The sequence below is a fragment of the Drosophila innubila genome, chromosome X (genome assembly GCF_004354385.1).
Source record: "Drosophila innubila isolate TH190305 chromosome X, UK_Dinn_1.0, whole genome shotgun sequence".
NCBI lineage: Eukaryota > Metazoa > Arthropoda > Insecta > Diptera > Drosophilidae > Drosophila > Drosophila innubila.
Window position 1 is genome coordinate 28,053,623 of NC_047626.1, and position 72,089 is coordinate 28,125,711.

The window sequence follows — 72,089 nt, forward strand, 5'->3', positions numbered from 1 at the left end:
ACTTCTTGGTTTTTTTTTAGATATCTCGACCAATCTGACACAATATACATCTGGGCTGGTATTATAGTTCCTGACCAAATTTGGTTCAAATCGGTCCACTATATAGTATAGCTGCAATATAGACGCTCAATCAAAAATTAGTATGAAAAAGTTTTTTGTTTTTTGAGATATCTTATCCAAACTGTTAGAATATGCATATAAGTTGGTTTTTTACATTTTGACCAAATTTGGTTTAATTTGGTTCCATATATCATATAATTTCCATAGGAACAGATGGTCGAAATACAACTTTTATAAAAGAGTACGTGGGCTCAGGGTATCCTACTGTCGAGCGTGCTCGAAGAAGCGGCCCGGAAGAGGCGAGCGGAGCGAGCAGGGGGCGGAGCCCCCTTGTTTTAGTTCTGTTTTTAATTTGATATAAAATTTTAACTTGAAATATTATTGAAAGTATGTATTTGATAGTATTTTTTCCTTTTCAACTGCTTTTAGTAGATGTTGAATAAATAAATAAATACAAAAAAATATAAATAAGCAAAAAAAAATTTTAAGAATAAATAAATACAAGTAAATTAATAAATATAAATATTTATAAAAAAAATAAAAATAAATAAAAGTAAATAAATAAATATAAATACATACATATAAATAAATATAAATAAGTTTAAATAAGTATAATTAAATATAAATATATATAAATAAATATAAGTAAATAAATAAATATGAGTAAATATATCGAGTACTCGTAGTAGCACTCATAGCAGTAGCTTCTACTCACCCCCAGTGGTTGCCCTTGTGCGTCTTCTTCAACGAGTTATGTTGAAAGTCCTCCTGTCGCTTGGCAAAGTGCGTGGTGGCAAACATCTGCATGAGCAGCGATGCCTTGTCCAGCAATCCATGCGCCTTGCTGTGCAGACTCTCCTGTCGTGGTCCGTGCTCCGTCGAGTCAGTCGATGTGGCAGTCATCTGACTGTTTGTTGTTGTTGCTGTTGTGGCTGCTTTGAGTGGCAGCTGTGCGGGCGTCTGTCGAGCTGTCTGTTTGGCCGCATAGCTGTTGTAGGCGCCGCTGAGTAGCTTGAGCTTGTCGCTGGTGTTTGTGGTGCCAGGGCCACCAGCACCGCCAGCGGTGTCGCATTGCAGAAAGGCAATGAAGCGTTCCAGATCGGTAATTTGCGTCTTGAGTTGGGCAACGAGCTGCTCCTTCATCTTGAGTGGACCAACAAATTCGCCAATTGCATTGTCCACCTGATGACGCAGTTGCTCGGTGCTGAGACCGGGCAACTGATGCTGTTCCACCTGCAGATTGAGCTTGGTGCGCAACTCATCCAAGATGAACTTTTGCTTCTCGAGCAGCACATGCTGGGGCAGCACACCTGGCTCACCCGACTCATAGGCCAGATTTTCCAGTTCCGTCAGCTGCGACTTGAGCTGCTTGATCAGCTGACCATTGCGTGGTGCTGTCAACTCATCACCACCATTATCTTCAGCATCATCATTCTCCAGATCTTCGGTTAGGGGCTGCACCACCTCCGGTATGCCTTGAAAGGCGAAATCCTCCAGATCCCGCAGCAGCTGATCTCGCTCATCTGTGGGCGCCTCCACAATCTGACGCACGCGCAGCTGGACGTGGGCAAACTGCGAGGTCAATGCCAACAGGGAGCTGGTGAGCAGCTCCTGCTCATCTTCAATGCTGCGCAGCCGCGCCAATTCGTTGGCATTGTCTGCAACAGCTGTTGACGTTGCCTGCTGCAATTCCAGCTTCTCCAGGCCCAGCAATGTGGGCTCCAGCTCACCACAATCCCCTCCAGCCAATAGCTCCGAGCTGGCGCTATTGGCATCATCATAATTGGCGCCCAATGGCGACCAACGTTCGCTTAATGGTTGTGCTTCATCTTCCACATCCACATCCACATCTACATCTACATCCGGGTCTGCATCCGGATCCGTTGCTTTATATGCCTGCCTGTCAATGCTTTCCCTGTCCTCAACTTCAGCTAAAGTTGAAGTTGTTGTTGTTTGTTGCACATCGTCACAGCTGCTGCTGTTGCTGCTCTTGTTGCTGTTGTTGCTGCTGTTGCTGCTGTTGTCTGGCTGCTTAGCCTCGGCCAGCGTGGCATCCATCTCCATATGATTAACTGGCCAGTTTTTCACAATTTTCCACTTTCACTTCACACACACTTTTCTATAATTTTCCTTTTGTTTTTCTTACCAATCTATGGCACAGAATTTATATTGCGAAAAATCAATCAGTTGCTTGTTCCGCTTTTCAACAGCTGGCCCATCGTCGTGTGTGTGTGTGTGTGTGTGTGTCTGCCACGAAAACAGTCGAATTGACTAACTGACTGACTGACTGACTGACTTACTGGCTGGTCATATGAATAGCAAACACGACAAGCGCGCTGCGACAGCTTCTAACGCACTGAATTTTCCATCCACTTTGCCTTCACTTTATGAGCTTTTTTCTCACGGGGTTGCATTGAGCTTTAATGTGCAACTGCCTTTTTAAGGGTTGTTACTTCACTCCCACCTCTAGTATATGAAAGCCTTGGCTAAACTCACATCACTGGCAAATAAGCTTTGCATGGTGCATGACACTTGCTAAGCTTTTGGCGGTGCAAAGCTTTCAATTTGACAGATTATGATCTTAAGAAGCGAAGTAGTGACAAAGCTTGCATTTTGCAATGCAATGAAAATATTAAGTTTTTGATACTATATTTTCATATTTTCATTTCAAGAATTTTTAAAACTCCGTAATATCATAATTTTGGGAATCGCCGTAAATATACATCTGAAAAAGTTAACTTACTCCTACCAGCTTCATACTTTTCCATACTTTCCCCTTCCATTTTTTCCATACTTTGTCTTGACACATTTTAAAAAACTTCAAAGTGTCATAACTTTGTCAAATCCAAGCTGATTTTCTTATTTTTGACATTTAGTTTGACTCTGCATAAAAATTGGAAAATTTAATTTTTTCCATTACTGCACTGTCCATTTTTGTCCATATTTTGACACATTTTCAAAAACTTCAAACCTTCATAACTATGTAAAATCTTAACCGATTTCCTTATGAAATTTCAATTTTACAAATTTATAATCTTTTATAATTCTGAATTAAAATTAGAATTTTATTTTTTTTCCATCACTGTCCATTTTTTGCATCATTCATCATTAATCATTCTCCGTTGTTTCCATATTTTTACACATTTTCAAAAACTTCAAAGTGTTAAATCTTAACCGATTTACTTGCGTTATGTCAATTTTATCTTTCAGGGGTGCCACAAAAAGCGAAATCAATCGAAAATCACTCAAAACTCCATACATTTTCAAGAGATTTTTGGTTGGTTTAGTTTTCTGTGGCACCCCTGATAATTAGAAGAAAACTTCCAACTTTTTTAAGAAAGCATTGGAGGCGACTCTACTAAACTAAACACATTAATATAAGATTCATTTACGCTAGCTTTCAAAGCTATTATTATTACACAGTGAAAAGTTGGTTAAATAACTTTTTGAGCCTATAATCTTCCCAGTTGTTGGAAAGCTTAAAGAAAGCTTTAAGCTTTACATTAGCTTACAAAGCCAAAAAACAGGCGCCCTGCTTTTTTATACGATTACTAAAAGCAGATAAATATATATATGCTTTGAATCTAAAAAAAGTTTCATACTTTTAAGCTTAAAAGCTTAAAGAATCGAGTAAGTTTGCAAAGCTTTGGATGTAACAGGTGGCATTGCTTTAGCTTGGGCCAAAGTTGTCCCAATGTCAAAAGACCGGATATGATAAGCCCATTATTTAGAGGGGAACAATGACCTGCCCCACTAAATCTCAACACGATTTCCCCTGTGAGCAAGGAATATAACCCAGTATTTATTTTGAGTGCTTTATTTAGATAAGGCTAAGACATTGACTTTGATGTTAGGATGAACTGAATTAAATGTTGGTAACATTATTGGGGCTGGGGAATGTCTGAAGGGAATATACAAATATCGAACATATCAGACATGACCGAAAGTCTTTTTGCGTATGTGTGTGTGTGTGTGTGTGCGTGAGTGTGTAAGTGTGGCTCAGTTGACAGCAACATTTTGCGGCCAGTTGGTGATAAGCTGATAAGCTTGTCGACTGTTGTCTGGCACCCCATGGCGGTCATTTTGGGGTCGTCTGGCTGTGGACACGCACTCAAGTAATTCAAAACACTCGTTTTGCATTTCAAATACTCGTAGTATTCATTGCACATTTACTTTAGACAATTACAAAAAAAAAGACTTTTATATATAATACAAATGTAAGTAGATATAAAGGGAAGATATACAGATGGGCAACTAGAATGCAAGGTTACGACCTAACGTGGCGTTAGATTGTGTTTGCCACCATCGATGGGAAAGAGGGCGCCGGTGGTGAAGCTGGCCTTGGAACTGGCCAAGAATGCCACCGCTTCGGCAACTTCAAAGACATCGCCAACTCTGCCAAGAGGATGCGAATTGATGGCACGATCCAGCAGAGTTTTATAGGCTTCATCCTTGATGCCAATCCTACTGTGAATATTGGTCTGTACAAATCCAGGATTCACGGAATTCACGCGCACTCCCTGCGGTGCCAATTCCAGGGCAACAATTTTGGTGAACTGATCGAGGGCCGCCTTGGAGACACCATAGATGAGGGCATTAGCAAATGGACGTAATCCTGCACAGCTGCTGACATTGACCACAGCGCCCTTGGTCTTGACCAGATGCGGCAGCACGGCCTTGGTGAGTAGGACGACGGCACGCAGATTCGTATTGAGCACCGCATCGAACTCAACAATGTCCAGATCGGCCAATGGACCGCTTGCCAAGATGCCGGCATTGTTTACCAATACATCGATGCGTCCGAATTTCTTGAGCGTCTGCTGAACAATAAGATCCGCCTCCTTTGTCACATCGGCCACCACATTCAATGTCTTGATGCCCTTGTACTTTTGCTGCAGCGTCGCCTGTGTTGCCTCCAAATTGGACACATTGCGTCCCACCAGCGCCACTTGCGCCCCCTCGCGGGCTAAGACCTCCGCAATGGCAGCTCCAATGCCGCTGCTCGCGCCCGTCACAATCACCACCTTGTCGCTGAGGCTCATCTTGTCGACTGTGTTTGCCCTGCTGTGCACTCCATGCATTTATGCCGCTTCCCTCTCTCTCTCTCTCTCTCTCTCTCTCTCTCGCTTTCCTGATAAGATTAGAGCGCATGTAACTCAAGTGACGGAGACTCGTGACGCAAGTCACAGAACGTTGTGTGTGTGTGTGTGTGTGTGGGTGTGTGGGTGTGCAAGTAGAGTTGTGTTCGTTTCACTCTGCGTGACACGAGTTGGACACGAATTCACCCGACTTTACTCAACGTAGTGCAGTTATTACAAAAATCGTTATTTCTCTATTCATGTTATGTTCAACGTTTTATAGAAGGACTATCGCATATATGTATGTACATTAGGGTGTTTCGATATGTATGTACCCAAAACAATTGAAAAATAGTTACCCAAATTCGTAAACTACGGTCAATTCTAAGATGTTTTCGCCAAGAGACCATAGTTCTAAAATCAATTATAGTCCCCGATTTTTGAGTTGAAAAATGTTTTTTTGTTTAAAATTTGTGCATGTTATTATAAGCATAACTTAAGTGTTTTTAGTTCGATCCAGACGAGATTGGTATCAAAACTCTTGTTAGAGCTAGGACTCTCAAATTGTCATAGAATCAAAGGATCAATTGTCCTTAAAACATAAAATATTTCAACTCTCCGCTAGCCAGACCAGATCAATATATCAAAGCTGCCATAGAAACGATCGCTCGAAAGCCAGAATCCAAAATAATTTAAAAAACTACAGAGATTGGAATATTTTACTAGAAATTATTTCAGTTTTCGGTTGTTTTTATATCCCTTCAAAAACTTGTCCTTAATTTGTTTTGCTAACATTATAAAATACACAAGTCAATTTAAAGTAAAATATCCTAATACAATATTCCGATTGTTAAATTGAAAGAGAGTAAAACAAAAGGACTGAAATAGCGAAAATTTAAGAGAACGGTAAAAATTCTTTTCTGAAAATCGTCAAATTAATAGAGAACAACGCGAAGGTATTTCGCAAAAAAAAAATATAAAGAGAGCCATAAAAATGTAACGCTGTAAATTGTAAAATGGAAAAGAGTAAAGTATTTCAAAGGGCTTGTGAAAAAACCTCTTTTTAAATGCAAATGAAGCCCGATCGAAATTATTGAATATATGTTATTGGGTTGGTAATTTCAGAAGAAAAAAAATCAGTTTTTCATGCTGGGGTAATAAGCGGAATACTGGTTTTTCATGCAAATAATGAAAGTAAAATTTATTTTTCAGATTGTAAAAAGTCGTTCAAGTCCATTTCGCATGACACGTTTTCATCTCTGAGTGTGTGTTAGCTTAGCACCTGTTGCGGTTGTGCTTTGGATTTGAAATTGAGATTCAGTTACTGCTTGTCAGCTTCGATTGGTACGCCTGGGATAGGGTTAACTTTTTGCATGTGCTAGGGATTGGATTGCATAGCACCTCTCTCGACCCGCCACACACATTTTGAAAGTCAAGCGACAAGTTTTTAATTAAAAGTTTTTGCGGCTTGTCTGATTTTAAACATTTGTGAAATAATGTTCCAAGCTGACGCCGCGAATAGAAACACACCAAGAGCAGTCTGCCGTTCCATTTAATCTGAGCATTATGGGCGATAGAGACCGGGAAAATGGGATGCAGATAGAGGAAGAGAGAGAGGGAGAGAAAGCGAGAGAGACCGAGAGAGTTGTTTGGGGTTTCCCCATAGATCCTAGACCGGCCCCTTAAACGCCTGACGGCAGCTCACATTAACTTTAAGCGATTCCGTTGTCAGATAATTAACATTTCCATTTAGCCAACGGGCCAACACTGGCCTCGTATATCACCCCGAACCTGCCCCGTCCGTCGTACGGTTAGTGCCGAGAGGCAGCCTCAAGATATATGAGTGGAGCCAACGGAAAACTTGAACAATAACAAAAGAAATGAATCTGATTACGATAACAACAGTTACAAATTATCACAGCTTTTATTGAGATAGTTACTGATTATACTTCATAGAGAAACAACTAATTGCTACAAACATTCCAGGTCTCCCAAGTAAATCATTTAATCAAATAATGTTTTTCTAATATAGAATAACATATATGTAGCATTTATTTAGAAAATTACTTACCATATGTACTATATATAAAACATATTTTTGTTTTTTTATTGTTCCAGATGTAACCATTTTTTAAATAATAGTGCTCTATATCTATTATATCTAATATTAACAATCCCTTAAGTATTGAAATGTTTTACCTAGTCTTTCTTTTTTTAAATATATATTAGAAAAGTGGTCTAGAAACAATCCGTATTCGAAGCTTTTACGGTTACATATCAGATCACATTACTATATCCCTGCTAATCGTATTTTTGTTTAGTTTAAAGTTTTAGCTATGGTTTTCCATATATATTATTGTTTCGATGCCGCGGTTTCCATTTACCTTTTACTATCTCAGCTATCAGGTAGCACAGAACTGATTAACATTCCATGTTATTCGCAGTTATCAACTCAATTACACGGCTATCGTTGTTATTTTCCATTTCACTTCAATACTGGTAGGAAAACTTTTTGTTTTTATATTTTTGTTTCGCCTTCTGTTTTAGCTTCAGCTTTTGCTTTGGCATTTGCTTTTGTTATTTGCGTTTTGGTGTTAATATATTCGAGTGGAAGTAAAACTGCAATTAGGGAAAGTTCATGGAAATTGACAACCAGTTGGAATTGCATACAAATTAAATCACTCGACAAAGGACGCTTTTGTAATAAATTAAGTTTTAATAACACAAGAAAATAAGAAAAGAAAAAAAAAGATGACTAAAACTAGGGAAAACTAAAGGTGGAGAAATTGATCGGGTCTTATGTTGATGAATATGGAAATTGAGTTACTTCAATGCAGCCTTGTTCTTAACAGGCAAAAATGAGGCCAACAAGCAGGCAACTGAAAAGAGAAGAGAGTAAAACAAGGGAGTGAAAAGAGAGATGCGAGGGTAGGCTGATACGTTCTTGGCCTGAGTAGGAAAACACAACTTTTTTCAATGAAAATATTCTTAAAAATAACAATTATATAAAAAAAGAAATTTAAACAAAAAAGTTGTACTTTCGTATTAAGGACAATGACTTACACTAGCCAACAAATTTGAACTTTTTGGCTATTGCAAGTACCGAACCCACTTTTTTGCATAGATTTGGGGAACCATATGACAAAAAAACATTTTTTTTTTTTGGTGAGATTTTTTTTTTGAATTTTTTTAAATTTGTCTCTTTTTTTATTACTTTACTTTATCAGAGGTGCGGCCACATTTGTCATCAATTTTTTAGAATGCCAATACCGATTTTCAAAAGCTTTATTTTTTCTGAAAGCTAATATGTCTATAATTTATTAATACAAAGTTTAAGATTTAAACCAGTAGTTTAAGAGACTTTTATGTTAATAAAATATAAACTAAAATGTAATACACTTTTTTCGACTTTTCCTAGAATTTTAAATAAAAAAAAAGTATAAAAAAAAGCTAAACAAAAATTCATAATTTTCTTAATTCGAAAATTTATGTCTCTTAAACTACTGGCTTAAAACTTTAACTTTGTAGTAATGAATTATAGATATATTCATTAGTTATTCAGAAAAAGTAAAGTCTTTTGTCAGTTTTGTCATTCTCTGATGCCAAATGTGGGCGCACCACTAAAAAAAGGTACGAAAAAAAGGTAGATTTTTCAAAAATTGTAAAAAAAGAATATCACCATAAAAAAACATGTTTTTCGTCATATGGGGCCTTAAATCTATCCGAAAAAGTGGGTTTGGTTCTTGTAATTTTTTGGCTGTTGCCTAGTGTTATCGGCGCTCTCGTAAATGTACAGAAATATTTGACAAAACTTACAGAACATAAAAAAACTAATCATGAGAAAGGGCGGTATGCATCCCAAGCCCATCAGAGCTGGAAAAAATATATTACCCATGAGGGAGCCCATGCGACCCACCATCATACTCAACGAGACGATCATGGTGCTAAACGAGAAGGGGAAAATAAGTCGATTAAATAAGGAACAAAGTTATTTAAGATCTCAGGGCGTACCGTAGGGCGGTGGGAAACATGCTGAGCGAGGCACTGATCACCGAAGTGGATGAAATGCTGCCCATGGTCACGAAAATGGAGGCCAGAGCCACCGTGGAGGCAGAGGAACTGGACCAGTACATGCCAATGGCACAGGATCCAGCGGTGAACAGACCCAAGGCTGTAATTAAATGATAATAATCAAGTAGTTAGGATTTGTAAACATTAAAAAAATGTTAAAAATGTAATACAATTCTTAAATTCTTAAAAAATGTTTAAAATTTTAAAAAAATGTTAAATATTAAAAAGTTTTTTATGAAATGTTAATGATTTGTTTTTAATTTTATCATTTTTTTAAATTTTTTTTTTAAATTTTAAGATTTTTTAACGTTTGATAAATTTTTTTTAATTTTTTAACATTTTTAACAATTTTAACATTGTTTATAAATGTTTAACATTTTTTTGAGCTTTAACATTTTTTTAACATTATTGAAAAATGTTAAAATTTTAAAATTTTTTTAAATTACCAAATTTTCAAGATTAATTATTTTAACAATTTAATTATTATGCTAATTAAAATTCGATTTGCTTAAATATTCAATTCCAAAACAATTTAATAGATTCTTATTTTCCATGCTAGTTAAAAAAATGTTCACTATCACTCCTTTTTTCAATGCTAGTGAAATGAAAATTCACTACGTTTTAGGCACATCTCTGATACTAAAAATAATAAATATAAATAAATTATCTGAATAGAATTGGACTTACACATAATGCGCTTGAATCCCACCAGATTGACCAGAAAACCGGCTAGCATATATGAGACCAATCCGGCGGCGGCAACAATGAGATTGTTTGTATAGCTGGCTGGGCTGACATTAACCGTACACTGATTATCCGGATCATCGAGGACAGATGCCGCTAATTGACTTTGGGTGCGATTCACACTGTACTCAATGATGTTGCATATGCTCGTGTCACCAGACTCGACTTGGTTGCTCATCAGTTGCTCATATTCGTTGATGGACGCAAATAATTGGGGCAGCCAAAGGCGCATCGTATTCTGGCTGGGGAAGTTGAGTAATTGTTAGGGACGGGAGTAGAGAAATAAAGAAAGAGCAGAGAGAGCGAACAGCGGCATGATGGGTAACTCTTACCCCAAAAGTACGCAAAAGTTAAGCAAATAGACCCAAAGGGACAGACCCAGATAGGGTTTGACGAACAGTGGACGTAGCTGCAATAATCCCAAACGTAGCGAACTTTTTGGCTTGGAGGCCAATTCAACATCCACCTCGACAGCGGATTCCTTTACAGTGTCCTCCTTTGGCTTCGGTTTGACAGCCACTTCACTGGCCAACTCCTTGATCTACAGGCATTTGACATGTTGTTAGTTATTTTGGCAAAAGCATTTCGCCAATCACTTACGGGAAATGCTTTGCGTGACTGGCGGGTGTTAAGCGCATAGATGAATCTGAATGCCTCCAGGGCCTCCTCGTTGCGTCCGCGGGACATCAGAAACTTGGGACTCTCGGGAAAGAATGGAAACAGCGAACAGCTCACGATGCTTGGCAAAGCGGTCACTGCCACAAAAATCTGCCACGAATGCACTGCAAATTGGTGGTTAAAGAAAAAATTCATTACATTTGTAAATGCTCTTTTAGAACACATACACTGCTAGAAAAATGCACAGAAATTTTTATATTTTCGGTTTGATTTAATTATTTTACTCTATGATTAAACGTGGATCACTGCGGACGGCAGTTATTTTTTTATATTTTATTAAATTTTCTTCAATGAATTTAAAACTGCATGTATGATACATTGACGACGGGTGTATATTTAATTTAATTTTTGTATTCATGATTGTTCTCGTTTACTCGAACCCAAGCTTTCGAAATGAAAAAGTTTTATTTATGTTAGGTCGGCGACTCTAATCTTACAGCCACGGGTAAGTATTATTATTTTTATATTTATTGTCTAACAATAATGTACCAATTGGCTCCAATTATAATACGTGAAAGAAGTTAAATAAATATGAAACATATTTAGCTTAAATATTTTCACGAAATATTAAAATAAACTTTATTAACTTTTTGATTTTACCATTATATATTCATATTTACTTTGAAATAAAAGTAAATTTTTATTAAAATCTAACTTAAAAAATCAAATACAGTTGTATTTTTTTTTACTATTTGTTTTTTCTATCAGTGTACACACATTTTCTTACACTGGTAAAACCCGTTAACAAGGTAACCAGCTTTTGACGAAAGCTTGTATTTAGCTTCCAAAATTTCGGACATTTATTTTGTAACAAAACTTGTTGGACTGAAATTATTATAGTATACACACATATTTAACTCCAAAAATATCTCATATTAATTTTGACATGATAGTTAGATATTTTGATGTAAAACTATCTCTCTCTCTCTCTCTGCTTAAATAACTTTAATTGTTTATTTTTTATCAGATACAGTCCAAAACGAAACTAATAAATGGACTTTAAGTTTTTAAATATACTTGCAAACAAAAAAAAAAAAACAAACTACAAATCCAATCGGTTTGTAGGGGACTGGGGACTATCAGCTGTTCCACAGATAGTCTAATCGTTGTTATCTTAGGTATAATATTATCTTTATCTAATAGATGTAACTCGGGACACGCCAAGGTGAGGCGACCCTCATGAGGGTGTGTGCTTACCTGTTAGTCCCAAGATTTGATAATCCCAGACTTGGGGTAGTATGCCCATTGCCAGACCAGGTAAACTGAGAGTTGCCATGGAGAACATGATGCCAACCATCATCATGATACGCTGGCGATACTGACGACCATGAAGCTCCATTAAATAGGTCATCAGCACGGCAAATGGGCCACTCATACTGTAAATATAGGGTATTTCAAAATACTACAAATCAAATGAACATTTAAATTGATTCTTACGTGAAACCACCGAGAAACTTGAAGATCATCAGCTGGACAACATTTTGACTCAGGGCACCGCCCAGCACACAGATGCTATCGGCCAGATAGCCAAAGATTAATACCTTTCTTCTACCCATCGTATCGGCGATGTAACCCCAAAAGATGGCCGAGGAGATCATGCCAGCGTATGTGATGGCATTCAGTATACCCTTGTCCAATAGACTCAGATGCAGATCACACTCGGCACTGGGCAGTATATAGGACATCGTTGACGTCTCATAAACGGTGCCCATGGCAGAGGGAACTGCCACCAGGATCAACAATATATTAAATATGCCAAATCCCGCTGTGTCCATGGCCGTCTCAAAGTCCGCCGGTTGATAGGGATTTTCATTTGAATTGGATGTGTCTGCTGTCGTTGCCGATGAATCATTCTGTTGCTCTTCGCTCTTGACCAACTTATTTGACCTTGTTGCGCTGCCAACAATTGTGACCTCCAATTGCTTTGGCAAATTCTCCTCCAGTTGGCTCATTCTGTGTGCGCTGTCGTTGCCGTTGGCTAACTAAACGATCACGTCGCAGCTACCGCGTATCTTGTAGACGAATCGGTTGCTTGAAAGACCGTTTTTAAATCCGTTCAACTGGGAGACACAACTTTTGATTTTGCAAAAATACGTTGGCAATTATACGTCGTTTGTATAGCGCGCACTGTAAGAAATTCTTTGTTAACTTCTTTATTGCAAAAGCCTCCCAATACGAAAGATATATAGAAAGAAATTTATTCAAGATAATTGTTCATATTTAACAAATTTTTTTTTGATCTACATACTTCAAGTAAACTTAATAACTAATTTAAACTATATTTTAGAGCAAAATACTAATTAATTTGAAGAGAGATAATACTTAACAAATACAGTTAGAAAATAAAATGCAAGCATAAAAATAATAAGTTAAAAATAAAGATTATTATTTTGACTTGATTTTTTTTCGTTTTATTATTTTACTTGCACTTTGACCTAATGTGTAGCAATTTTGTAATAGCTTCTTACCAGTGACTGTAACCATTATAAGTTTTATTAGAAAACTCAAGAAATAATCATAATTTTTGATTTTTATTATTTTACTTATTATTATTCATTAATTATTAATCATTATTTTTTTGAACAAAAAAAAATTGTAGTTGTTATTTTGACTTTTTATAGGGATTATGGAAAAAATGTATATATATTCCTAGTCAAAATAACAACATCAGTTTTATTTTTGAGCAAAAAAAAGAAAACTCAAGTTATAATAAAAAAAAGATAATAAAGCTCAAGAAATAATCATTATTTTATGAACTATATTTTTTTTTGCATAGAAATAATGACTATTTCATGAGTTTTATTTTTTGCCCAAAAATAATCTTAATTTTTTATGAGTTAAATAATAAAAATCGTTAAAATCATGGTGAAATGGCACAGATTAACCCTAAAAAAAAATGTTGGTATAAATCATTATTTACCGTCCCTGCTTCTTAATGTTAAATCGCATATAATTTCAATATAAATATTGATGTTCTTGATTTTTTCTCAGTGTTGTTCTGTTTATCCAGTGTTTATGGCCCATCTGTGCCCGCGTCATATATGTACGATTAAACTAAGCAAATCTAAGATCACTCCTTCACCGACTGTTCACATGAATGGGAGCTGGTGCTCCATTGGAATGATTCCACAATTTCACCGATCACGACAGTGTCATAATTCCAATGACGACATGCTCGACGATAGCGCCATTTTAATTAAGGGGAGTGTCGCAATTGGATTTTACCTGGCAACGCATAAAGGCATAGCATCGTATTGTGTATGGAAGCCATTGAAATCTCTGTGCAAATAGACGCTTAGCAAGCTAATTGTAATGATTACGAGCATCTGTTGGTTCCCAGGCCCCCAGTAAAACCGTTACGGATTATTCATAGACTGGCTTAATACACTGAATGGAATAACACTTGTGTGGCGTGTGCTCTTGTTTGATCAGTTGCTGTTGCACTGTGGAGCAAATTTTGTTAGATGGGCTTAAAGTTTATGTTGTAAGTGGCAATGGTAATGAAGGAAGTAATGAATAAAAAGATGCTCCTTAAAGCTCGACAGCATTAATTAAGAGAAAATTGATACAAAAACTTTTTAAATATGAGCTATGAGAAAATTCATGATGATAGAAGTGGTAACAATATCAATGAAAAGAACGATCAGAAAAAATTTGAAAGAAATGATAAGAAGTAATGCAAGAAGACTCAGCATAAGATAAAGAAATCAATTAAACAAACGAAGATAATAGGAATAGGATGACGATGAAATAAGGCAAAGAAAAGAGAGAAGGGATAAAATAAACAATTTAAAAAAAGTGATGAGAAAAGCAATGGGAAAAGCGATTAGAGAAGTGATGTGAACTGGCATAAGGGATGTGATAGGAAATTAAAAATCAATTGTGATAAGATAAACAATAACAGTAGCAATGCGAAGTGCATTGAAATATATTTTAATTAATTGCCATGAAAGGTAAGAAAAATACGAGAGAGATTCATATAATATCAAAGTTAGCTGCATTTGGCTATTCATACCAATGGCTGTAGTTTTGTGAATATATATTCTATGCTATACTTTCTATTTATCTTTATTTTCTGTTCTATTCGCACACTTCCACTTCATGCGTAGTCTGTTGGTTTTGCAATGCAAATTGGGGGGTCGAAAGCACCTCGAAATTCCGGTGAGCGAGACACGAGCAAGTTTTAGTCATTTGGCAAACTAATTGCAATAATTTCAAGTGAATTTGTTTCTAGGCTCCTAAAAGTTGTTGGGATTACTGATGGATCAGCCAAAATCCGGTCTATGGCCATGCTGAATGGCGGCAACGATGGCTCAGTGTGCATGGTGCTGCACAGTGGGGCAGAGTATATGAAAATCTAAATTGTGAACTTTTCAACAGGTAAAGGAAAAAAGAATTAACTATTTATTAAAATTAGGCAAACTCAATTATACAATTGCTATATTAATAAATTCATATAATTTACAATTACAATTAAAAATCAAAACATATCTGTTATATTTCTGGGGATTAGATAACCAATAAACCATTATTTTTAAATTATTCTTCATAGAAATTATTTATCTATTTACTATTTATTAAAATTAGGCAAAGTCAATTAAACAATTTTTCTATTAATAAATTCATATAATTTACAATTACCAGTTTTTCGAAGAAATCAAAACATGTCTGAAATATTTCTGGGGATTAGATAATCAATAAACCATTATTTCAAAATTATTCTTCTTAGAAAATATTTTTAAGTAAGCGCTTATCTTTACTATAAATTTGAATTGTTTGTTTTTTTATTTTTTAGTTCACTTTGTTGTTGTCATTTGCCAGACAGTATTTTGGAATGCCACTGGTGACGGTTTGGCCCGTTAAATGTTGTTTATGCTATGGTTGGTGTTGGCTATAAGCCAGGCTATAAAAGATATGACGTAGCTAAACGTAAACTCAAATTTTTCCACGCTTCAAATTTGTTAAATTTCATCAGCATCAGCATCAGCAAATTCTCGCGTCCTCCGTTATCAAAGTCAAACAAAAACAAGCGACAGAGGCAACTGAGGCAGAGCAGTCAAATATTCAAATCCAAAGATACTCGTACATAAGTACTATATAGAGATGTGCAGACATACAGACAGACAGACAGACAGACAGACAGACAGACAGACAGACAGACAGACAGACAGACAGACAGACAGACAGACTGACAGATAGACTGACTGACAGTAGGAGGAGTCACCAAGCGACCAAGTTTGGTTTCAACAACCAAGTCAAAAGTGTCAAAATTGTTGGGAGTATGTTTGCTAAAGAGGGTATTGGCTGGAAAGAGAGACGGTTAGAGCGTGGGGACTGTGTGTGGTGCGAGGGAGTGGGAAGGGGGGGTAGTATCTCCTAAGGCGTTGGGCAGTTAACAGCTTTTGCATTTTGGACAGCATCGCAACTTGGCAACAAATTGGACTTTTGTTTGTGTTTGTTAAAAGGCTTAATTTGTTGTGCTTTGGGTCTGGCAGCGCAAACATTATGAGAGTCTCCCGTTGCACCTCTCTCTTTTCTACCTTTCTCTCCGTTGACTTCGTTGACTCCGTTGACTACGATGTTGGCAACCGTGCCTCAAGACGTAAACCAGGCTAAAGTGCTTCAAATAACTTGACACCGCCATAGCCAGCTGAAATGCTTGAGGTGGGTGTGAGTAGGAGTGTGTGTGTTTGTGTGTGCGTGTGTGCGTATGTGCGTATGTGTGGCAAGGTGTGTGGCGTTCGTCTAAATCAAGCTCAAACAATTTCAACTATTTGAATTGCCGAGCAAGCACTCTAATGTGCCGCTCACACATAAGCACACACACACATAAACACACAAATATATATTGACAGAGGAGGCAGGTGAGGGAGTAGGAAGGGGAAGAGTGGGTGGGTGGATGTTTTGGCAGGGGGTTGACTTGCACATGGCACTCAACTAACGACATGCCAAAGTAAATGTCAAACTAATGCCAACAACCGAAGTGCCACCACAATGCGGCAACCAGGTGCAGCACCACCACCAATACCACCATCAGCTAAAGTTCAAGCGGAAGTCACTAAAGGACCAAGAGCAGGACCAGTACCAGGAACAGGAACAGCATCAGCTGCAGCATCAGCATCCAGCTGACGTCCATGGGCAACATCAACTCAATAATGCAATGTCCCCTCATTGACGTTTTAAGTTGATGCATGCTGCATTGGTTCTGTGGATGGCTAGCTTCTGACTTCTGGCTGGGCAAGGTGGGAGGAAGGGAGGTAGGAGGGGCAAGTCTATTGATGACTGGAGCGTGCTGCCCGGAAACCGCAAAGTTTTACGCCATTTATTGCATTTAACGATGCTTGAAATGTTGTTGTTGCCCAAAAGAATGACAAAAACAGACGGCGGCAGTTGAGGTACAGGACAGTACCACTCTCTCACTCTCTCTCTCTCTGTCACACACACACACACTCTTTTTTCTCCCTCTTTCCTCGCTTTCTATTCTTCATCTCGTACACTATTAAGTAATTGGGGTTGGAATCTAATGTGCACCTTATTATAGTGCTTTAGTGGGAGGAAGTTAGAATGAAGAAGTGGAAAAGTGAAGAGGGGAGAGGAAGGAGCCAAAGGGAAAAAGGAGATATGAATTAGCAGCTTAGTGAAAGGAGCGTGACGATGCTGTAAATTGCATTGGCATTAAATTGTTGCAACCACACACACACACACACACACACCTACGAACGCACGCATACACATACATTTATGAAGTGCAGTGTCACCAGCAAGTCAGTTATTCAATCAATCAATCAATCACACAATCAATCAAGCCATTAATCATGTCGCTTAATGCACAGGTGTGTGGCATCAACCTGCTGATATACCTGATATTGCATCACGTGCGGAGAGTTATAAATTGCCGCGAAATCCAATTAATCGCACACACTTTATCGATAATCGATAAATGCAATCAACTGAATTGAGTGCGAGCATCATATTTGCATAGTTATCCAAAATGCTTTTAAATTCAACTGCGATTAATTATTATTACACGATTACACATAATTTAATATTTTAAATATGTTATCGACGGTCGATAAATGGTTTAATTGTTTAATTATTATCTAAAAGTCTAGTGACGAAAGTCTATATGCCCCAAAATTTATGATATCCAATTTTGTGACGTAACATATACAATTTAATATATAAATTATATAAATATTATAATTATATTTATAAATAAAATTAGTTTGGCATTCGGCACTGCGCAAAAAAAATATTTTTGTCTAAAAGGAATGTCGACTATTTTTGTTAATAAATATATTTAAAGTATTTATTTTATTTATATATTAAATTGTATATTGTTAGTAACAAAATTGGATTTATAAAATTACGTCACTAGACTTTTACCTGATGAAGAGGTTTTTTTTTGGAAGATTTCAGACATTTTTTTGTTTTGTATGTTCATGATCACTGCGAACGGCAGTTCGCGCTAGTGACAACAGCAGCACGAAGGGTGCAAAAGGCGACTAGCAATATATACAGCTAATATGGGAATTTGCTACGACTGTCCGACCAGATCGAGATATATATCGATCGAAAAGTTAAGTACTAACTAACAAAATGTCATACTAAAACTTTTTGTAAGTCACCTGGCTCATGTGATAAGGGAGTGCAAGTGGGAGGAAAAATATTTAAATGATTGCAGACAATGGGGCCCATTGGTAAAATTATTTTTTTTTTTAATTCTTATCAAAAATACGCGTCGATTGATACCTCGATCACCCGATAACTGGCTCAATAGATAATACAAACTTTCAGTGGACTTCTCAAAATGAGACGAAAAGTCAGTTTGTTTGTTTGTCTGTTTGTATCTAAGCGCTAAAAAAGCTAAGATTTTGTGATAGGGATTTATTTAAAAAATAGCATTTCATCCAAAAAATGTATATGTTTGTATACTGTTTGTATGTATGTACGAGATTGACATGTATCATATTAAGTACGATATGAGTTGAATTAAGAACTTTAATTCTAATATATTTTTGCGTTTAGTTGCTTAGAATTCTCAAGTGGTTCTGGCTTGACTGCTATGAGGAGCTGTTTGACAATCACTGAAAAATTAGGACTGCAGTTAAGGACTCTATATAACAGGATAAATTCTCTAGTCAGCCCTCACTTACTTTTGATGATGATTTATGATTTTGATCAATTTATTACTTTATTTTATTGCAAAATGCTCATAATACCTTTTCGTATTTTTATTTTAAGATGTTTTTGCAGTATAAAATAAACTTAAATCTAGAACATTTTGAAGTTAAAAGTCTAAAAAGCGCTTAAAGTAAGTACAAAATGTTCTCAAACTTATAATATTTTGGGATTATATCGAGACTATAATATTCTTAAATCAATCCTGAAACGTACTTGACTTATCCGAAAGCTCTTGATATCAAGAATTTTTAGAAATTCTTAAATTTAGAATTTCGTTCTTGTATCAAGAATATTCGGGCTTGGCTGACTTTTGACACCGGAAATTCTTGGTTTCAGTCCGAAAATTCTTGATTCTTCTCTCAGTGCAGGTATAATTTTACAGGTGAAATAAGGTTTTTTCGCTTTTATTTTGGCGATTTATGAAACGATTTGTATATATTTTTAATATGTTGTGGTACGTAAAACTATAAAGTTGTAAGTTATTTCTCTCGAGCAAGCCAACATGCTTTATTTTGCTCTTCGACCAACTTATGTTGAGATAGATTATTTAAGAATCATCGGAAAAGTCCATTAAAATCAATGTTTTTTACTTTTAAGAAGAAAAAATAGCAATCGAATTGAAACAGCCAGAACTAGCTATAAAATAGTTAAATTGACAACACTTATTAAAGTTTACCCATGTATTACCCTTCAAAACAATGGAACAAAAGCCACAAAATGTTTGTTTATACTTTATTGTTTACAATGTCGTCCATTAAATGAACGAAAATAATATTGATTTTTTTTTTGTTTTTTTTTTATGTATTCATTGAGGCATTAAGTTATCATAAGGTGGCGATCTCAAAGCTGCTGAACTGAGAGAGACAAATATTGAAATAAATTCTCAAATGAAATGCCGTTAATACTTAAAGCTTTTGTTAAGCGATTGCAATTATTTATGAAGCACTTTCCATGAGGAAGAGCTTAAATAAATTACAATAGATCAAAAGTATGATAAATTTTTGCGTTAATTCGAAACGATATCTCATCACTTGACCGCTTGCTGAGCTGCAATTTCATGGATTTCAGATTTGAGATACATACATACTTCCACACACCCTGAACATGCATTCTCTGGACATAGTAAACGATATATTTCTACACTGACAGAAATTATGGCTTAATGTGATGTTGTATTAGTTTTGTGATTAAAACCCGCAATCACATTTTAATTAATTTTTATTTATTTTATTCCACAAGACATTAACTACAGTGCAGTTTTTCAGTGAAACTATTACAAAATATGTGATGTATAAATAACCTTAGTTTCTTCACACCAAAATATGCTTTAAACCAATTACAAATCTTTGGGAGTTGAATTAAATTCAATATATACATATTCACCGAACAGCTGTCAGTCAAATGCTTTTTAAAATAAAGCTACAAGTGGAATACAGTCAGAATTTTTTATTTATTTTATTTGTTTTAGAAAAAGTTTTTTTTAAGCTTGATACTGAAACAGTGAAAAAATAAGCTCGATTCTTAAAAAAAGTATGTTATAATTTTGTAAAATATATTTGTAGGCTTACAAATTTAAGGAAAATTCAAAAACTAGTTACACTGTACCTTAGGCATTTTCCTGTTCGTATTCATTAAAGATTTATTAAAGCAGCAAGTGTGTGCGTGTATGCGTGTGTGGTTTTTCTTTAAGTGTATGCACTATATGTACGAAAATGTAATATCCGCACATACTATAGTTGAGCCTTCGTCCAGTCCATTGCCACCTTGGACTTTTGTTTAATTTTCACAGTGTGTACGTTGTCATCGTTGTTGCTTTTGTTATTGCTGTTGTTGTTGTTGTTTTGCTCGTAACTTTCCGCTTAAAAAAGCTTAGGAAATTTGCGCGCATGGTAAGCGAAAGCGTTTCGGACCCATATAGCCTCATGGCCAACAGTCAGCCTTACACAGACACAAACACACACACATGGACATACACACACGTATACGTAAACAGAGCCATCGTAACTCTTCCGGCTCGTGCTTGTTTTTGCTCAGCAACTAACGGGGTAATAGCGGGTAATACTTGCTTTAAGTTGAACGCTGAGAGATCCGCTCCGTTGCGTTGCACAGTTCCGGACCTGGAACGCAATTTGCACGCATAAACAACAACAGCGCAGAGAGGGACAAAATAAAACAGAGAGACATAGAAAGAGAGAGAGAGACAGAGAGAGAGAGAGAGAAGGGGTTGGTGGGTTGTGGGGCACAACCGCAGAGCTAAGCCATGGCACATGCTAAATCCTTTGTGCCTCTAATTTGTTATTGTATTGGCGTGCCAAAGCTGTCTCTCGGTATATGCAAGAGTGTGCGTATGTGAGTGTGTGTGTGTGGTTGTGTGTGTGTGTGGCATACTCAAATTTGCACGCTGTTGTTGTCGTGCGTCCAACCACACGCGACAGTCACCACACCGCACCGCCAACTGCTGCGCTGGTCACCCATCCAAAACAAGAAACTGTGAAATTTTTTAGGAGGCAGCAAAACACGAAAATGCAACAACACCGTTAACAATAACAATAACAACAGTGAAAGTACAAATACTTTGCGCAAGTCGACGATTTAAATACCCTAAGTTCTATTTTTTTCAGTGGCTTGTTAAGGTCCCATTTAACCAAAATTATACATAAAATGTACTGAAATTATTGTCAAATTGAAAATGTTGTTTAGTTTAAATTTAAGATGACTAAGCTAATATTGTCTTAATCAAAAATATCATTTATGTTGATAGCTTACATATTGAAATTAAAAAATAAATTATACATAAGTAAATACAGGGTAGGCCATTTAAAGCTGACCCATGTGAAAACGCTATAACTTTTGGACTGCGCTGACCGATCGACAAATACCGCGTTGAAAGGGACGTTCGAAGGCAATTTTTGATATGGAACATTAGACTTCAAAAGAAATATCATTGATATAGTAGTCAGACCTCTTAACTAGACATTGAAAAATCGGCTTTAAGTCTCAAAAATTAGACTTTAAAGGTTTTTTTACAGTGTAGAATTTACCAATAGTTTAGAACTTTGTTCAAAATTACCATGTTTAATGAAATCTCTGACCCACTCTTTGTTCGGTTGCTTTCTCGAGAGATTGTCATCAAAATCTATAGAGATTTGTGGAATCCGACTTCAAGCTGATATATTAAGTTTTATTTTTACAAACTACCAAATGTAAAAGAAAATCTGAGGAAATTTAAGTTACAAAATAGACTTCAAGTTCTTTAAAAGAAGAACAAAATTGACCAAAAATATTTTTTTATAACTTTAAAGTTTTATAAAAAGTGATATGCAAGTGGAATTTCGAATTTTTATCTATCAATAAATCAACTATTAGTCAATAAATTTTTTCATCTAGGTATAAAATTTATCGCATTTGTAGATACATATTTTATAATAAAAATGATATACAATTGAATAGTGTATGAAAACCATGCGAGCTGCCAGCAACAAAACAACAATTGCTAACATCAACATCAACACTCACCGCACACACACACCCACAATGCACACCACTGACAAGAATACATTTGCACATGTAAGCATACACATACATTTATATAAATGTATATTCATACATACATATGTACTATAGGTGCAGACGACAGGACAATTCAGTTGAGAACAGGACAAAACAGGGCCAAAAGGGACGGAACGGAACGGTAGGGTACCGGATAGGACAGGACAGGACAGTACTGGACAGGCGACAAGTGATGGCAGCTCCCTTCTGGCGCTTAAACGAAAGAGAAAACATGACATGACAAGGACGAAGCATAAAAAATCATGAATTATACTTTAAACTGTGACATACTTATGATACATTAAACGCACAAGTTACTCAAAATACGGATTCGTGTACGTATACCGGCAGCAATAAAACGGATTAATTCACAAAAGAGATTTGTGCTTTCTCCGAATATGTAACTGTCAGTGTTGAGTAGCTACAAAGAGTGAAACTCTGAATTTTAAACTTTAACTATAATATTTTAACTCAATATTTTTTTTTTCCGTGTAGTGCCGCGCTGTGGAACGGGACAGAAGGTAGAAAAATAAAACAACAATTTAATTACGATTTGTTAGCCCGATGAACTTATAAATCACGCCAATTATTTTTATAGTATTTAAAGAAGTTCTTATTATTATTGTATACAACATATCTGGAAATATGAGTACAAGTATGTTGTACCTCCTTAACATGACTCTCATATATTTTCTCACTTCATGAATATAACTTAACGAGCTTTTTATATCCGAATCCCTGTAAAATGTAGGTAATTCTTTTCTTTGAAAAGTGTGTGTAATATAAATTGTTGGTCGGACTACTGTCCGCAGTAATATCCAGTATTTTTAATCATTATCAAAACTTGAAGCTCTAATATTTTAATGATGCTTTTAAAATATACAAAATAATGATTAAATGTTTCATCATCATAATCTGATTAATTGCAAATGAACAGAACTGGAAATATTATAAATAACACAGGTGTGTTCTACAAAACTCTAACAGCACTAAAGTAACCCAAAAGCAATTGTTAATGTTCCTGGAAAAAAGAAATCATTGCTTTCAAATGTCTACAAAATTCTTGAGAGATTTTACAAAATTAAATATATATTAAATTAAATTTTAATATCTGTAAACTGAATAATAATTAAAAAAAAAATATGTTCGAAAATATTAAATATTTAACATTTTAAGAACACCCACATTGCGAACGGTTGTTTTCAAAAACATTTATCTTCAAAATCTCTAAAGATTTCAGAAACACACCTGATATAAAATGACTTAATTTATAAATGCTTTTTCAACACATTTGTCGCCTGTCCACGAATACTGCATACAATTCTTGCGCTGAACAGTCGGTTGCATGTTTATCAGATCATCTCTAATGAAACGTTATGTTTTGACGTTGGCGCCGACGTCAACGTCGACGTCGACAGCGACAGCAACGTCGCAATGCTTGACTAACTTTTTGTAGCGTCGACGCGAAGCGAAGCGACGCGACGTCAGCCACAGCCGCAGCCACAGCCATTAACCGCCCACGCACATTTGCAGCGCTCAGCTTCATTAGATGCGCAAATGAACAGCAGCTCACACACACACACACACATACACACTTGAACTTACACTCACAAAAATACATACGTGTGTTGTTGTTGAAGAGGGACAAAAAGGAAGGTGTGTGTGTGCAAGGGCGTAGGCAGGGGGGGCAGTTGCCCCTCCCTTTACTCATGGCTAACAAACTTTTAACTTCCTAAATCCACTTAGGGCCGGTTTTCAATATTCCCTTACATTTTATCAAAGAGATCATTTCAAATTTCACATTAATTTCTACACATTTTACGTCAAAATATCTCTGATATAGTTATCAAACCTCTTAAGTAGACATTGAAAAGCTTGAAAGGTGTTTAGCTTCACATCAGAAAACAAAAAAATTTCAAACTCAGTGCTTGAAAGGCTTTGAGTATATATTTCAGCTGTGGTACTATTCATAAAATATACATAAAATATTAACAACATTTTTAAATATAGAAGTATTTGGTAAAATAACCTAAAATTTGCTAAGCAGGTGAAATCTCGAGGGATTTTAAAGACAACCGTATGAAATGATGGTGTTCCTAAAATGTCGGAGGTTTAATATTTTCGAACATATTTTTTTTTGCACTCTTATTCAATTTAAAGATATATAGTTCAAATTAAAATAATATTTAATTTTGTCAAATCTCTCAAATTTTTTAGAAAATTGAAATCAATGGTTTTTTTTTTCAGGAACACGAAAAATTGCCTTTCGGTTGCTTTATCGCTCTTATAAATTTGTTGAACACACCTGATAGGCATTTTAATTTTATTTGAAAGTCAATTTTATTTTATTCAATAATTTTGGGGCATAGAATATTGCTTTTTCTATGCTTTTTTTTATAGAAAATTTGTAGAACATGCCTGAATGCTCTTTTAAGGCTACGTATGGTGAGGGCGCACATAAAACTACTCTTCGAAAAAGTCTTAACATATATAGTTTTGCCAAAAATTAACGACTACTAATATTATCACGTAGTTGTATTGGTAGTACGAATATTCACGTGTTTCATACAAATCTCTAAAAGCAATCCAAAAGTTTTTATATTCCTAAAACCAAGCAACCAATTCTAAGAAATTTCTTAATATTTTTTTTTTTGGAGATTTGGTAAAATTTTAAATTTTTTGCATTCAATAAAATTATTGTATTTTATTTAGTTTAAATTTGAATTAATTTTATGGCAGTCGACTTCAGTGACTTCGGAAATACATATTGTATATCAAAAATATGAAATCACTCACATTTTGTAAGCACCGAAATTTTCAAAGGGTTATTCTTAAAATCATTCCTTTAAAAAATCTCTAGAGATCCTTGGTGTGTGGATATACAATGAAAAATTTTTTTTTAGGCCCCCCCTACGCACAAAGCTGCCTACGCCCTTGTGTGTGTGTGTGTGTGTGTGTGGGTGTGTGTGTGGGTGTGTGTGTGTGAACTTTAGCAGCTGGCAGCAGTTGCGCTGACGGTTGCCCTGCTCCAATGTTGCCACCAAGGCCACTGACAATGTTGCTGCTACTCGGTCCTCCTACTGCACAGTCCTCCAGTTGTCGCTGTTCCAGCTCCTGCAGCGTCTCTGCTCCTGCTCCGACTCTGCTGCTCCTGCTCTTCTGTTGGCTGACAGAGCGAGCATTTGGTGTTTGGTGGTTTAACGTTTTGTTTTTGTTGCAACTGCAGCTTCAACCCGAGTACAACAGTTGCTGGTTCCGGGAATTTGGCTCAGCGACGCTTAACCCGCTGCCACAAAGAGCTGCCCGACTCGGATGCGAATCGGTTTGACGCCGTATGCTGTTCTGAATTGGGTAAAGTGAGAGAGAGAGAGAGAGAGAGAGAGAGAGAGAGAGAGAGAGAGAGAGAGAAAGAGAGGGAGTGGATTGTTATTGTTAGTGTTGTGCAACAACCACAGATCGTAGGCTCAAAAACAACTTTGCACTCTGGCCAATAGCCAATGGGGCAATAGAAGGAGCATTTTGTGGTATTTACCAAACGGCTTGTCTTTCCCCTCTCCGTTCTTGTCCCCCTTTTTGCAACCATTTTATATTTGCTTTGCTCCTTTTTACTCATTTTACATATTTTTTTTTTTTGTTTTTAGCTTTTAATCCTTAAAACAAGTGCATTAAAGTTTGTACTCTGCTGATTAGTTTGTCGATGCACAGTCGATAATTGGGTGGCTATTGGGTGGGGCAAAAACTTTAGTTTGCTTTTGAGCATTATTTTAATATCCATCGTTAACAATTAGAGATGTGAGCGTGACCAGCCGAACTCTTTTAAATTATTATATTTTTTGCATTCATCCGGATCGACTGGGGGATAGTTTTTTTTAGTGAATTTACTGAATTCTTAGTCGTGTTAGCTCGTGAAAAATCAATTTGGATCTATTTGCTTCACAAACACTCACACTAAATTTGAATGACTATTTACAATTTCAGCATGTCACGCATAAAAAAGCACGACCCGCGCCCATCTCTGACCGCCAACATTTCCTTTCCTTTAGCAAGAAAAGGTTATTAATTCCATAAGAGGTGCGTCGTTTGTGTTTTTAATGGCATACTTAAGAGTTTCTCGTTAGTTTCCAGCTGTTGTCTTCTTCTTAAATATACTTCAAATAATGCTGATAACGTATTTATGCAATTCAATTAGAGATATTGCAATATTTTGTCTCAATTGAAATGGAAGAGACAACATATTTTTGATATAGCAATATGCTTTCAATGTATCATAAAGATTACGTATACGTAATTTATTTTGTACTTATATGCACATGCACTTGCAAATTTATTAAGCGTGTTCTGGCAAATATCATCTGCGTATGCTCATGGATTTTAAATCCCTTTCTGGATGACATATTACTGAAATGAAAATGTAAGCCTGCTTAATAGGTGTTTAATTGAGTATACGCATTCGTTATTTATGATATATATATATATATATTATAAATGAAATATTCTTAATCTTGTTGCAAGATAATTTTCTATCAACTAATTGAGATAAGGGATTTCAATTTACGTTTACGTATTTTATCTTAGATACTTATGAGTTCATAGAAAATTCTCGTAGGTGTTTTCATTCGTAATTAAATATTTTAGATTGAGATTGAGTATTCTTCTTTCGACTTGCGTTATTACGAGTATATTGATAATTAAGAAAAATACTTGCATTGTATTAATCCAGCTCTATTATAAGTACAAAAGTAGGCTGTGATGATTTTAGGTGATAAATCTGCGATATCTAACATAACTTTTAAACGCTTTTAATTTTAGATTCAAATAAAATCATGTGGTATTATATCGATAATTGTCATGCTGAAATAAATGCATATGTTTTTTAAAGCGTAAGTATAACCAAGCAAGCGACATTTAAAACATATTTTACCAGTATGATTAAGTCGTTAATGATATATGTATATAATAATTTATTTAAACTTTTTTAGAATATATCAAACAAGTTCATCAAGATAAAAGTGTTCTATTTGCATTGTGTTAAAACATTTGCTATTGCAAGCGAGAGATTTGGTAAAATGCACGTTATATCACTGCGGACGGCAGTTCGCGCTAGTGACGAAAGCAGCACGAAGGTTGCGAAAGGCGACTAGCAATATATACAGCTAATATGGTAATTTGCCACGACTGTCCGATCAGATCGAGTTATATACCGATAGAAAGGTTAAGTCCTAACTAACAAAATGGCATCCTTTTGCTAACTCACCTGGCTTATGATATAAGGGAGTGTAAGTGGGAGAGGCAATATTTAAACTATTGCAGCTAATGGGACCGTTGGGGCCTTTTGGTAAATTTTTATTTTTTTTATTCCTATTAAAAATACGCGTCGATTGATACTTCGACCGTTTGTTTGTTTGTATCAAAGCGCAAAAAAGCTTAGATATTATGATGGGGATTTATTCCTCTTGGAAGATCTAGAAATGTTTGTTTTACGACTTTTGGAAAAAACCGATAGTTTAGCGGGAAAACGCTAAATCCCGCAGTTTCCAAACCATAGAAGCTACAAATATGTCCTATATATCGTTGGAATGGTAAGTTTGAGGGCTTTTGGGCGTGCCTTAAAACTTTTTTTTTAAAGATTGCAAATACTCTTAAGCAGGAACATTTTACTGAAAACAAACAAATATGAGGAAAAACTGAATTTTTTGCACTGTGTACTCGCCTTCACCATTATGGTTAATTACTTAATGTGTTTATTGTACAAACATTATATGTATCTATAAAAAATATACTTATTGATTAGTATTTTGTGTTTGATACAAGTTGACCTATATTTGGAAGCTCCGATGCTTTATATGCAATCCAAACATAAAAGTTTTATGTATCTATTTAAAAAACAATCCCGACTATCTATCTATATACTCTGAATGGACTTGACGATGCTTACTCAATTGTGTGGAAAGTGCATACATATTACGTATACGTAATAGAAGTTAAACATTTAGGAGTAAAATATATTCTATCATGGCACAACCTAGACCATATTTTAATATCGAATTAAGATTATACAAATATATTTATGTATTTTTGTATTTATTTAGGTATAATACAATATCTACTGCATCATGGGCCGAATATCGTGTCAGTATTGTCCATCGTGAGTGCTTACAAAATATGTAAGGATTGTGATGATAACGAGTGAAACTTCTGATGACTATTTCAATGTTTACACAATCAGACGAGATTGTTCTTGTATTTTTTGTACGCCCGCTCCCTTTCACCCCTCACTCCATCTACCGCTCAGTGGAATTGATGAATTGCCCTGTGGATTGATACAATATTTGCAATTGATTTCAATAAAAATTTAGGATCTTAAATCGTCATGTGAATACGCTGGGATTTGGTTATTCATGCATGTGCTATGTCGACGGCAATGGCAACGGCAAATGGCATTTGGCGTGCGGGCGAGCAGACATTTGAGTATTAGTATGAGTTGGACTATATATAAGTGTGTGTGTGTGTGTGTGTGTGTGTGGCACGGTGGCGTGTGCCAGTGGCAATGCCAGCTATTGACATTCAACATTTCAATGCGGAAACGTTTTGTTTGCATGCTTTAAAATTGAAATTTGAAGCTGCCTTTTGCTTTCAGATTTTTTGCGTTTTAGCCATTTGGCTAAAGCAATAAAATATTTGATTTGTTATGGAAATTGCATTTAGTACGGTGGCATTTTTGAAAATTGTTTTTTCGATCTCCAACTGTATCGGTCTCTCTCACTCTCTCTCTCTCCCTGTGTCTGTCTCTTAGTCTTTCCCTTGTGTTCACATATCTAAAATTTTGCGCGTATTGCACAATACAATCAATGTACACAAACCATCACTGCCGGCTACAAGGCGGGGTCAAATGGGTGCCAGATGGCAGGGGAGCCGGTCGGTTTAGCAACGGTTTTTAATAAAATTACAGTTTGTCTGTGCAACTCTGCTTAACCATTTATGCTTTGCATTGCAAAAATTGTTATTTGTTTTAATTACAAAAGCTTTCCATACCCTATCCTTCGGCTACTCAAAACTTGTCACAAAGCTGGCAACGAATATTGCATATCAAAGTGCAGATTTTGTTTGTTGAAAACAGTGTAATTTCTATTTTTATAAAAGTCATACATTCTGAGTCTAATATAAGCGAACTATATTGCTTTGTTGTATTTTTCATTAATTGCAATTAAAATATATCAATTAACTTCAGTGCTTACTTGTAAATTGGCTGGATATGTATATACAAAATGTATTTTAACTTTTATCAATTTGTCTAAATGGTATTTAGTTCAAGGGCTGATCTCATAAATATTTTTACATTGTTCGTACATAGAAAAAGAAAACAAATTAAAATTCAATTTTAAAACTATTAATAGAAACGGACCCAATTAACTACTTTTTTAATGAATTTATCATTCCATTATCATTAAAAAAATTAGTGTTAAAAAAATATCATCTAACTAGCATTGGAAAATGTAGTGCTAGTGAAAACGACATTTCACTAGAATTGTGGGCTCAGTCGAGCTACAGTGATACCCTGAGCCCATGTACTCTTTTATAAAGTTGATTTGCCCATTTTCAATGGGCTCAGGGTATCAAAATTACACACGCGAAACTATGAACAACTTTCGGTTTTCTGAAGTCACTGTGCTTATCACTGCAGACTACGTTATTAATGCCTCACTGAACTAATACATCACTGATTTTACAGATTTCATTTATCAATTTCTAATTAATTTTAAATAAGTTTAATATAATAAACTTTAATATAATAAACTTATTTAAAATTAATTAGAAATGGATAAATTGGTGAATCGCAAGTCGTATTTCGTTAGCAATCAACTTTGCTCAGCCTGCAATGGCAGCACCCATTTTCTCTCTCACTTACGCAACAGATTCTGCCAAAGGCTGCTGCAGTGCGCGAAATTTGAAATAAAAGGCAATGTCTAATTTTATGAGATTCTTAAAGCGGAAAATGCTAAGTTTTTTTTTACAACGATAATAAGCAGATACTTATTATATATGTGTAAGGAATCGAAAATATTCATAATTAAAATTATTATTTTGCAGCTTTCAGTGCTCGGCAAAGATGCAAGAGTAGTGCTGCAAAATGATCGCTATTTCTCTCATGCAATTTCATAAATAGCTATCAGCTTCTGCTGATTTTTGCCATGCAAAAATACATATTTATATATTAACACAATTATATTTTAATCAAATTGTATATTTGTATATACATAAATTATACATTAACATTTTCATTACATGATATCGATAATATTTTTGCTTATCGCTTAATTCTTATTTGGTACCAAAAAAAAATTGGTACTAATGCGCCTTGCATACAAACGTGAACATGCTGTCTTCGCACGTTTGATTTGCCATGCAAATGTAATTATTGAATTAAATGTCCGAAATAACTTCTTTATTTATGGTTCAATCGCTTTGAAATTTTCAGGGTCGTTTAATACGCATACTTCTCAACTGATTGTTCAGTTAGGGAGTGCTATGTCAAAAATTGCGCCTGTAAATCGTTTTGTGCAATTTGTGGGCGAAGGGGGCGTGGCACCTAAAATTGGTTACAAACTTGACCTGCGTATGGTATCCAGGAACCTACATAACAAATTTGAAGTCTCTAGGTCATATAGTACTTGAAATCGAAGCCCAAAAGAAAATTGGTACTATTTCTTACTGTGTTTGTGCGCGCCTTGCATACAAACGTGAACATGCTGTCTCGCTCGCACGTTTGATTTGCCAACCAAATGTAATTATTCAACTAAATCTAAATTCCGAAATAACTTCTTTATTTATGGGTCAATCGCGTTGAAATTTTCAGGGTCGTTTAATACGCATACTTCTCAACTGATTGTTCAGTTAGGAGTGCTATGTCAAAAATTGCAACTGTAAATCGCTTTTTTTACAATTTGTGGGCGAAGGGGGCGTGGCATCAAAAATTGGAAACAAACTTGACCTGCGTATGGTATTCACAAACCTGCACTCCAAATTTGAAGTCTCTAGCACTTATAGTATCTGAGATCGACGCGTTCAAACAGACGGACAGACAGACGGACAGACGGACAGACGGACAGAAGGACAGACGGACAGACGGACAGACGGACAGACAGACGGACAGGGCTAGATCGACTCGGCTGTTGATCCTGATCAAGAATATATATACTTTATGGGGTCTGCCACCCCTCCTTCTGCCTGTTACATACATTCTGCCAAACACATTATACCCTTTTTTGCCCATTTTCAATGGGCTCAGGGTATAAAAATAGTATCAGTGAAAACAACATTTCACTAGCATTGAAAATAGTAGTTCTAATGCTGTGGCATTCTGGTAGCATTGAAAAATAATAGTGCTACTGAAAATATTTTGAATTGTAATTGAAAAGTGAAACTAATTAAATTTTTGTTTTGGCATTCAATAATTGTAAATAAATTTCATTTTAATTAGCATTATAATTGTATTTCTGAAACAGTTGAATTTTTTCACCGGGCTAACTCGGTCGGCTTTCTGAGTTCGTGCAACAAATTTAAATATTATTTTAACTATTTCAAAAACTCATGTCGTTTTCATTAGCACTTCTTTTTTCAATTCTATTGAAATGTCGTTTTCACTAGCACAACTTGTTCAATGCTAGTGAGATGAGATTTTTATTAGCACTACCTTTTTGAATGCTAATGAAATGATAAATTCACTTTAAAAGAAGTTAATTGGGCCCGTCTCTGGATAAGCATGTATTTTGTAAGTATGTATTTAGGATATTATTGTTAAATTAAGACAATATTCAAATAAATTGGCAACGACTGAATTTTAATGAACTTGCCATTTAACTAGCATTTAAAATTGTTAGGCCCCCCGGTTAATAAAACACGTTTTCGTATTTTCTTGTATCAAAATATATTATTAGCCTTTAACAAGACTAATTTTTCAAAATGTCCGTCTGAAAAATTTTGACTTCTCTTTCCGTTGACCAGTCCTGCATAGCCGAAAAGGCGTTCAACAAGCGCAGATGAAAGTATAGGAGTGTTAAATTTAAAAAACGTTGATTTGATTGCCGGATACCGGTTCAAACACTCGATGGTTTCATCCCCATCATTGAGATAACGCGAGAGCTCAATGCATGCTGGCGTCGCTTCTATTGACTCTTCTGTTTAATAAAAAATGAATAAATTTCAAATATAATCCAAAATGACACATATATTTATTGGTTTAAGTACCTTCTGTTTCTCCATAATCGAAGTAGTTAAACACTTGCGGATCGTTTCGCGCTGACGAAGTGCTTGAAGTGGGATCTGAAAACTTTTCAGCATGCTTCAAAAACATTTCTTTGAACTTTTCGTCAGTCCAATCTGGAGCTGTCTCAGACAATGCACTTGAAAACTTTAGCTTAATAGCTGGACAGGATATGGCGGCCACAAATGCATCCTGGCATTTGGGAGAAACTTCAAAAAAGTCTTGAAATCTCCGCACCAGTGCATTTACCATATCCCGAACTCGTTCATTAAGAAACTGAAAGTTCCCCATTGCATCCATCCTTTGCCATTTAACTTTGATAGTTATCAATATTGGTATAAAGTATCCAAAGAACATGCTCTTATCGCTTTGGAGAAAGTGAAGTCCTGTTGCCAATGGCTCCATCAATTCACAATACTCCTCCAAATATTGAAGCTCACTCGACGACAGCTTTGCCACTTCCAATAGCATGCATAAGTCATCAAGTTGATTTTTGCATTTCAGCAAATGCATAAATGCGTCATAGTGTGAGTTCCATCGAGTTGGACACGGTGTTTTCAGCGTAACCCCCAGAAGGTTTTTGATGCTTTCGGCGGATTTCAGACGGTTGCATTTATTCCACACTGCTGAACATCTGTAAAAATGTATTAAATTTTAGTAAAAGTATCACGTATTTTTCAGGGTACTTTTTATACCCTGAGCCCATTGAAAATGGGCAAAAAAGGGTATAATGTGTTTGGCAGAATGTATGTAACAGGCAGAAGGAGGGGTGGCAGACCCCATAAAGTATATATATTCTTGATCAGGATCAACAGCCGAGTCGATCTAGCCCTGTCCGTCTGTCTGTCCGTCTGTCCGTCTGTCCGTCTGTCCTTCTGTCCGTCTGTCCGTCTGTCTGTCCGTCTGTTTGAACGCGTCGATCTCAGATACTATAAGTGCTAGAGACTTCAAATTTGGAGTGCAGGTTTGTGAATACCATACGCAGGTCAAGTTTGTTTCCAATTTTTGATGCCACGCCCCCTTCGCCCACAAATTGTAAAAAAGCGATTTACAGTTGCAATTTTTGACATAGCACTCCCTAACTGAACAATCAGTTGAGAAGTATGCGTATTAAACGACCCTGAAAATTTCAACGCGATTGACCCATAAATAAAGAAGTTATTTCGGAATTTAGATTTAGTTGAATAATTACATTTGGTTGGCAAATCAAACGTGCGAGCGAGACAGCATGTTCACGTTTGTATGCAAGGCGCGCACAAACACAGTAAGAAATAGTACCAATTTTCTTTTGGGCTTCGATTTCAAGTACTATATGACCTAGAGACTTCAAATTTGTTATGTAGGTTCCTGGATACCATACGCAGGTCAAGTTTGTAACCAATTTTAGGTGCCACGCCCCCTTCGCCCACAAATTGCACAAAACGATTTACAGGCGCAATTTTTGACATAGCACTCCCTAACTGAACAATCAGTTGAGAAGTATGCGTATTAAACGACCCTGAAAATTTCAAAGCGATTGAACCATAAATAAAGAAGTTATTTCGGAGTTTACATTTAATTCAATAATTACATTTGCATGGCAAATCAAACGTGCGAGCGAGACAGCATGTTCACGTTTGTATGCAAGGCGCGCACAAAGACAGAACGAATTAGTACCAATTTTTTTTTGGTACCAAATAAGAATTAAGCGATAAGCAAAAATATTATCGATATCATGTAATGAAAATGTTAATGTATAATTTATGTATATACAAATATACAATTTGATTAAAATATAATTGTGTTAATATATAAATATGTATTTTTGCATGGCAAAAATCAGCAGAAGCTGATAGCTATTTATGAAATTGCATGAGAGAAATAGCGATCATTTTGCAGCACTACTCTTGCATCTTTGCCGAGCACTGAAAGCTGCAAAATAATAATTTTAATTATGAATATTTTCGATTCCTTACACATATATATAATAAGTATCTGCTTATTATCGTTGTAAAAAAAAACTTAGCATTTTCCGCTTTAAGAATCTCATAAAATTAGACATTGCCTTTTATTTCAAATTTCGCGCGCACTGCAGCAGCCTTTGGCAGGCTCGAATCTGTTGCGTAAGAGGGAGAGAGTGAGAGAGGAAAATGGGTGCTGCCAGATTGCAGGCTGAGCAAAGTTGTTGTTTGTGGCTACTCTTGACACACGCAAGCGATACGATTACGACTTGATTCACTTATCCATTTCTAATTAATTTTAAATAAGTTTATTATATTAAAGTTTATTATATTAAACTTATTTAAAATTAATTAGAAATTGATAAATTGGTAAATCGCAAGTCGTAATCGTAATCGAGTGATGTATTAGTTCAGTGAGGCATTAATAACGTAGTCTGCAGTGATAAGCACAGTGACTTCAGAAAACCGAAAGTTGTTCATAGTTTCGCGTGTGTAATTTTGATACCCTGAGCCCATTGAAAATGGGCAACAATCAACTTTATAAAAGAGTACATGGGCTCAGGGTATCCTACTGTCGAGCGTGCTCGACTGTAGCCGCACCTCACCGCGAGCGAAGCGAGCCGGGGGTAGGCGAGCGAAGCGAGCAGGGGGCGGAGCCCCCTTGTTTTTAAATAATAATAATAATATCCAAATTTATTGATTACCTTCTCATTACACTCTGATGCTTTTCGTTTGCTATTGCGTCGGACTTAATTATGTTTAAGTAGTCCGTAGTAGCTAGCAAATTTAGGTTATGACTTGGACACCTGTATTTTTTTGTTAGGCTTATATCTGGAACCTCTACCGATTGGGGAATGTCTTCATTTGATTCGAGATCTTCACCATCTTTCTCGTCAGCATCGTAATTGACTATAAAATTTTGATATACAAACATGATAAACATAAAATATATATTTGCGAACTTACCTTCCACGCCAAAGTCCTTGAATGCTTTTACAAAGCTGCACCCATTATCTGTAATAGTGCAAACAATTTTGTCGCTTGACAACAGAAACGTCTCATGTATACGAAATGTCATTTCAGCAATTTTATCAGACGTGTGGTTCTTTTCCATTCGCATACATGCCAGTGCAGCTGAATGCCGTTGAAATTTACAGTCGATCCAGTGGCATGTGTATCCAAAAAAGGATCTTCTTCTGGTCGACCAAATGTCTGCGGTAGTGCACACGTATGTCGCAGACTTCAATTGTTCAATTAAGTGCACCTTATGAAAATCAAACTTGGCGTCAAGGACTTTTGTCAATTCCCTTCGGCCCGGAACTTTAACATTAATGATACCATTGAAAAGCGCAATAAACGATGGATGGTCAACAATAGACAAGGGCGAAGATGTGTCCACAACGAATTTTAGCACTTTTTCATCAAAGTCTGCTTGTCTTAAACCATATTTTCTTGCGCGCTTTGACTTCTGGTCCTTTTCTACTAAAAACTCTTCGTACTCGGGACGATGCATTTCCTTCAGATGGCTTAAGAAATTTGACGTCCGTTTGACAGATCCTCGAATATTTTTTTGTGTTGGGCATATTTGACAAGCAGCCTCGACACCATGACCAGCTTTTTGATAAATTGTATCAGAAACCTACATTATAATAAAACAAATACATGTAAAAAAAATACAAATTAATATCAAAAAGGACGATACAAGATTCATGATTTGTAAGTTTGATACAGATCACTTCAAAAATTATAAAGTTCTTCATACTAAAAGTTGCATATCGACAGTTCGTATCGATCGTTCCTATGGCACATATATGATATAGTGGACCGATTTGAATTAAAATTGGTGAAGATGTAAAGGTCAATAAAAAATACACAGCTTGTGAGTTTGGTTGAAATATCTTAAAAAATAAAAAAGTTTTTCATACTAAAGTTGGATTTACGACTGATCGTTCCTATGGCAGCTATATTGAAAAGTCAACCGATTTGAACCAAATTCGGTAGAGATATATAACATATTACCAGATACCCAACCTGCGAGATTGGATGATACATCTTAAGGAACAGCAGAAGTTTTCATACTATAGGCTGATTCCGAGCCGATCTCTCCTATGGCAGCTATATGATATAGTAGACCGATTTGAACCAAATATAGTCAAAATGTGTAAAATAACAACAAATTAATATTGTGTGAGATTGGTTAAGATATCTCAAAAAACACAGAAAATTTTCATACTAAAGGTCATGCTGCTCCATAAGGAAGTCATAAAAATCGAAAAAAAACATCGATACAGATAAAAAAAAATTTATTTTAATTTTTTTAATTAATTAATTAGTTTTTTCGAGTTTTCCTTGAATTTTAAAGTAAAAAAAGCTTTGTGGCCCCAAATCTATTCAAAAAAGTGGGTATCGTTCGTTTAATTTTTGGGCTGTTGCTTTGTGTTATCGTATATGTCATGTTATTAACCTCTTTTTAACTTACACTTTGTGTAACTTTACAATATTTTCCCGTAGTCAGGCATCCTGGTCTGGCATTGCTGTGTACATTTAATCAGTACAAATTGTTGTTGTTAGACTTAGTACTTTTACACAAATTCAACGATACTACGTTATGTGTTGACCTTTTTATTTCAAATTTATATGACCAAAACAAAAAAATAGTTTTCAAATCGTATAAAAATTAAATAGAAATGATTTGTTGACGATTTTTAATAATTTTCATCAGTGATAATAAATATTTTCGAGTAATTTTATAAAAAAATGTGACCGTAATTATTATACATATTTCAGTAAAAAAAAAATATAAATCATAAATTAAGATTACATGTGCTTTTAATTTGTTTCACTCAAATTTTGAAAATTACACACAAATATTTATCATCAGTAATTAAAATTTCAAAAAATAAATATTTTTCAAATCATGGCGTAAATGCAAAGATTTCTTTAATTACTTTAATTAAAAAAAAAATTATTATTTGTGATTTTTGCTTTTTATTACTTACTGCTTTCAGGATTTTAAAATATTTTCCATTTAAAATTAAAGGCAATTGAGCATCATCTGCACCATCATCGACAGAGCTAAACGTAGTGCTTGTTCTAAATTGGTACAGAAAATAAATATTTACTATGCCGATTCTCAACTTTCACAGGGTATAATAATTGTGTACTTACGAGAAATTTGAGAATGAAGTGATCATAGAGTGATTGCTACATTCATCAAATAATTCTGGCTGTTCACTTGAAATCATACTGCACTCTTCGGACGTCGATGCACTTGCACTCGTATTAATTTCGTCGATTACATTTGCACTTTCCATTTTGGATTACTTTGATGTTCACTTTTATATTTAACCAACTCAACTGCACTGTACAAAACTCTATGCGTCTGCGCTAGAACCATTTGGGAATTCTTAGCGCACGCGCATATAATTAACAGCCTAAAAGTATACACAAGTGATCCTTTAAGCTATCTAGCCATATTATTAACAGCCCAAAAGTAAGTTTTAAAGTTTGATATTATCCCTTAAGAACAAATTTTCCTAAATATTAGCATAAATAACGTAAGCGCCATTTTTTTTTTTTTTTCGAAATTATGACTTGTTGTTAAAGAGTGATTTATTAGGCCACCGAGGGACAGTATTTGTGTTTAATGGGCATAATCTAATTCGTTTATTTAGAAGGGTTGTTATATATAACATTAGATTTTAACAGTTATTGATATTGATTCTAACTGCCTAACTTTGTTGTTACTTGGATAATTCGGTGATCTTCAAATGAGGCTTATGCTATTCTTTGCGCTGCTTAATTAGTTACATGTTTGTACATAATTAGATTATGCTGCAATCAGGGATCAATGTTATTAATTATTTTGATTAATTACATAAAACTTAGACCGCAATCATTATAATTGACAAAAAGAATAAATAAATTTAAAACAAATTATTATCATCAATGATTTTTATTTTTCTAGCTCAAAATAAAACTCAACAGGAATTTACGGCTTCTGTGTTAGACATTGCACCAATGTTATTGCATATCCTTGTAAAGGGACCCCCAGTACTTTTGGCTGAACATTAAAGAAGTCACAGAAGCCTAAAATATTTGAGCCTGCAGAGCCCCGAAAATTAAAACTATTGCTGAGAAATACCGTGCTTAAATTAAATATTGATCCGGGATTACCGTACTTCTGACAACGCATTGAATTGAGTTTATCCCGGAATACTGAATATTTAAATTTTATATTTATTAAAGCGCATTTTTTTATTCTATGCGAGAAAGGTTTTTTTTTTAAATTTGTGATAATGTCAGTTTTAAACTCTAAAATTTAATAGCGATTGCATAATAAGCACCAAAGTTGTACAATAACCTATTTCATGCAGAAGACTAGGCTTGTAATTATAGTAGGACGTACGAGTATGTCAGAGTTAAGTTAAGAATATCTAAAGGGCACTCGTGCATATGGACTTAAATTTTGCCTAATATCTTTGCAGTTAAAAACTGTGAACTCTGAACTGCAGTAAAAGATTTTTTAAGCATTCAATTTTATTATTTTTTGCTCCGAGTTATTAAGTGTGTGTGTGTAGTGTTTGTGTTTGTGTTGGCAGAAATTGCATATGTTCGGGCTCTGGTCAAGTTCAACATTCAATTAGAATACATTACAGGCTCGGTGACATGTGAACCCGAAAACCCGAAACCCGTAACCGAAAACACACAAACTTAAACTATCTGTCTGCCCTTGGCACATGACCTCCCTGTAGCTGTAGCTCCTGCTCCTGCTCCTGCTCCTTTCACTGGTTGGATGTGCCTAAAGATAGCACTCGGTCTCGGCTCGTTCAACTTGCTGCAAGCAAAGGTTTGTCTGGTAAAGTCATGTGTAAAACTTTTTGGCCTCTGCAAAATGTCCGAATAGTTTGATATTCATATGCATATTTGGGCATAGCGAACGAGTGAGCAATCGCCGGATGTTGAAACCGTATAAGGGTCATGAAGCATGGGAACGTGCAGGCGGAGGGGAAGTCGGTTCAAGGGGTAGTTGTACTACAGAGCAGGACACACTTGTTTAAAGAGCTCACCATATACTGACTTGCCTTTTTCATTTGCTTTCGGATTGTTTGTTATTTGTGCTGCTTCTTTTGCTTTTTCTCTCGCTTGTCCCTCTCCCCTTCTTTTCTTCTCTCGAAAACCTTTCTCACTCCCTCGCTGACTTTCTCATTTCATGCCCCTTTTCCGGTCTTCGGTTGCTGCTCGTGTTGCCGTTTGTGAAGGCTTATGTACATTTTTATGGCCTACACAGGGTATGGCTGTGACTGTGACTGTGTGAGAGGGTGCAGTCAACGGGAGTGGGAGTGGGAGTGGGAGTGGGAGGGACAGTGTGGTCTGGTCTGAAGGCTTTTATGACTTTGTTATGAAGTTTGTTAGGTGTAAATTTGATGTGGCGAGCGGCTGTTTCTCCTCCATATCCGTATCAGTAGTTGGTTCCCTTTTCTTTTCTTTTCTTTCATTTCGTTTATTTTTTTTTTCGTCGGCACGCGCCCGAAATGTCGAACCGAACTGAGAGTGGAGCACGGAGACCGGAGAACGGAGAACAGTGAAGAGAACCCAAGCGGCATTCAAAGTAAAGTAATTGTGGCATGGACTCTAGCTGCGTTTAATTGCCAAGTTGTAGGCAACATAATTTATGGCCTGCCATGGCATGTTATGAGACTGGGAAACGTTCGCCTTCCTTCAGCCAAATTGAATACAAATTCGCTTACAACTAATTAAGCAGATGGCCTTAGACAGGATCCCTTTCCTTCTCCTTTTGCTCTCCTTCTCCGTCTTCGTCTTCTTCTCCTTCTCTCTTCCTTTCTCTGCGCCAGCTTCCTCTTTCTCTGTCCAATACACGAGCCGGGCTTTAGCAAATTTGAATTCACGCTGTGCAAATGGTTACAAACAGAGCTCAACATTCAGTTGCAGCTTTTGGCTACTACACAAATCATGCAGCTAACCTGCCTACCCCTTCCCTTCCTTTCCCTTCACCACCCTTTGCTTTCAGCCTGTGGCACGCATAACGAGCTGCCACAAAACGTTGCATACATTTTGTCTTTCTCTCTCTCTGTGCTTGTGTGTGTGTGTGTTTGTTTGTTTCGTGCAATTGATGACTTGTCCCTTGTACAACAACTACAAAATTTTAGACGACTAGTCAACGAGCTTGTAACGAAAGCTCGGCTTTCCATATTCATGTGTGGCATGTGGCATTTGGCATGTGGCATTTCGAATGCTCAATCCAGTTTGATTGAACACATACATTTGCATATGTACTATATATAGAGGGGCTGCGACTAAAGTCACATTAGCCAGGTGCCTTCAATTTTTAGCTGTTTGTAAACGTTTCGACTTTTGTGCCCCGTCAGCGCGTGCAGCGTGCGGCATGTGGCGTGTGTCGCATTTCTTTGCCACATGTCTGTGTGTGTTTGTGTGTGTGTGTGTAGGGCTTTTATGACCGTGTGCTTGCCGTGTGTCTCCAATAATAATGACAAATCGGTTCACAGCTTTACAGACATATCAGCACACTGAATGGGCACTACACAGATGCTAACTTTCATGTCACGTTCGGTCACGGAATGGACTCCATAAAGTCAAAAGGCCCAGCCACAAACGTGTGAATCTCGACCAGGCTATAAAAACAACAGATATATTGTCCACCCCTCTCTATCTCTCTCTCTCTCCCTCTCTCTCTCTCTCTCTCTCTGTCTCACTGCACATATATCTATTTATATAGATATATATACGAGTTATCTATTCAGTGTAGTGGCATGCAGTACGTGTAGAGTTTGATATTCTTGGTATAGAAATGAACATGTGGCAAACATTTGTTTAACTTAAATGCACAAACGTTTACGCCCTCCTCAACAAACAGTGCAACATCTTGTTGCAACACTTATATATACCCTGTAAAAAGATTGATCTAGCTTACATTTATTTATGTAACTGACATTTTTTCAAGTGTAGAGAAGGACAAAAGAGAACTTGATCCGTAAAAATATGAAAGTTTTGCAGATTTTTAATTTTATTTTTTTGTATTTTCTATTTGTTACAGAAGAGAGAGAGGGAGAGTCTGTTCGAATGTAGCTTCTTCTACTAAGCTCATTAGTCTTTCACAAAATTTGAGTTCTAGTTCTGTTTTTTTTTAATATAATGTGTTGCAGCCCTAAGCCCTAATTGATTCCTGTGGTCCTTGCCACACTGTAGAGCATTTGTAAGCAGATGAGAAAAGTTTTCAAATTCATTTTAAAATATTAGAAAATATACTTAGGGACGGTTTTTCAATGTCTCTTTTAATCTTATAAAATAGATAAATTCAAATTTGACATTGATTTCTATACAATTTACTTCAAAATATCTGCTGTATAGTTATCATACCCCTTAAAAAGGCATTTGGAAAACCGGCCCTAAGTTTTCTACGAATAACGTCCCTTAACTATCATTTGTTTTTACTAAAATATATTTCCTTTGACCCTAAAGCCGCTTACAGCTCACGAATTTTATATACACTCAAATCAAAATATAGTGAGCACCCAATGAAGTGAACTCTTACATTTAGATAAATATTTGCAGAGCAACCGAAAAAATTCAAATTTTGACAAATCAACCAAGGGCGTAGGCAGCTTCCTGCGTTAGGGGGTGCCAATAAAAATTATTTCTTTGTATATCCACACACCAAGAACCTCTAGAGATTTTTTAAAGAAATGATTTTAAGAATAGCCCTTTGAAAATTTCGGTGCTTACAAAATGTCAGTGATTTCATATTTTTTATGTACAATATGTATTTCTTAAGTCACTACAGTCGACTGCCATAAAACTATTTCAAATTTCAACAAATAAAATAAAATAATTTAATGAATGCAAACTTTTAAATTTTACCAAATCTCCACAAAAGATTTTATGAAATTTTTTAGAATTGGTTGCTTGGTTTTAGGAAAATAAGAACTTTTGGATTGCTTTTAGAGATTTCTATGAAACACTTGGATATTTGTACTAGCAATACAACCTCGAGATAATATTAGTAGTCGTGAATTTTTGGCAAAACTATATAAGCTAAGACTTTTTCGGAGAGTAGTTTTATGTGCGCACTCACCATACATAATCTTAAAAGAGCATTCAGGCATGTTCTACAAATTTTCTATAAAAAGCATGGAAAAAGAAATATTCTATGCCCCAAAATAAAATTGATTTTCAAATAAAATTAAAATGCCTATCAGGTGTGTTCTACAAATTTATAAGAGCGATAAAGCAACCGAAAAGCAATTGTTGGTGTTCCTGAAAAAAAGAAACCATTGCTTTCAATTGTCTAAAAAAATTTGAGAGACTTGACAAAATTAAATATTTATTAAATTGAACTAAAATATCTTTGAATTAAATAAGAAAGTAAAAAAAAAAATAAGTTCAAAAATATTAAATCTCCGACTTTTCAGAAACACAAACATTTCATACGGTTGTTTTCAAAAACATTTCTCTTCAAAATCCCCAGAGATTTCTGGAACACACCTGTAAAGACAATTAAAAATTTGCCAAATACTTCAATAATTATAAATGTTGTTAATATTTTCTGTATCTTTTATGAATAGTACCACAGCTGAAATATATACTCTAAACTTTTCAAGCACTAAGTTTGAAATTTTTTTGTTACCTGATGTGGTTTACCCGGTTTTTCAATATCTAGTTAAGAGGTTTAATAACTATATCAGAGATATAATTTCAGAGTCATTTCATACAACGAAAATGCCCCCTGACATTGCGTCCACCGTTCAAAATTTCTATGGACTGGAAAAAAGAACCGTTTCACCAGTGGACAGAATGTCTGGGGGCATTTTCGTTGTATAAAATGACTTCTCTATAGGTTATTTGCTTAGTGATATAGTGAACAGGTCTTGCAAAATTTGATAACTGTATTTACAGTCTTTTTTACACTGAGATCGGTATGACGCCGTAACGAAAAAAAGCCGGTATAGAGCCCTTATGTTAAGTAGGCCTTTACCGTATACAAATTTCAAAGTTAGGATCAAATTTACAGGCTTGAAGGCGATCCTGTATCATTAAAGGCGATTTTTTGACAAAAGGTGGCAGCCCTTGCTAAGAATTGATTAAAAATCGATTTCCCACCACAAATAAAGGACAGTTAATATTTGAAATATGCCTTGTAAACCGTCAATCCCTCATAAATTGAACTTTGCAACCAATTAGTCATCGGACAAACATGATGGATCCGTTACATACATTTACATTCAAATTTTATGTAAAAGTTATATATGTATATGTTGCATTAAACAATTTTCAATTTGACAATAAGACTTTAAAATACAGTCCTTTTTTTTTGCTTGATTTCATTATGTCTGATAATAATTATATCTGGAAACATTATTGAGATAAATCAAAGCGCATTTCAAAGCTGAGATTTCCGACTAGAGGTAAGTGTATTATTATTGACTGGGACTGTTGATGCTTATCAAAATAATTAGGGTCAAAGGCGGCATCCTTTTGTCGAATTGCCTGCTTATATATGTTTGTATGTACATTTAAACATTTGCACGACTTCAATTCGTTATTGTGCATTGTGTTATGCCCATTTGTTGGTTATAGGGTATACATAATACTCGGTAACAAGAGCATGAGACGCAACTATTCATGCATTTGTCGCAATGAGCAGATAACGTTTATGGCTGGCTGGACAAGCCGTGTGCGGTCTCAACAAAGCCGACACACACACACACACACACACCCACATGCAGCATGAGAGTGGCACACACAGAGACAGAGCGAGAGAGAGATAGTGGATAGAGAGAAGGAGGGAAAGACAGAGAGTCTGTTGGGCTGGCATTAGCATGTGTCTTGGGCCTGACAATGTCAAAAACTGTTTATGCTCCAACGCCTTCACACTGTTTGCCATGTGCGTACACAATGGCCACAGCTCCACCTACTCTTCCTTCCATTCCCTCCCCGTATTCTACCCCCGCACCTATGTCCCTTTCGACCCGCTTATGACCAAGCGATTGGGCCAAACGGTCGCTGTGTTATTTTCACTTCACTTTGTTTGGGTGTTGGCTTAAACACGATATTTATTGGCTTACCACATGGACACCAAGATAGAAGGGGGAGCAGATAGGAGACTGGTTGAGGGACTGGGCACTGGGAACCGGCAACCGGTCACACTGTTCACAGTTGACATCTCAATGACGGTTTTTTTTTACGCATGACATCAGCGTTGCAGCCCCTCGGTTCATGTCGCAACATGGGAATGCCAATTGACAAAAGCCACCGATTTTGTCACATACGTACTTCCATATATGTATATACATACATATGCATGTGCATGTGTGCACGATTTATGTATATGTGTATGTAGTATGTACATATTTGCAAATGGTTTCTGTGTCGCCATATTTGTATCTGACTCCGTTTTTCGGATGATGGATGCTATGCATGCAGATTGATAGCCAGCAACAGCACCACCTCCTCTATCTACATACATACAGACCTACAGACATACAAACATACATATATTCCCAAAGCAGCTGTCACATTGTGTAATGCAGTTTGTCAATTGTTTGACGCGGAACAATCTGTAATGGCAATCAGTTCAAATCAAGTTATCGATAAATGTGTCCATAAAATTGAAATCAATTCAGTTATTACGCTTATTGATCACTAAATACTTTCCTTCAATCTGTTGACACAATAGCAGATTATAACTTATTATCGTTTAGTCAATTATTTATGTCAAAAATCACGTTATCGATAAATGTACTCAAAGTGCTGAGATCAACCCAATTATTTAGCCGACTAATCGTATTAAATTGTTACATTATAGATTTATCGTATAGGTAAGTCAAGGTTTTGTGATTAAAGTCGTGTTATCTATAAATTTTTGTGAAATACAGAAATAAACTTGAAAGTTTCATGCTTAGAAAATAAGTGAGAGCCACTTTGAGGTTCTAGTCACTAGATTCTAATGTGTATTCATTAAGATATTGCAAATATAAAAGACAAAAGAGACAAGGTTCTTGATTTCACCTTGGGTTCTTTTCAAACTGGATTAGTGGTCAAGAAAACTTATTATTGCAGTAACTCTGGTAGTGAGACAGACTTGGCAGTAATCAACTTCAGAATGTGCTTTTATGTTTCTACGAGGACAGTACGTTCCTGAAGTGTGCAGATTCTTCCAGAAAAAACTCTGTTGCAAAAAGTACTGGCCAAAGGGACATCTAGGACTTTCAGAAAATCACGCAGATATTGCTGCAAGTGGTTTCTTCCTTCTCAAAATATCGAACTATCCTCGAACAGATATGTCGGGCGTTATCCTCGATCCTTATTAAGTCAGATGGGACATTAGATCCTTTGCACTCTTCGGGGTATACTCTTTTCGGTCATAGGACTGGTTTTACTCCGTGATATCTTTCGATTTTCGTTCATCTATTGGTGTCAAACGAAATCAGTCTTTAACTTGATGAATATTAAATCTTGGGAAAGTTTTTGAAAAGTTAAATGGCCTCGATTTATTACAAAATCTCTTTTTGTAAATTGTCCCCCTAAAATGAACTCTTGAATGAGTTCACATTGGAGCTTCAATAGTTATTTATTCTGACAGGCATTAAAATTCAGTTAAGTTTTGTTTATCTTCTGGCCAAAAAGGCGCTTCACTTGGCATCGAAGCAAGATTCGTATTACTCCTACCCAATAATAAAGCTTACCCTGTACGCATTTTGAGCCTATGGACGATGCTTATGCTTATTCTTGTTCCTGTTCCCAGTTGAATGCTCATTCCCGTTACAGTTACCGTTACCGTTACCGTTACCGTTTATCATTCCACTTGAACTTTTGTCGCCTGCTTTTCACAGTATTTATGCCTTTGCCTCTTTAGTCATGGCTCGGAAAATATGGCGATAAACATGTCACTCGTGTGTGTTGTTACTTCTGACTTGTTTTGGCTCTCGTCGTTGTTGTTGTTGTTGTTGTTGATGTTGTTGCTTAGTCACGGGACCAGAAACGGCATCAGCATCAGCATCAACATCAGTAGCAGGACCAGATCAGGCCAGACCAAAGTAGACTGGCCCAAACCCCAGACGACTCAGCTCCACAGCACGCTCTTCTGCGGTTCTGCGTGTTATAGCCAGCAAAGTGGAGGGGTATTTGGCATGGGGGAGATAGGTGGGCTTTCACAATATGGCGATGCTGATAATACATACTCGTAGTTACTAACATAATACATACTTGTCATACTTGCAGTCGCATATCATTTGATTTACGTATTGTGTCGCATTTGTGATATATGCGTTGGCACGCCCCCACCCCCACCCCCACCCCCGCAGCTGTCCCTATCTCCGTTTGCTCATCCCATTGCCATTTGGAAGTGTCCCCAGTGTCGACCCAGCATGCTCATCATTCCTTACCAGTTTCTATGCTGCCCTGTCGTGGACTAAATGGCAATGTATTCAAACATTTCAGTTTCGGGCTTGATGGCAGCCATAATTGAAAGCAAAACGCGCTCAGCAGGACCGGGAATCGCACACACGCACAGCACACATACACACACACACACACAAATACACATAACACACACACACACACAATGTGACATGTGTAGCGAGCCGTTTTGAGTTTAAGTGGCAATACGATTTGAATTCTTTATGTGGGCGCTTGGGCGTTGGGCATTGGGGCGTGTGGCATTTCAGGCGGGGGCAGGGATGGTGGCAGGAGCATGCTGCAAGGGCGCGTTGGGTGTTAGTTAGTGTCCTCGCTTGTGTCAAGAGCTGAGGCGCTTCGCCTTGTCCCTTGGGTTGTATTGGATTTGCTTGTTGATTGGTTTGCTTTCTTTTTTTATTTCCTTTTCTCTTTTGCGTATCCACGAGTTACGTTTTTATTTTATTTTTTTCTTACAATATTCTGATTATTCATTTTTCAGAAAAATCTTCTTCTTCTTTACGCCCGTCCCGCGTTCACAAATCACATACGTATACGCAATTTTCAATGATACTCCTCATCGTTTCGGGCAGCTGACGTTTTAGTTTGAGTTTCATTTTCAGTTTCATATTTATTGCATATTTTTCTGTAGAAGCCGGCACATGAATGTTACGGCCATGGCTCTAATTTGTGTGTCAAAAACAGCAGTAGCAGTTGAGTCGAGCAGCCGAGCAGCAAATTATGTAACTACATTTGAACACAATACCCAGAGATATTGTACAAGTATAAACGAGTATACGCATATTGGTATACGAGTATGTATGAATGTGAATATGAGTGCTCTGGCATATCCTAACCAACAATGAATGACACTAGTTTCTATATCGAAATACATGCGTATATATGTACGTGCGTATACGTAATGCATGCACATTATATTACGTATACGCGCCTTTGTTGCTTAAACAAAACAGAACAAAAAAATTAGAGACAGCGATGAGAAGCAAAGAGAAATGAAGAGAGTGAAAAAACAATGGTCTAAAAACAGCAAAAGAAAAACACAAACCCCAACTGAGAGATCTGTGAACCCCGCATATGTTTGAGTAACGCAGCACAGCTGGAGGTGCGTTCAGAAGGGAAGAAGGTGGTGAGGGGGGTATTCGAGCCAATGTGAGGGAGGGGTGCCTGTGACTGAGCCTGTTGGGAACTCGTTGCGAGAACAGCTTGCATAAATTTGTGTATTGACAGACTATGGAATGGAATAACTGCTAAGTTCCACTCACATTCACATTCACATTCGTATTTGTATTCGTATTCACATGCACATTCATATACGCATTCGTCATTCCACTCTGGCTGACGTCTTTGTCAAATGTGCGAGTAACCGTAGGCTTCAATCTCAATGGTTCTTCAGTCACATCGGTACCAATACCATCACAATACCAATCCCCATCCCAGTCTCAGACTCGCATCTCAGTCAACGTCTTTCTCGATTTCGGGGCAATGATTTGTCATCGTGTGGCATGTGAAATGTGCGTAAAAAGTGCGAGCTTAACAGTTAAATATGCCTCTGTTTGTATGTACATATTGCCACACACGTGAACTCATAAGTAGCTGTCAGCTATGTAGCTAGAAGGTGGCTGGCAAAGGTGTTGAAGCATCTACTTAGGCAACTTTCTCATTTGTCCAACACTTTCAGTTAAGTTGGCCAATTGACACAGCTAAAGCCAAATTGCTAGCACTTGAATGATTTTCGCTTTTCTCTTTCTCTTTAGTCTTCAAACTAATATTAAGTTCCTATAGACCACAGAATAACCATTATATTTATTTTTTTATATTTACTTATTCGCTACAACAATATATTTTCTTATGCATTATAAACATTTTAACTAATAATTATAAATTTTTTAATTAAGAAAATTATGATTTTTTGCTTAGCCTTTTTTCAGCTTTTTTTACTTTAAAATTCAAGGAAAACTCGAAAACAATTAATTAAATTTTCGTTTCTATACATAGCAGCATTAATTACGCGTCGTTTAAGATTTGATTTTTAAAATATGAAAACTTCTGCTGTTTCTTAAGATATATTATCCAATCTGGCAGGTAATATGTTATATATCTCTACCGAATTTGGTTCAATTGACTTTTTAATATAGCTGCCATAGGATCGATCGGTCGAATATCCATCGTTAGTATGAAAAACTTTCTTATTTTCTATTTCAACCAAACTAACAACTTGTGTATTTTATGTTGCCTTAAATTTCTTCACCAACACCGGTTGAAATCGGTCTACTATATCATATAGCTGTCGTACGACCGATCGGTATAAAATCAAGTCTTAGTATAAACAACTTTTTTGTTTTAAGAGGTATTTGAACTAATCTGATAGAATTTGTATTTAAGTTGGTCTTATGCATTATGACCGAAGTTGGTTCAAATCGGTCCACTTATCATATATCTGACATAGGACAGAGCGGTAGAATATCAACTTTTTGTATGAAAAACTTTTTTGTTTTTGAAGATATCTCAATCAAACTCATAAATTGGGTATCTTGAATTGCCCTTTACATCCCAACTAAATTTCGAAATCGGACCACAAACAAAAAAGATTTTTAAAAAATTCTAAAAAAAAAAAAAAAAAAAGCTGTTTTTCGTCGTTTGTGGCCCCAAATCTATCCAAAAAAAAGTGAGTTTTGTTCGTTTAATTTTTGGGCTGTTGCCTAGTGTAATCATACCAAATATATATAATCATTACCAACTTGTCTCTATTACGAGTACACTCGTACTCCATATGAACAAAACAAAAACCTTGTAAATATTAAAAAATCATTTTTCTGTGTCTATTGTTTTTCAAATCTCCCCTGAGTTTTTCATTTGTTATTTGCATAGCTTGGAAAAACTGTTGAGCATGTTGGCAAATATAGTACTCGTCGTGTGTGTCTATTACGGAATACGCATATTACGCATACGACACGTTTACTACCAGCGTTGACAACGGCCTCATCACGCTCATGCTGAGCCCCAATATAACCATAAGACAAGAGGGAAAAGCATGCCAAGATGCTTTGCAAATATTTTGATTTCATTTAGGGTCACATTGTCTATGAGGGGAGGCACAAAGTGGCGGATGAGCAATTTCCCATAGTTATTTTTATGAGAGCGACTCAAGAAATGAAAGTTTGGACAAAACGACAAAAAAAAAACAATAATTCAATGTGGAATACGATAATATAAAAAGTATACATACGATATACATAAGCTAGTATGTATTTAAACATCACTTAATATGCTTAAGTACACAAAGTAAAATAAGCGAAATTAAATCGATAACGAATTGAATACATTGAAATCATTTTCAATAGTTTTCAGGCCATGAAATCCAAACAAAATGAAGCCTTCAACAGCAGCGGCAACACACACAAATCATAAAAAAAATAAAAATAAAAATAAATAACAAAAATAAAACCCATGTGGTGTATAAATGTGATACAAGGGGAATGCCCGTCTAGCAGTTATCCAATTTGAAAGTTTCGCAAAAATATTTATTGTGAATACTGGCTGAATATCTTTATGTATTTCAAAATATAGTGCTTTCTTTTACATTTAAATAATATTTAAATTCTTCTCAACAATAATGCTTTTTTCAACTGTGAAAAGAAAAAACTGACTCGTTCTTGTCATAAATCTTTTAGAAGATAAAGATTAGATGGAAATGGAGAGACTGAGTTTTATACAACAGTTTGCCTCCATATCCTGTCTAAGGATGGAGTTTTTAAGAAAATGTGACTAATTAATCCATTAACATCAAACATTCTTAATGTTACTACACTCCGAAAAATATACTATCTCAAAATTAGGTACGACCGTACTTGAATTTATACCATATTGTTCTTACAATTTTAGAAATTCCGAGCTTATACAGCTTTTGAGATAGTTTTTACTTGAATATCCCCTGGAAAATTTTGATGTTTTTCTGGGTGTATATGCTTTTTTATTATATTGAAATGTTTTCTGTCAAGGGCCTGCTTGCATATTATAATTTAATAATAATTTATCTAACAGACATTTATTTATTAAAAGTTTATAAGACTCAGACTTTTAGCCTATTGTGCATTTCTTCCACATTTTTTTCTATTTGGTAAAAGGGTATATAAAAAATAAAATTAAATAAAAAATAGTGTCAATAATAACAATTTATATGCACGTATAACTATGTTTATTTTTCATAATTTATACGCAGCTGCACGTCCCGCGTCGCCTCTTCGACCCTCTCTCTCTCTCCCGCTGCTCGTGTGGCGCGTGTTGCACGTCGCAACGTTCTGTTGCCAGTTTGTCGTTTCTTGCCATGCATTGCACATTTTCGACATTCATTTCATAGTGTCGCTGTGTTAGTGTGTGTGTGTGTGTGTGAGTTAAATGTAAATGAAAATTCTCAATTGGCATGGCATGTTAAAACAATTACGCGCTTAAATGGCAGAAAATTTCTAAATAAATAAATTACTTGCATTGGCACGACCATTGCATAAATAAATAAGTACGCCACGTCAAATGGGGGGAATGATGGTGATGGTGTTGCAAGGTGGGTAGGAGAGCAGGGTGAGGGAGTGATCCACAAACGCATAAGCTGAATCGTAAGCCAGGCCAAAAACTGTTGGCTGCCAAATCGATTGGCGCCCATTCGATGACGGGTCGATGGGTCCTTTGACAAAGCTTTCCGTTCAACGTTCGAGAGGGTTTTTCAGTGCTGTAAAACTAATTTTGTGCATCATAAACTTTTATGACAAATATTACGGTACTTTTTTGACAGTGTGTCAAACGCACATTCACACACACGCACACACACACACTCAATACAAACATACATATATACAGTAACAGAAATTGCTGTTCAAGCGAATTTTTTGTTTCCCTCTTCCTTATTCCCTTTCCCTTTGCATTTGCCTTGATCTGACTGACTGTCTGACTGCATACTCACATTTTAGCCTTTTCCAAACGTGTCTGTTCGTGTGTGTGCGTGTATGCTCTTTCACAAAATGGTATTGAGCAACCCCAACAAAACGAAGCAAAATGGAATGCGTTGCGAGTAAAGCAAAGTAAAGCAAATCAAACAAACCCAAACCGAACCGCATCGAACCCAAAGTAACGGCCGGAAAATGAGAAAATTAATATTTTTACGCTTTCCCCTGGCAAGGCGCCAAGAAACGGTTCATTAAATTTAACAGGACAGTTCGTAACGCCAAATGCAAATCGAATGAAATTTGCAGTACAAGCATCTACTCATACTCGTGTTTGCATTAACTAATTAACATTAATATTTAATTTTTGTTTTCATAAAAGCAGAAAAGATTGCTTTCGTATAATACGTGTACTCTTAGCTTTCAGTAATCCTTAATTTTTCAAGTGCTTTCAAAGCTCCATTCACTTCTTACACTAATTCAACACATTGTCCGAGGAATCACATAAAAAATGGAGAACACAATGCGACTCCTACGCAAACATACATACAGTGGGGAGCAAAAATGAGTACATGTTCACAAACCTTGCACTTCATCGCCCATAAAATTTAAAATAGTGAAGCAAAACGAACAAATCTTTTTTCCACTCAATAAGTATTTAATTCTTAACAAAATTGTGAAGATATAAACAAAATGTAATAATATTCATTGATCATAAAAAAACAAAAACGTAACCAACTCGCATGTACTCATTTATGCACTTTTAGCTAAATTATAGAAAATAATTTTTTTTTAATATTTTATCCAAAGGCCATTATTTTTAATGACTTTTTTCATTCGGCCTGGCATACTCTCTACCAAGTTTTCGATTATTTCTTTGGGAATTTGCCTCCATTCGTCCTGCACACGTTCCCAAAGCTCTCCTTGGTTTGATGGCACTGTTCGGTACTTCCCTAGCCGTCTCTTCACGATTGCCCACAAATTCTCAATCGGATTGAGGTCGGGACTTTGCGCTGGCCACTCCATCAATTTAAAATTTTGCTCACCCAACCACTCCAGGACGATTTTCGCCGTGTGCTTTGGATCTCCATCTTGTTGGAATGTTATATCGGCCTCAGGATAGGCACACTTTTCAACAAAATCGGGGAGTTGGGCTTGCAAAATACTTAAATAGTCCTCCTTTTTCATAATACCATCAATTTTTTGTAGTGGCCCAACATTCCACCAAGTGAAGCATCCCCAAACCATTACATTGCCGCCTCCGTGCTTAACGGTTTCCTTCACGTGATGCCTTTGAATTCGGCCTCCGGGTCTGCGCCAGCAATATTGCTTTCCATCCGACTGAAAACGATTAAATTTGGACTCGTCAGACCAGATCACCCGCTTCCAATCGTCCTTTGTCCAATTTTTGTGGTACTTGGCGAATCTTAGGCGCGCTTTGGCATTTTTCTCTGACAGCGCGGGCTTACTTTTTTTAATAGCTGAGATGTAACCAATATTGCGAAGGGCTCTCCTTGCTGTCCATCGACTCACACCCTTACTGATGGCCACGGAGGTGTCTTTTGGTGTTAGCATCTTGTCTTTTCGCATTTCCGACATCATAATTCGGGCGTCTGCGTCTGTTAGCAGCCTAGGGCGACCTCTACTTTGTTGTTGAGGGACAACACCTCGCCGCTTTTGCACTCGGATCACCACAGACTGACTTATTTTCAGCTTTTCCGATATCAAACGAGTTGATAAGCCTTGTTCAGTCAGGCACAAAACATTATTTTCAACGCTGTTCGAAAGTTTTTTCATTTTTAAAGCACTGAGCAATGTCTTTTAATTTAAGGTATTAAATAAGCTTCTGCATCCAACAAGCACGTGTCAAATTTAAAAATATGTAGAAAGAATGCATACTGAATAGAAAACTAACTGTTGATCTTGATCCGTTATCTGATAAATCAAATTGAAAGATCGAAAGTAAAGGAAATGCGAAAAGTGCAAAAATGAGTACATGCAAGCTTTTAGCGTTTTTGTTGTTTTACTTTTTAAATGCTGACCGCTGACTCACGCTCTTTCACAATTTTGTTAAGAATTAAATACTTATTGAGTGGAAAAAAGATTTGTTCGTTTTGCTTCACTATTTTAGATTTTATGGGCGATGAAGTACAAGGTTTGTGAACATGTACTCATTTTTGCTCCCCACTGTATGTATGTACATAGATCACTTTCAGTTGAAGAGCAGCTTGTTGTGCAGTTTTTCATTTCTTTTTTTGCAGTTGAACAACACTCGTCCTTGTTTCATTTCCATGCAGATGTTGTGTTTGGCTTTTACAAACTGAATTCAATGTTTCCTTGTGTGCTTAAATAGGTTTTGGAACTATAAGGTGATAATTAGAAATTCCATTTGCATTAGCCTTTGTTCTTAGCCACAAACTGAAGTAGTATTAGCATTAGCATTAGCATTAGCATTAGCATTAGCATTAGCATTAGCCTTTGCCTTTGTTCTTAGCCACAAACTGAAGTAGTATTAGCATTAGCATTAGCATTAGCATTAGCATTAGCATTAGCATTAGCATTAGCATTAGCGCATTAGCGTTAGCATGGCATTAGCATTAGCGTTAGCGTTAGCATTAGCGTGGCATTAGCATTAGCGTTAGCGTTAGCGTTAGCGTTAGCGTTAGCATTAGCATTGGCGTTAGCGTTAGCGTTGGCATTAGCATTAGCATTAGCGTTAGCGTTGGCATTAGCATTGGCATTGTAGCATTAGCGTTAGCGTTAGCATTAGCGTTAGCGTTAGCATTAGCATTAGCGTTGGCGTTAGCGTTAGCATTAGCATTAGCGTTGGCGTTGGCATTAGCGTTAGCGGCATTAGCGTTAGCGTTAGCATTAGCGTTGGCATTGGCGTTAGCATTAGCATTAGCATTAGCATTAGCATTAGCATTAGCATTAGCATTAGCATTAGCATTAGCATTAGCATTAGCATTAGCATTAGCATTAGCATTAGCATTAGCATTAGCATTAGCATTAGCATTAGCATTAGCATTAGCATTAGCAATAGCAGTAGCATTAGCAGTAGCATTAGTATTAGTATTGTCATTAGCTTGAGTATTAAAACTGCTACAAATATTCAAATTTTCTTTCATTGATAGTATTTCGAGTTGTATCGTGTGGTTTGCACTTTTTCATACCATTTCCTCTCAGACTAGTTCATATTTGCACTGTAATTTACATAAAACAGTTGACAATCGATTTTTGCTGGCAAATCAAATTGAAAATTAACTGTTAATCGAAATACAAACAGAAATGTTGAGTGTTGCAATAATACTTTGCATTGGACACACAATAAAAAAAATACAATTTGACAATTAACTAAGTAAATAAAGGGAATTCATTTTTATCCGCCGCAAAATGTACGTGTTATTGTTTGATTTTCGAGAGTGCTGATGGTTTGCGACGGATCCAGGCAATTTGAATAAGTACATAAATATATATGAAATTATAAATATATTTATAGAAATAAAGTTTATCTTATCCATGGAGCCTTAAATGAAGCTGGTCCCAGGAGACATACCAGTTCTTGCAGTTTCCTGTTGCCTGTGACTACTTTGCATCAGAGTAAAAACTTTACATTTTATTCAACTTGCCTGTTTTCTTACACTTCATAATTTTGTAGTTTTTTTTTTATGCATTTCTTTACTTTTTGTATTTTATTTATTTATTTTTTTTGCCAGGCTAGAGAGAAAATTTGTTGGGATTTTGTTGGAGTTCCTTTGCAGAGCTATGAAGTTTCGTTGTGACTGAATGCTGCCCTCAAATAAATAGCGCAAATAATTGCGAATATATGAGAGTGTCATATTTCACTTGAACAGTATTATTTTTTTCACATTTTTTTTTTTTTTTTGTGTATACTTGTAGTTTTCCCTTATAATAATATGTATATATTTTTATATATTTTTTGCTGCTTGTTGCTGCTTTACATTATCTGCTTCGCATGTACAGCAGATGTGCGAGAAAGTGTGTATGTATGTGTGCGAATGTAATGAGCGGATGAGCAAAAAGTTTATGGGCGGCAGGAAGCGACAGCCGTGCCGACACTCGCTAGCAGCCAACAGTCGGAAGAGAGAGAGAGCGAGAGATAGATAAAAAGAGCGAAAGAGATAGAGTGAGGGAATTGGAATGGAAGCCGGACAGCCCAATAGTCTCGCAACTCGATGAGAATAATGTGCTTTGGGTCTGTGAAGGGACGTGAAGGGACGTAAGGGAATGAGAGGGTGGCAGCAGCTTCAATGCGGTCGGTCAGTTGGTCAGTTTGGAGGCTGCGACGCTGCAATTCATGTCCGCTAATTAAATTGTAATTATGTATGTTAATGTGTGAGTGTATGTGTATGTGTGTGATTATATGTGTCTGTGAGTGTGCACAAATTCATGTGAGCCATGTCGACGGCAGCGGCTCGCGGCCACAAACAATGTTCTTAATTTAATGAAAGATTTCGATTATAAATGGCATTACATTTCCAGTGTCCTTAACTGTCTGAGTGTGCCAATGTGTGTGCATCTGTGTGTGTGTGTGTGTGTGTACGCGTGTGTATGTGTGTATTGCGAGTAATTTTTATTTTATTTTATTTTTTTGTGGCAGCGAAATCCAATTTCAGCTAGAATTCATCCAGTTGGAATATTTTTCGGGACGTGCGAAAATTTATGAAAATTCTCACAACATGAACACGGTCTTCATTAAAACTTGTTGAAATAATTGAGCATACAATTTTATTTTTGGGGCCAAGCTAAAGTTATCGAAAGATGATGTCAAATATAGAGATAGCAAAATATAATTTGAAGAGAATTTAGTAAATAGGTTGAACTTTGGTGTAAATTAAATAAGAGCATGTGAATGAAAACACAAATCAACTGTGAATTAAATTTTCCAATCAATTGTGCAGCAATAACCAAAGCTTTGATCGAAAATGTAGATAAAATTACATAAAACAAAAGTTATTTTATTTTTATTGGTTTTGTTTGCTGATTGATGTCTATTATTATAGTTTTTCAATTTCTTTCTAATAAATTTCTGCATTAAATTACTATGATGGAATAAATGTTTCGAGTTTCAACCCTATTCACCAATCGAATTGAAAACATTTTGTGGTATGATGGGAAAATTAAAATGTCTGCAGCATGAAAAGATGAAGGAAAGAGATTGAAATTGAAAAGCACCTGGATAGATTAAGTGGGTAGATATTTTTTTTGTGTGTAATAAGATACCTTATACAATTAAGCTTAATTTAAGAAATGGAAATAAAAAGCCCATGGAATTCGGCTATAAAAGTGAAGCTCAACAAAAAAGTGAAAGATAAATGAAAATAAAAATGTAATAAAAGAAAAAAAAAATTTTTTTAAATAAAAAGAGAAAGATTTGTAGACCAGCAGCGCGTGACTGCATTTAAGGGCCATCAGGCCATTCAATGGGCAGTGAAGTGTCCTCTGTGTTCTATGCTCCATGGCACTTGTGAGTTCTCTGAGTACTTTGTCCTGATGTCCAGTTGTGGCCTTGGCAATGCATTGTTAATGAGCGCTTAGGCGGTTGGTGGTGTGAATTTTCTTCAAATTTAATTAAGCTGCCGTAGATGAGGGCTGCTTAGAGAGACAAATGAAATTTTTAGAGAGAGAAAGAGAGAGGGACAGAGAGAGCTATTAAAGGAGTTAACGAGAGAGCACTGTGCGTATACTTGCCAAGCAGTAGTCATAATTTTATGACGCTTAATAATTGATGCTGCTAGGCCGACTAAAGCGCCTTATTGAAAGCGCGCCCGAAAAAGTAGGCAATAAAACTTTTATGACACCAGAATGGACCACTTGACTGGTGGATACACGGACTATAGCCTTTTTGTAACAACGGGTTAAAGCAGTTAACTAACTTTAATGACTTGCCTGGCTTTGACCTAAATGGGGCATCCGACAGAGGCAGAGCGACAGAGACAGAGACAGAGGGAGACTGAGAGGGAGAGAGACAAACTGTGCCTCGCCTTAATTGTCAAGGGGGCCTAGTCTAAACAATTTATACTTTCAACTGGTAGTTCACACAAAAATCTTCGACATTTTGTGCCTTTTCGCATTAAAATAAATTTTTTTTTTTCTGAAATTTTAATAATTGTTAGTTTTGATAGAAAACATTTTTGGACCAGATTCGCACATATACATAGATTTTATTTTTGCTGAACTCAACAAAATTCGAATTCAATATGCCCTACGCTAAACGATTTTTAGCTAAGCTCGCACGCTTCTATCGCCGCATCAAGCCGCGCTCGACAACCACAAATCCAAATCCAATCATTGATGATAAGAAACACGTCAAGTTATGCCACAAAGGTTGCAACACCATGCGGGATGACTGGGAGCTGGTGGAACTGGGAGAGAAACACAATGAGAAGTCGAACATGAGCATGAAGAAACGTAACAAGAACAAGCACATGATCAAGTCAAAGGCGGAACAAGTACAACAGACAGAGTTGTCGCGGGCAACGATAACGATAACCATGGCGAATAATCGTATGGTAGCTGGCAAAGAAGCCGATAGCGAATTGGACGAGGGACCCATTCTGGAGACGGGCATATCAAGAATGGCATTCTGTCGCCAATTGGATAGCTTGCTGCAACGTAGCCTGGGGCATGATGTTCGTCGCGATACCAGTTTCTGTTGAACGCCTTCGAATGTTAACGAAATTGTATGCTAAATGCGAGTATTGTAAATTAACCTCCTTACGCACCCCTCCAGTACTATTACATTCCCATTCCATTGTTGCCCTTGTGGCTAATAAAAGGTATAGCATATGACCTTGTCAAGGCTTGCTTTCTCCCATTCAAAAGGGCAACAGTTAACGCTTGTTGGCAATCCTACGCCACGCAGTTTTCAACAGCAGATTGGTTGCCTTTTGTAAGATGATGAGGAAGCGGCAACGGGGCAACGGGAAGAACATCAGCATCAACGGCAGCTCATTAAAAAAACATAACCTCACTGTAATTATGACGGGGTCTCTACGTATGTACGGCACGACAAAAGCCCACAAAACGCCACAGACCGTAAACAGTAAGGCCGTACGGGCGTCGTCAGGTAGGAGACGGGATACAAAGGGGGTGCCAAAAGAGAGAGAGGGGGCGGGGGGGTGGAGTGCCGCGTCGGGGCGTCAATTTATGAACAAGCACTGCCTAAAAGCATGCAACACTTCTTTACATTTGCTTTCGTTGCGCGTCGTGCGCGAGTCTACGATGTGTGTGAGTGTATGTGTGTGTGTGTGGCTGTGTATGAATGTTTGTGTGTGTGTGTGTGTGTGTATGATTCAATTTGGCGCATTGCTTTTGTTTTCATTTCTTTTATAATTAATTGCATTGCTTACGCATGCCTGGGCACGAGCTGCGGGTCTGTGTTCCGTTTCGTGTTGTGATTATTGGATCAAATTCTGCGACCCACTCTCGTAACACACACACACACACATGCACACACACAAGTGTGACGGGTATGCAGACATGCAGATACATGCAGATGCAGGCATAAACAAGGTTATTTCGATCAAAGTAACATTTAATTAAATGCAGAGCGCATTAAGGTTGTTATTGCCACAGTGCAACAGTTGGCATTTATTGTCGCCCACTGTGCGTTTGCATGTGTTATAGAGATGGGCATGAATATCACTTTCACGACAAGTATTTTAGCAGGCCCTGAAAAATTTGACGACATTTTTTAACCTCTTCTCCATCAAATGATAAGGGCAATGAAACAAAAGGCTACAAATTTTTAATTCACATATGGATAAATATTTATTATATTTTTCAAGCAAATAGTTACTATTTTTTACAATCGACAAAAAAAAGAACAAATTTTAATTAACTAAATTTAAATTAATTTAACTGCAACCGTTGGAGCCCTCCGTGTCACGATGGGCCACGACTTAAAGCCCGGTCCTTGCCCATTTCTAATGTGTGTGGTTTTTGCAATGGGCGACAGCATTGATTAAATGTCGTTTAAATGTGCGAAGCAAATCAAGAGAAACAAACAAAACATGACGAAGAGACACACAACCCGAGAAGCTGCAACTGAAATGGAGATGGTGTAAGTCTCGCAGCTCCATCCGTTCTTCCCTGTGTGTGTGTGTGGGTGTGAGTGTGAATGTGTGATTTGGCCGGTGCCCGCATGTGGCCACAGCCCCCAACTGAGCGTTGCGGGTGCAATCGAACGTGACGTAATCTGTGCGAAGGCAGGAAGCGACATGCAACAACTATGCTGAGTTGTAATGCACAAGGGCGCAGCCAGCTTTGTGAAAGGGGGTACCAAAAACTATTTTTTTTTTTCTTTCAGGGTTCACAAACACTCTTATTTTTCGACTCAAAAAATGTTTCACATATTAGAGTTAATCAAATTATTAAAAATAATGTAACTCTTATTTTTCGACCCAAAAAAATGTTTAAATAATACTTAAATTTAAATTTTTATTTAAAAATATTAGATATAAGTCTTATTTTAAAGTTGTATTACAATACTTTTTATCCCTTTTTTTCGAAAAGTTCCTCTTGGCTCTTTTTTTAAACTTTAAACTGTTATAACTTTGTCAAATTTTAGCTGATTACCTTTCAGAATTGCAATTTTATCATTATTTGGCCCCTATGTTGATTTTGCATTAAATATGCAGAAATGAGAATGGAGAAATGGAATATGAAATTTATTTCCATCGCTGACCATTTTTTCGATACTGTCCCGATGACGCTTTTAAAAACTTCAAACTGTCATAACTATGTCAAGTCTAACCCGATTTCCTTGGGGAATGTACATTTTTTCATTGTTTGACCTCTAATTTATTTTAAAATTGGAAAATTAATTTTTCTTTTCATAACTGTCCATTTTTATCCATAATTTCCGCTTGACACTTGTTAAATAAATAGTGCTGTTATAATGAGACAGGGAAAACTCAATGTAATATTTTTCGATTGATCGACAACTGTTTTTCCATTTTTAGTTTTCGATTTTTAACTCAATTCACAGATTGGATTTACACCACTAGTTTCGTTAAGAGCGCACACCAAATCTGAATCTTTTTTGATCCTTCTATAAATTCAAGTTAATTCTCAGTTCCTTCTTATCAAACAAATGGTTGAATGGTTCGCTAATTTCGGCTTTTTCATCATCGAAACTTGCTGATAACTGAATTCGAAAGCTAAACAATTTTCCTGCCTACGCCCTTGGTAATGACAACGGCTGAGGAGCAATTTGAACGCATACAGTGTGATGTCATTGATAGAATTGCTATGCACACTACTCACACATACATGCATAATCGATAGACACACAGCTGGTGGCTGGTGGTAAAGCAACAGACTGAATGACGAGATAAACAAAAGAACTCACAACACAATCAAAGACAGTGGCAGGAGATGCCTAACAAAAACCGATATTCAAATGATTGTGTTAAGTAATTTTGAATTCTCGATAATTTTGGTATATCGATAAGCTATCGGCGACTATCGAAATACGAACAATAGTTAGAAAATGAGTTATCGTTGTACAGTCGACAGTGAACAACAGTCAAATAATCTATCGATGCACTTTTTTATTATTATTAATCGATAATAAAGTGTAGAATTAAATCGTTATCGCTAGTCAGATAATGAATTTAAACAATAATTCTCGATGAAGTTTTACTCAAATGCTCTTTATTGATATCCAAGCTTGTCCCAAGTAATTCTCATTATTTGCTCGGCAAGGTACAAGCAATCTAAACAAGATAACACAACTTATGTAATTAGCAAAGCGATAAGCAATTTCGATAATTGCATGTGATTACCCAAACGTTGCGTTCAATGAGTACACAACAACAGCAACAACAAGAATAATAAAATAGCAACAACATGGTAAGCTGAATATTTAAAGGGTGGTCCATTTAAAAATTGAAATTTAATTTTGCAATAAAAACAAAAACAGCTATTTGTTTTCAAAGGTTAAAAATTTATTGGAAAGGTTAGTTCATGTCATTTATTTATGAAAAACAATATTGGTCAAATGAGCACCACATATGACGATCCACCCAATTTTTGAGAACATTTTCAATCGCTTCGGCACGTATGTCGGCAATAGCAACTCGAATCTCGTTCTTCAACTCATCAATTGTTTCAGGATTGTTTGCATAACATTTGTCCTTGACCGCTCCCCAAAGATAATAGTCTAACGGTGTCAGATCACAGCTTCTTGGCGGCCAATTCACATCTCCATATTTGCAGATTATTCGATTTTCGAATATAGGGCGCAGAAGATCGATTGTGGCGTGCGCTGTGTGGCACGTAGCGCCATTTGTTGAAACCCAATATCGTCCAAGTCTTCCGCATCAGTTTGCTCGAAGAACGAATCACTTAATTTTCAAGTCAGCCGAGGTGGTCATTTGACCGAAATGGTTTTTCATAAGTAAATGACATGAACCAAGCTTTCCAATAAATGTTCAACCTTTGAAAAATATGGAGACGTTAAATTTAAATTTTTAAATGGACCACCCTGTGTGTGTATTCGCCCGTGGGCAACAAAGTGTGGCAGCAACAGCAGCTGCTTGCCCCACGTACAGAAATACATACATACAACATACATACCTTTCGACCGTGTCGATGTCAATTAACCGATAAACGCCTTAAGGCGATGGCGATGGCACTGCCCATGCCACAGTCAGTGGCGAAGTCGCAGCCACGGTTGCTGCCACATCATCGAGTATGTGTACCACTCAATTGTTGCTGTTGCTGTTGCTGCAACAAAGTTTCAGCGATTTGTTAACAATTTTGGACCAAGGTGCACCAGCGAGCACTAACGGATACGTACGCACAGCACACACACACACACACACACACACACACACACACACACACACACACACACACGCACTCACACACACGCACTCACACACACATACGCAAACATTACATAGAGCATATTGGCAAACGCTCAGAAGCGCAAATTTAATTAAAGTTGGGAAAACAGTATTGACTCGAAGGGTAAATTATGCAGCATGCCACACGCAGACAAAGCGAAAGAACAACAGCAGCTGACTGATAGAGGGAGAGAGAGAGAGCGAGAGAGACAGAGAGAGTGATAGGGCTATAGATAGGGAAATATGCAGATGAAAGTGCAAACAAAGACTTCGGTGGCACCGCATAGACAATCGCAATAGATGGAGATAGATTGCTGTCTGCCAGCGACTGCAATCAAAGTAAAAAAAAAAAAAAAACAAAACTGTTTCCCCTAAAAGCAAATCCCAATGCCCGGAAACAGGCACATGCCCCGTCTACAGCTGCCAGCTGCCACTTCCCAGACAGTTGCATTGGAAATGAGTTTTGTATGATGTGGCAGCATTTTTGGCAGGCATTGACTATTGGAATTGACGAAAGCGCCATTGAAATGCCAAATGAATCTGAGTAACAGCTATAACAGCACTAACAACAACAAAAAAAGTGGTAGCAGCAAAACAACAACAGCACCAGCAACAACATTAACAGAAGCAACAACATTGTGGCAGCACAACAAATGCCACTGCACAATATTGTATGTACGAGTAGCAAAGTTTTATGGCCACAACGTAGTATTTTTGGCAAAGAGGCAAAAGGAAAAACGGACAGACAGAGAGACAGAGAGACAGAGAGAGAGAGAGAGAAAGAAAGATCCTCTGTACAATATCTGGTGCCAGTCAGCCGTCGATTCCGTACTCGAACACTCGAATTCATTACTAACAACAATGTTGACGATTTAGCTATTTTCCAGTTGCATTTCTCGTTCCTGGAATTCGGAGAGTAAAGCTAAGAAAATAGATTTGCATTGCAAACGAGTGCGAGTAATTGGAGTTTCTCTTTTAAATAGTTATCCCTAACGTAGTTTTGTTTATTTGTATTTTTGGCAGTTTACAAATGAACAGAATATTTAAAAAATTCACTTTTTATACCCGTTACTTATAAATCGTTGAAATGTATGTAACATGGAGAAGAAGGCATTTCCGACCCTATAAAGTATATATATTCTTGATCAGCATCAACAGCGGAGCCGTTTGTCCGTCCGTGTGAGCGCCTAGATCTCAGAAACTATAAGAGATAGAGATACCAAATTTGGTACGCGGATCCCAATGGTGTTGGAGCAGGTCCCCGAAATGGCGAAAAACCACCGCACACACAGTTTTTAAGATAATTAGTTTTTTATGGTAACTAACGTTATCTATTAATATTATCTATTATCCCACTTAATCGCAACAAGATTGGACAAGTAAAACGGCAGTAAAAGCTAACCAACGTTATTAATAATGAAGGCAATACAACCCAAAATTATGCAGTATTTTTTATTTGATAGTAATTTCTATATAGGACTTTTACATTTATTTAAATAAGAAACGGGTATTCTATGGTCAGGATCTCGACGATAGCCTTTCCGACTTGTTATGATTAGCATTTAAATTTGATATTACGCATTTTACTTCAGTTAGAATATATTTACATACAATAGATATCGATGAATTTCACCTATTTCATCCGTAACAAAAATTGTAACAGACTCTTCCACAACAAAATGTAACCCAGAGCGATTTTCCCTTTTAAGTACAAAAAATGTACCATAATACTAATATTCAACTGGTACAAGTAGTCTGGTAACTCGGCTTCGACATCAAAAATTCGTAAATTTGCATACTTGTGAAAAGAATATTAATGCCCACAATATTGAGAAATTCCACATCGCGCATTCTATCATTTGAAATCATTTGTATCGTACAAATACCAGATACCTGATACTGATTGCATTTTTCGAACGACGAATATACAATTTTCATTTGCGTTTAAATGGCGTAGTAGAGTGATTCAATAAAAATGTATCACGTAGAATGCTGATTGGAATAGGGCCCCTTTTGCTCTTACGTGTATACTACTTTTTTCTACAAAATTTTCTCAAACAGTAGCAAGTGCCATTATCTAATCAATTACCCAGTAATTAGGCGTAGTTTTGAACTCAAATAGAAATTTAATTCATTAGCTTTGAGCATACTTTTTTAACTTAATTAGCGCAAATTTAAAAGAGTTAATTTGAAGCAAACCAAAAAATGCTTTTCAATTCTTTATTACGCCTAAAAGCAATTTGATTGTGTGGAATTAATGCGATATTATGGATTTTATGACAACCCCGTTAATTTGATATTATTAATCAAATATTGTACAGTGCTGTTTACGTTAATTCATGAATTTAATTAAAATTAAATATTAAAATATAATCAGAGCAACAATTGATTTGATTTTCTATCTTTATTTTTGTCGCTATTTTACTCTGCTTTTAAAGTGGTAATCGAATAACGTCAGCACTACTGCTGTGTCACTTTAACTCTCTCTTTCACATAGACTTTCCAGCTTTCTTTTTCCGCTTCTTACGCTCTCTTTCTCGCTGTCTCATTGAAGTGCAAAATTGCATTGCAAGTTGATTTCAGGTTTTATTGCATTTACGTTTTGTTCGCTGATAAAAATGATTGACTGCATCATCAATGGCAGCTACACGTCACGATGTCAACCTGGTGGCAGGCAGCAAATGCAACTGCAATTGCAAGTTGAAACCAATGCGCGTGTGGCAGTGTGACAGAGTGACAGTGTGGCACTGTTGCAGTGTGGCACTGATGCAACGTGGGCGATAGAAGGTGGCTAAATGCGACACTTGCTCATTTGCAACGTTTAGTGCTAAAGTGGCAGGAAGCGTTGCAGCTGATATCCCTGCTGCAACTGCACTCCTGCCCCTGCACCTATTTTGGCCCTCCTCCTGCAACTACCACTGTACTATGGTACATTATTCCATGGTTTTCACATTCATTTATGTCCTTTAAGCAAAGTTAACTTTAACTTTGTAGTAGGCTGAGTACAAGCTAGTGATGGTCATTTTAACAGTGGGATCCTCTTGTTCAAGTGATAACTTTTTTCGATAACTGTTAGTTCGTAAGAACTAATTTACCGATTCATCGAATTTAATTAATAAATGGCTTGGCGTCACTTTTAGACGTGCACTTGGTAGAGCTGGGAATTTCCGACTATTTTTCATAACTATATATAATCACTTCAAATCGATTTAAGAAAAATTGCATTAATTAAATTCTTTTAATTCTTCTCATAAAAATCATATGAATACATTTTATATTTTATATATTAAATTATTTATATACTATTTATAACTTCAATTTTGTTACTTACAAAATATTATAATATCATCAAAACAATAAATGGCAACTCAAAATATAACTTAAAAAAAAAAAAAACGGAATAAAACTCATATCAAAAAAAACAAAATAAAAAACAACAAATGAGATCCAGTCCAGACTTTGATGAAATGAAAAAAACTTCTATTCTGCGTATTTAAGCAGGATCAAACCAAATCGATTATTTTCAACCAAATAGATTTGCACAAAAAATATTTTGAATCGATTTAATCGATTAAGAATCGAATTCTTACAGCTCTAGCACTTGGATCGAAAGGTTGTGTCCAGTAATAATTTCATAAACTGGTGGTCTTTTGAAATTTGCTCGTTTTTTTTTTTTAAGTATATCCTTAAATATTTTCTTGGAGTATGACCAATTGCAAAAATCACTTGAAAACTATTCAAGTGAACAGTGGAATTTAACAGCTGCAATACTAACATAATTACATTTATTCTGTTATACTAACATAACAACATTTATTCTGTTATACTAACATGACATTGCTCGTTAAATTGCAATTATTAAATAATGGATTAATGTCAGAAAATTGTGCAAATTGCCCATAGTGCTGTGCCACTGCTGCTGCTGCTGCTTTGAAAGTCAACAAGTTGACCGCCCTCTGGCTATATCCTGACTGCCTGCTTGACTGCCAGCCAGCCATATACTGGTACCATCCCGACAGTCTGCCTGCAAATCAGATGCTTTGAGAATCACATTATGCTAATGTCGTGTAATTTTGTGCGTGTGTGTGTGTGCTTAGGGAGCCATGCTGCCTCAGCATGCATCCTAAGTGCAGCCTCGTAAAGCAGTTTGTAATTACACACATAAAGCAAGGCAAAGTCCTTGAGCTCTAAAATTATTTGATCAGAGTGCAGCGCAGAGACACTTGCTCCTTCGTTCTTCTCTCTCCTTCTCTCCTTCCCTCCTTTCCACCCCATTCCCCCCCTTCGGTCTGCCTGTGTGGGGAATGACGCTTTTGGGCACCATTACCTTCTTCAAATTGGCAAAATTGTTTGCTGATGCCAAGTGTAAATTTATCTATAAATTGACAAAGTTTATTCATCATGATTACAAAATCACTCGATTTTGGCATTTGCGTTTAATTCATTCCTTAAATACTTCATCGACAACAAATTCTAGTATTTGAAATAACTTAATCCTGGCAATGAACACTTAACGATTAAATAAAACACCTTTAAGCAATTTCAATCTGTAGACACACACACACACACAAAATTCTTCGGCATGTCTTTCAGGTCAGAATCGCTTTGACACTTTACTCTGACATTGTCAATGAAGGAATTCATCTACATAATCTGCATAACTAAGACCAGAAACTTTATACTTTGTACATTTAACCAAATGACAAAAGTGATACTACAAATAAAACCAACCAATTGCCTTTAACTACGAAAAATATAAACAAAACTATCTGTGCGAACAGATAGAATGACAGACTGACGGACGGACGAGCTGAATAGACTGACTGAATGACTGACTGACTGACTGAATGATTGGCAATCAACGCACAGTGCAAGCTGTAAAAGCTGCAAACTTATTGTTTTCGCCTGCAGGTGAAAATTTGTCGATTCCACCCCATTGGGAGGGAAATTGGTTGAAAACTCTTATGTTGAACTTTTTGTGCAATATCTAAATTGCTTGAAACTTGTTTTTATAGCTCTATGCCATAATTGAATAGTTATACAAAATGTAGTTCGATTTCTACAGTGGAAAATTGGTGGAAAAATGTTGCATGAAACTTTATTGTTTAGCTTTAACATAATTATCTGATTCGCTTTTAACTCAGTTTTATAGATCTGTGTCAAAATGGAATCAACATCAATTTGTTATTCCAATTTCAGCAAATTCGCCATTTAGAAAGTTTGTATTTAAACTTTAAAGCTTCAATTGTTATACTGTTATAATTGTGTCAGGCAATTTATATATTTCAAATGTATCAATAAATGGAAGATTAATTGCTTAATGAGAGGGAGGGAAAAGAGAGAGAGTGATATAAAAATAAATTAAGATATAGAGTGAGTCAAGTTCAAAGTATTTGAGATGTGACAGGTAAGTGCAGAACAAGAGACAATGACAACATGTGACAACAAGATTCAAAAATGAAGAGAAAATTAAATTGAAGTCAGACATGAAGTTCATCATGTAATGTTCATTTATTATATATATAGTATACTATTATTATTATTTTTTATTAATAGCCAAATAGAGCAATGCAACTGAAGCTGTTGGAATCTGTCATAAGAGTTGGATAAGCAATCGTTCAGTCATCGATTGTTGCTATCAACAGGACATCGACATCGATTTATGTCGGCTCATTTAGTTGGCAATTCTGGCAACGACTTTGGCCATCAATTCGCGGTCTGAGCCGCATTTGGCAGTCCGCCATTTGGCAATATACCCTTGTTGAACTTTCAAGTAAGTCCCAAGCGATAGTCTCTTCTTAGGACTGCCTCCCCCCCCCTTCGTTTACACCCCCTCGCTCTATAGACCACACGTGGCGCACATTCAATGATAACGCGTCATGAAAATCTCATGGCATATAATCAGTGCCGCATTCAAGCAAATCTCCAGGTGGCCCCTCCAATGTCCCGCTCTCCCTCTCACCCGGCGTATGAGTCGCACAGCAACCGTCTAGTAGAAGCTGCCCCCCTCCCCCTTTCGCTCTCTTTATCTCTCACTCTCTCAGTTACTCTCTCTCGCGGAGCAACGCCCAGGCAAACGCATTACATATGCCAATTTATTCATTTTATTCATATTGTGCCATCGTTTGCCCTTTCTCTCAAACAGAATCCCCCTACAAAAACCCCTCCCCTTCCACCCCAACCCCCAAGCGTTCCATATGCCCTTTGCTACCGTATTGTGCCCCTCCTTGGGCCGCGACTTTGCCAACATCTTTCGCTTTCATGTGCGAACTTTGGCCACTCTTATACCCTGTACCGAGGGTATTATAAGTTGGTGCAAATGTATGTTACAGGCAGAAGGAGGCTTGGCAGAACCTATAAAGTACAATATATACCGTATTCTTGATCAGCAACAACAGTCGAGTTGATATCTGTCTGTCTATTAGATCTTAAAAATGAGAACAGCTAGAAGCACCAAACTTTGTTTATGGCAGGTCTTAAAAATAAAAACTGCAACTTAAAAATTATTTTCCAACTTTTATGTAAAAGTTACGAAATAACACTTATTTTTGATTTATATTAACAAAGTGCAAAAATAATAATTAAATAAAAAATTTTATATAAAAGTTTAAAAATAACACTTATTTTTATCTAATAATTTATTTTTTGAATAGATCAATTGGATCAAAAGATATTTAACATAACTTTATGTTTTTGATTTTTATTTAAAATTTATAGAATAACACTTATTTGTGACTTTTAAAATAGAAATCAAAAATAACACTTATTTTAAATTTTTATTGAAAAAATCAAGAATAAGTGTTATTTTTAAATTTTTATTGAAAAAATCAAGAATAAGTGTTATTTTTAAACTTTTAAATAAAAATTGTTATTTAATAATTATTTTGCACTTTTTTAATTGCACTTTTTAATAATAATAAAAAAAAAATAATAATAAAAATAAAAAATAATTTTTTATAAAAGTAATAGAATAGCATTTATTTATAATTTCAACTAAAAGTTTCTAAATAAGAGATACTTTTTTTTATTTCACATAAAAGGTATTACTCTAAAAAAAAATACCAACTTTTAAAATCAATAACATTCATCATAAATATTTTGTTCTTAAAATAAGACAATTTTAAGATTTTATTACTAATACTACGAATATTAATCTAAACAAGGGGGCTCCGCCCCCTGCTCGCTTCGCTCGCGGTGAGGTGCGGCTACAGTCGAGCACACTTGACAGTAGGATACCCTGAACCCAGGTACTCTTTTATAAAAGTTGATTTCCGACCGAACAATTGGTCGGCAGCTATATGATATAGATTACTCCATGTTTGCTCGTGTGTTTATTTGTTTGCATGTAGGTACAAAGTATGCATGTTAGGACCTGAGCGCAGGGTATTTAGTAGTTGAGCACTCTCGATTGAAGCTTTCTATTAGCTTTGTTTGCAAGTTTGTGTGTCATTTGTTTGCTTGTCGTTACGTCTATTTCCCTCAAACGCTCCCGCTCCCGCTCTCACTCTCTATCTGTCTGTCTTTCTGTCTCTTTGTCTCTTTGTATGTCGCTGTGCCTTTCTTGTTGTTTGTCTTGCGCTTGACGGCGGGCGCTAACGAAAATGAAACAAAAGCATCTCTCGCCTCAACTTTAAGTAGCTGTCAATTTTGATGTACGCTCAACGCCCACTTTGGCCACGCCCACACCCAAGGCAAGGTGTGAACATTTCGTGTATGTGTTGTTGCTGTTGTTGTCTTTGTCTGCACTGTCGATCAGGTGCTTAACTGGCAGCAGCATCGACTGCCACTTTCTGTCCACACGGCGCGGACATTTCTGTCAACATTTTTCAATTAAGGATGTTTTATGTGCAGCTAAAGAGGAAATTAGCATTTATTGTTGTGCCCGCACACACACACACAAACACACACACACACAACATGAAAACTCGATTATTTTTTGCAGGCATTGCTCGACTGCCTTCCGACATCGTTGTTGAAATCTTAAAAACTGGCAGCAGGCGACGCGTCGACATTTGGCGGAAATGAAACTGCCGCATGACCACACCCCACTTAACCTACTCCCACGTCCAACCCCCCGTCCATTCCCGCCGTCGACGGCCTTTGACGTCACTTGAGTCAAAAAGTGCATATAAACTTGCAACAAAAAGACGCAGCAGCTGAAATCAACGCAAGTCGCACTTTGAATTACAAATGTTGCTCGTAATCCACTGTTAACTGGCAAGCTGGCAATCTGGCAGAATTGTCGTCTGGCACACTCAATTCGCAGGGAGGAACCGAGGGATTTGGGGGGCTGGCCACGCCCTTAAATGTGCTAATTTGGAATGCGAATGCGCTTCGAAAATGTTTGCCCAATTTGGTTGGCCAACATTTAAAACATGACTTGACAATCACGCACCGCTTTTCCGCTTTTCCTGGCCCGTGGGTTAAAGCACCGAACGTGAACGTGAACATGGGTTAAGGCAGGGGTGTGGCCAATGTTATTTTTGTTGTTGTTGTCGTTGTTGTTTCTGTTGCTGTGACGTGACTACTGAGCAAAAGTTTAAGTCATCAACTTCAACTAGATAGCGTTGAGCGTTGTTTAACAAACGCAGCAACAACAGCAACACTAGCAACAACAACAATAACAGCGGCAGCACGACAACAACAAACTCAAACTGTAGTTGTACTAGTGTGGGGGGGAGGGAAGCGACAGTCGACATGAGGCGGCAACACACAGAGAGAATAATAATAAAGCTACAGTGCCTAAAATAAGAGAATATGTTATCATAGAAAAGCTAACAATTGAAGAATGAGTCGGAGGAGAAAGAGAAAGAGAACGAGAACGAGAATAAGGACTCTATAAGGTACACATCTGTGACTGTTGAGCATCTAGTAATACCTTGGGGTATTTGGTAATTCTGATCAACAATCATGATACCTGATTACTAATTTTTGCATTTACGAAAATATTTTCTGCCAACAAAATCATACAACTTTGGTATCGGTATCTTGGCAAAAATGTTTTGAACAAATAGTGTGATACCTGATTCTTAGTTGTTTTTCGAAAACTCCATAATAATTTTGATAACAATTGCACATTTTTCGGAAATATTTTTGAAGTCACAAATATAAGCTGCCTACTACAACAAAACTATTAATTATGTTTTGAACAAATAGTGTGATACCTGATTCTTAGTTGTTTTTCAAAAACTCCATAATAATTTTGATGACAATTGCACATTTTTCGGAAATATTTTTGAAGTCACAAATATAAGCTGCCT

General features: G+C 36.4%; 4 protein-coding genes across 4 annotated transcripts in view; all 4 read right to left on the reverse strand.

The window, feature by feature from the left end:
• LOC117793708 (RUN domain-containing protein 1) overlaps positions 1–2,147 on the reverse strand; it is a 5,324-nt gene extending 3,177 nt beyond the window's left edge. Inside the window, exon 1 of the mRNA XM_034634091.1 lies at positions 776–2,147. Coding sequence (XP_034489982.1) covers positions 776–2,124 — 1,349 coding nt within the window. The 5' untranslated portion in view covers positions 2,125–2,147. The remainder of the gene's footprint in view (positions 1–775) is intronic.
• Positions 2,148–4,203: 2,056 nt separating this feature from the next.
• On the reverse strand, positions 4,204–5,108 carry LOC117793428 (3-oxoacyl-[acyl-carrier-protein] reductase FabG). The gene has a single exon (XM_034633741.1). The coding sequence runs from the start codon at positions 5,100–5,102 to the stop codon at positions 4,335–4,337; it is 768 nt and encodes a 255-aa protein (XP_034489632.1). The 5' UTR covers positions 5,103–5,108; the 3' UTR covers positions 4,204–4,334.
• A 2,726-nt stretch (positions 5,109–7,834) lies between these two features.
• On the reverse strand, positions 7,835–12,671 carry LOC117793427 (synaptic vesicle glycoprotein 2B). Its single transcript, XM_034633740.1, has 8 exons — positions 12,069–12,671; positions 11,829–12,007; positions 10,554–10,735; positions 10,286–10,494; positions 9,897–10,195; positions 9,150–9,309; positions 8,955–9,082; positions 7,835–8,017 (listed from the first exon to the last, which is right to left on the reverse strand). Exons 1-8 carry the CDS (start codon positions 12,581–12,583, stop codon positions 7,962–7,964), a joined length of 1,728 nt encoding a protein of 575 aa, XP_034489631.1. The 5' UTR covers positions 12,584–12,671; the 3' UTR covers positions 7,835–7,961.
• A 19,611-nt stretch (positions 12,672–32,282) lies between these two features.
• Positions 32,283–37,775, reverse strand: LOC117793972. Its single transcript, XM_034634438.1, has 7 exons — positions 37,734–37,775; positions 37,565–37,658; positions 35,904–36,204; positions 35,532–35,579; positions 35,270–35,474; positions 32,610–33,259; positions 32,283–32,539 (listed from the first exon to the last, which is right to left on the reverse strand). Exons 1-7 carry the CDS (start codon positions 37,757–37,759, stop codon positions 32,283–32,285), a joined length of 1,581 nt encoding a protein of 526 aa, XP_034490329.1. The 5' UTR covers positions 37,760–37,775.
• Positions 37,776–72,089: the final 34,314 nt, after the last annotated feature.

Excerpts from the sequence above, each read along its gene's own strand:
- LOC117793428 (XM_034633741.1), bottom strand. The coding sequence starts at position 5,102 with ATGAGCCTCAGCGACAAGGTGGTGATTGTGACGGGCGCGAGCAGCGGC.
- LOC117793427 (XM_034633740.1), bottom strand. The coding sequence starts at position 12,583 with ATGAGCCAACTGGAGGAGAATTTGCCAAAGCAATTGGAGGTCACAATT. Across the intron at positions 10,495-10,553 it reads AGTCACGCAAAGCATTTCCC|ATCAAGGAGTTGGCCAGTGA; the intron begins GTAAGTGATTGG and ends AAATGCCTGTAG. Across the intron at positions 10,196-10,285 it reads AACTTTTGCGTACTTTTGGG|CCAGAATACGATGCGCCTTT; the intron begins GTAAGAGTTACC and ends CAACTTCCCCAG.
- LOC117793972 (XM_034634438.1), bottom strand. The coding sequence starts at position 37,759 with ATGATCACTTCATTCTCAAATTTCTC. Across the intron at positions 35,475-35,531 it reads CAAGGACTTTGGCGTGGAAG|TCAATTACGATGCTGACGAG; the intron begins GTAAGTTCGCAA and ends AAAATTTTATAG. Across the intron at positions 32,540-32,609 it reads CGATTATGGAGAAACAGAAG|AAGAGTCAATAGAAGCGACG; the intron begins GTACTTAAACCA and ends TTTATTAAACAG.